The 72089-nt window shown below is 35.1% G+C and overlaps 3 protein-coding genes and 1 pseudogene across 3 annotated transcripts; 2 read left to right on the top strand and 2 right to left on the bottom strand.

Annotated features, from left to right (window-relative positions):
* Positions 1 to 1024: 1024 nt before the first annotated feature.
* On the top strand, positions 1025 to 3304 carry LOC125817068 (putative disease resistance RPP13-like protein 1; annotated as a pseudogene).
* A 38125-nt stretch (positions 3305 to 41429) lies between these two features.
* Positions 41430 to 47041, bottom strand: LOC125817155 (protein root UVB sensitive 5). The gene is made up of 15 exons (XM_049496716.1): positions 46801 to 47041; positions 46605 to 46664; positions 45845 to 45996; positions 45564 to 45668; positions 44800 to 44866; positions 44570 to 44616; positions 44409 to 44487; positions 44255 to 44327; positions 43992 to 44081; positions 43029 to 43088; positions 42776 to 42889; positions 42311 to 42371; positions 42117 to 42235; positions 41840 to 41938; positions 41430 to 41757 (listed from the first exon to the last, which is right to left on the bottom strand). Exons 1-15 carry the CDS (start codon positions 46962 to 46964, stop codon positions 41533 to 41535), a joined length of 1515 nt encoding a protein of 504 aa, XP_049352673.1. The 5' UTR covers positions 46965 to 47041; the 3' UTR covers positions 41430 to 41532.
* A 10575-nt stretch (positions 47042 to 57616) lies between these two features.
* On the top strand, positions 57617 to 58480 carry LOC125817067 (tobamovirus multiplication protein 1-like). The gene has a single exon (XM_049496649.1). It carries the CDS (start codon positions 57617 to 57619, stop codon positions 58478 to 58480), a length of 864 nt encoding a protein of 287 aa, XP_049352606.1.
* Positions 58481 to 58799: 319 nt separating this feature from the next.
* LOC125817142 (probable envelope ADP,ATP carrier protein, chloroplastic) lies at positions 58800 to 65433 on the bottom strand. The gene is made up of 10 exons (XM_049496705.1): positions 65015 to 65433; positions 63419 to 63475; positions 62417 to 62479; positions 62261 to 62317; positions 62092 to 62175; positions 61684 to 61752; positions 61502 to 61614; positions 61236 to 61405; positions 59754 to 59832; positions 58800 to 59238 (listed from the first exon to the last, which is right to left on the bottom strand). The coding sequence occupies exons 1-10, from the start codon at positions 65360 to 65362 to the stop codon at positions 59136 to 59138; spliced, it is 1143 nt and encodes a 380-aa protein (XP_049352662.1). The 5' UTR covers positions 65363 to 65433; the 3' UTR covers positions 58800 to 59135.
* Positions 65434 to 72089: the final 6656 nt, after the last annotated feature.

The following is a 72089-nucleotide window of genomic DNA, read 5'->3' as shown; positions in this document are numbered from 1 at the left end:
TAAATGAATCTATGAAGGATACATATTTAATTGTGCCACAACTAGATGATGATAACTAAGGTTTACCAATTGGTTGTTAAATTGAATATAAGGTGAGTTTTCAATTCTATTGAAACATATAGATTTCCTTACAAATATTTATGTAGGCTGGGGATATTCTTGAAAGCATAAGAAGAAAGAATATGCATCAATCATCCATGGGAATGTATACTTACGAGGAGACAATGGTCATCACCACATCTATTTGTTAGGACATAAAAAGAACATGTCTAAGGTATGGAAAGTCGTGCAAGATTCTGTTACATCAATATGAACAGAACTTTTCTTTCAGAACTTCTCCTCCTTACTTTCCTAACTGGCCGGTGATATAACTATTGCAATTTAACAGTCCGTTAAATCGGAAAAGATTTTACTGTTAGTACTTTTCTTTCTTCATTATTTTTTACTCTTGCTCTTCTTTCAAACATGTTCTCAGGTCGAGGGTCTATCGAAAACAACCTATTTGCCCCTTCAAGGGTAGTGGTAAAGTCTGCATACACCTACCCTCCTCATACCCCACCTATGGTACTATACTGGATATGTTGTAGTTGTTAGTACTAGCTAGTATGTTGTATTTTACTTCTTAGAATTGACAGCATAACAAAGAAAGAGTCATCTCTTATTAATTCTAGTTTTAGCTGATGGATATAAGCTGTTCAAAATATGATGTTGTCTTACTACGCTTAGTTGCATTTAATGTCCAGATAAGTTGACAGTTAATTTTGTGGAGTTCTCCTTTGCTTGTCTATTAGGTTGATTTGGTCGTTGATCGATTGTTATTTTAGGAGTTTTTCGATCTTTTCTATGTTCTTAAACTTCAGTCAACTAAATTCATGAATTGTCAGCTATATATATAGATGTGTGTGGTCTGTAATTGTAATATGGGGATTGGCTAAGAGTACTAAAATTTCTTTTTGATTACTTTCAGTAAGAAGGCTGTGATTTCCAACTCGTACAGCCGTCTACTAGTTCCTTGAGATGAAGCATGACTTGTTGGAACACACAGGTACATGAGCTTAAAGTTGTTTAATGTAACACACGAGACATATCAGGATTTCTGGAGCAATATGTTAGCCTCGCGAACCTACAACTTATGGATTTTGATAAATAACAATTAACCAAATATTATGTCTACAGAATCAATGAGAACAGATCACAAATAAGGAAGGAAGCACAAGAGATTGAATTCATCCAAAGGAGAAATTCAAGGACAATTGATTTACTCTCCTGTAATCAAGCAACGTAATCAAATCAACAAAACCAACATCAATGGAAGACAACTCAGAGAATCTTCAAGACCAAGATTGATAGGCAAAATCAAATCAGAGAATCTTCAAAACCAAGCTACTGGACAAAGTTTCACAAATCAAGGAATCTGGAAAGGAAGGCAAATCTTGTCAAGAAGAAAGAAGATCATGAACATATATGATATGGACTTGATCACAATCTACCCTAAATCAGACTCAATCAAGGAATTCACTACAAATCCTTGATTGAATGAAATACCCATGGGTTTTCCTTAAAAGAGCAAAGAGCTAGATTATACAAACCAGCCTTAGGATTAGAGGAAGTCCACGCACTTCACTTAAACTATTGTACTATCTTTCTTTCATCTTTCATAAAACATTTGTACTCTCTGTGTATGAAACTATGATTTTGGATTTGCTGGATGACTTGTTTATCAAATTGGACAGATAAAAAGGTTGCCAGATTCTATTTGTTCATTGTATAACTTGGAGACACTCCTCTTGTCATATTGTTATTGTCTTGAGGAGCTACCGCTGCAGAAGGAGAAGTTGAGTAACTTGTATCATCTTTTTATAACCTACACTTCTCGCTTGAAGATGTCACTACATCTGAGCAAGTTGAAAAGCCTCCAAGTGCTAGTGGGAGCCAAGTTTCTTTTAGGAGGTCGTGGTGGTTTGGAAGATTTGGGGGAAGTACAGAACTTGTATGGATCTATGTCAGTTTTAGAGTTGCAAAATGTGGTAGATAAAAGGGAAGATCTGAAGGAAAAGATGAGAGAGAAGAACGATGTTGAGAAGTTATCTTTGGTGTGGAATGAAAGTAGTACTGTCGACAATTCACAAACTGAAAGAGACACAAAAGAACTACCAGTCACCGGATATAGAGGGACAAAATTTTCAAATTGGCTAGCTGATCCTTTGTTTCTTAAGCTGGTGAAATTTGTCTATTAACAACTGCAAGAACTGTGATTCCTTGCCATCACTAGGACAACTCCCTTCTTTGAAATTCCTTTCCTTTAGTGAGATGCATTGAATAACAGAGGTCACGGATGAATTCTATGGCAGTTCATCCTCCAAAAAGCATTTTAACTCTCTTAAGAAACTTGAATTTGCAAAGATGCCAGAGTGGAAGCAATGGCACGTACTAGGAAGTGGTGAGTTCCCTATACTTGAATACCTTTCAATTAAAAATTGTCGGAAGTTGATGGGTAAGTTGCTTGAAAATCTTTGTTCTCTGACAGAATTGAGTATTTCAAAATGTCCTGAACACAATTTTGAGACTGAACTGTTTACATTCCAACTTTAGGGTATGAAGTAGATTGTTGAATTATCTATTGCTCATTGTAACTCTCTTACCTCCTTACCTTTTAGCATACTGTCGAGTACCTTGAAAAGAATAAGCATAGATCATTGCCAGAAATTGAAATTGGATCTGCCAGTTGGTGAGATGAATTATTGTAACATGTTTCTCGAGGAATTGAGACTGGAAGAACGTGATATATCACCTGAGTTGCTTCCAAGAGCATGCGAATTGACAGTTGGCGGTTGCCCCAACCTTACTAGGTCTATGATTCCTACTGCCCCTGAAAGGATCTCTATTTGGAGTTGTGTGAATCTTGAAAAAAATTTGGTGGCATGTGGGGGATCTAGATGACGTATTTGCAAATATAGGACTGTTCGAAGCTGAAGTAGCTGCCAGAATGTATGCAGGAACTCCTTCCATCTCTTAAGAAATTGGAACTGTGGTATCCAGAAATAGAGTCAAGTCCTTTCCTGAAGGAGGATTGCCCTGCAATTTACAAGTCCTTACTATGGTCGATTGCAAGAAACGGGTGAATGGACGAGAGGAGTGGCTTTTAGCGAGACTCAGAGAGTGAGTGATCCAACATGATGGCAGTGACGGAGAGATGGAACATGATGGCAGTGACGAAGAAATCAAACATGATGGCAGTGACGAAGAGATAGAACATGATGGTAGTGAGAATTTATCTGTCAAATCGTCACTCAAATCAAATTAGGAGGGGGTGGGGGTTGTACATCTAAAGTCTGGTTATTTCAGGACGAGTTTTAATACCATATGCTCTGATATGAAATGCCGCATAAGCTTTGGTACACCACTATTCTCTGTTCAACTGTGTTTGAATGTGAACTTGCAACATTCTTGTTGGGCTTTCACCTTGCTGGGAATTTAAATTACTACTCTTTGCAGATTGAGCTTGACTCACAGACATTAGCTAATCTCACACACACAGAGACCTGTCTCCACTCACCTCTTTGGTTGCATGTTATTGATGAAGAGCTTTACACAACTCAGAAATTAAGCATATTTATCCGAAGGCAAAACATGTAGCTGTGCTTGCAAAATGTGGCACAACTTTAACAGAATGAATGTCACACTTGGTTCCCTCTACAATACATTATTCCCCGCCTTATGTCTTTACTACTTTTAATAACAACTATTCCAAGCCACCTTTGACACGAACAGTCCCTTCATGTAAACTGTCCATTCAAGTTTATGCGAATAAATATAGCATCGGCTCAAGGAAAAAAAAAAATAAGAAGAGAGATTACATAGTATAACCACACATAGTAAGACAGCAAAGCTAATATGACACACACAAGGGCAACCTTAGTAGATAAGTATGGTGCACCTGAACTGGTGGTCTTTTTGTAAAACTACGTATTTTATGAATATATTTTCTAGAATTGATTTAATATTACTTGTTGATTGTGGAGATTTCAAGAAATAATATTTGTTGGGTGTTTGGTGAAAAAAGTAGATCATTTGTTGCTGCATTGTCTATTATATATTGAAAAGGAGACGAAGGAGACTCTGAGCTCTACAAATTTTATTTGTCAAACATATATAGGCAATTGTAACACAATTTGTGTTAGTTGACACAATTCATAGGCTGTTAGGATATTGACAGATTCCAATAAGTAACGTGTGGTAAATCTAGTACCATACTTTTTAATTAGGAATATTAATCTACCCAATCTTCAATTACTTACAAATTGAAGTAAACATGATTTTTAACAAGAATCTCTTTTACTGAAAATTGATTTCCTTGTTAACAAAATGTGAAGAAGGTAAATTCAACTCGAAGGTCATTCAAAATTGCTAATCCGAATTTAAGTTAAAAGATAATATTGTTATTTTTTGTTATAGACATGTTGGCAAAATCACATCATAGGTGGTACACTATTGAAACCTTTTCTAATTTTAAGTTATACTATAGTTTTATGTTGAACTTTTAAAAAGTTAATCCAAACACCCTCTTAAACTTTTAAAGTAATTCTAATTAATAAGATACTAGTTATTCATTTGTAATACATTATCTTGATGTGATTATAAAAACTTTATTTATAAATATGATTATTTGAATTGTTTATTTCAAAATTCCAAAATATTTTTGATAAGAAGTAAATAGGTTTTCTTTCTTTATTTTTAAAATTTAAATTTTGAGTTTCTTTTCTTACAAAAAACGTACAAAATTTATATAAAATAATAAAAAAGACAACTTTAAATTATTATTATTATGTCTATGTGTACATATGCATATATTTAATGTCTCTTATTAAAATTTATCTTTAGGTCACTAATTATATCATTGTAGTCTTTGAGTCATAGATAAGTTGTTCTTAGTACCTTTTATGTTACATGGTATTAGACTTAGGTTCATCCTTATGGCCTGAGTGTGAAAGGGGAGGGGGGTATTAGAGTGTATTAGGGTCTCACATTGATGATTGGTGGTTTATTTATATGGACTTGGGCAATCCTCCCCTTATAAGCTAGCTTGGGGTTGAGTTAGGCCAAATGACGTAAATTTCCGTAAGCGATGTTGATAAATAGATGATGTACCACGGATTTACGGTACTTGTAATACATTAAACTTGAAGTTTTGCATGTTTGCAAATACTTGTTAGTAGATTTGATGGTATTTTATTCTATGTTTTGTAAGAAAATAGGTTTTGGCTGTTCAGGTTGAAGATTGCAGTGAAGCAGCAGGTTTTTGGAGTCCTACGAGTTGACCTACAAGTCGTAGACTTTTCTACAATCCGTAGCAGTGATTTGTAGAAAAGGACTACATATTTTTAAGCTAAGCATGGAATCACGAGAGAGGACTACGAGTCCTAGCAAATTTTATGATCTTTAGGTCCAAGTCATAGAAAAGATTACAGATTTTGGGTTCCAGTAGTAGGACTACAATCAACCAAGACAGATCATGCAAAGTTCTATGAGCCGTAAAATGTGTCCATAGAAAGAGTCTAGAGATATATTGAGAATGTTATTTTTCACGAGATGTATCTATGATCCGTAGAAACACCTACGAGCCGTGGAAAGTGATTCGTAGAAAGGAATGTCGAATTTTACTTTTTCTATGTTTATTTTATTTAGGATTAGATTTCTATAAATAGTCGTGTTTTATTTATTTTATTAAGTTCGTACAGTTTGGAGTTTTTGTTCTAAATATTAATTTGTGAAACACTTTTTTCATTTTGATTCTTGAATCGTTAGTTTATATTACATCGTTTGTTCATCAATTCAAGATTCTGGAACTGAATTACTCTAATTGTAAGTGTAATGACCCGGGAGGTCATTTTTGGAAACTTTGAACTATTGATTTAACTAAGGTTAATTAATTAGCAGGAAATTTTTAAATAATTAATTTAGTTGGTGGTTAATCGACTGAATCCATAATTTATTTAATACTCTTTACCACTTCTCCCATATAATTAAATTAAGTTAGCGGGATTTATCACTTTTAATACTTAATTACTATTAGAAAAAAAGGGAGAAAAGGTCTAGCGAAAACTTACCTGCCCGTCGCACAAGTGCTGCCATTCAGGTAGCCATTCCAATTTTATGTTGTTGCAATTGTGATTTCTTTTCTATTTAATGACGAGGCTTCCCGTGAATCTATCAATAATAAAAAGAAATTATTGGTCATTAGTTAGTAATCATTGGCAAAGCAAAGATACTGCATAATTGGATGTTTTGTATTCCGTTTTGTTAAGGTTACAGGTGGTGAAATTATTGGTTTTTATTTTAAAATTTTCAAGTGGTTATTACCTTATAAATTGAAGTTTGAATATATGGATATATGTTATTAACTATTAAGTGCATTTTATTATATGAACACCATTAATTGGTAAATTTAGGCTTAATCCTAGGCTTAAAATATAGGGATATGAGATTTGACATATTAATTGGCATCAAGATTAATACTTTATTATGGATTTGTGTGAGCTTTTGGGTCTAGGCTAGACATATGTAATATGAGTGTTGTTAGTTTTGAAATCTTATTGTGATTATTTATTTGAATAGATCGCATTGATTTAGAATCCCAACGAAAAGGGAAGGCTCAAGTCCCGGAGTGATTGTTCGATTATTTCAGGCAAGTGAATTTCTTAACCCTTGTTAAATGTATAGAATTGTGTATTTCCTTGTGGTATGTATTGGGGAGTAATGGAAGTTGGTGATCGGTTGACTTGTTCATATTGAATAATACTAGTGATGAAAAAAGGGTAACAAAAGTCAACATAATTAATTATTGGTGTGTGATGCATTGAGAATGATTTGAAAGGTTTATTGATTCATTGTTGATGTTGTATCACGATTAAATTGATGTGAATTATGCATTGATATGTAAATGATCATATTCTCATTAATTGTGTGAACATGCCATCTCCATTGGTTCCGAGACATGATTGGGAGAAGTATTATGTGAATTGAGGAAGAATAAGAAATTAAAGATGATGTATCATTTCGAGGGACGTGTCGCGCGTTGTGACAAAATTATGATTTGAGAGACGTGTCGTACTCTGTGACGAATTCTATTATCGAGGGTCATGTCACACACCATGATAGATGCATGGACATATATATCCCGCATGGGTCCCAAAATGCATCACATACTTGTCATTGCATATCTTATCATTGTGAACTTGTGAGTTCTTTTCTATGGAACTTGTGATTAATAAACTTTATCATGTGTTTTATTGATATGAGATTTTCAGAGTGTTGTCATTGAGCTATGAGCTATGTAAATTGTGAATTGTTAAGTTGCACTGATTTTATACATATTGTAGTTGTGGAGGTTTGGTTGGAGTGTAAGGAGTACCTGTATTCTATATTCTTAGCTTTGTGTTTAAGAGTTTTCTTGTTGAGTACCGTGTGGTTTGGTACTTACCCCTTACTTCTACAGTTGTGTAGGTTACGAGCTCAGATCTTCGTGATACCCTCTTTTCCCTTCTTGTCTGAGGCTTTTTGTGGAGATTTGTAAGGTAGTTGTTTGTCATCTCAGAGGACCCTCTTACTCCTGTTTATGATTTTTTCTACTTTAGAGATAAAATTATTTGAGACTTACATTTTTTCATTCAAATCTATTGTAATACATTAGAGGCTTGTGCACGTGACAACCAAGTTTTGTGGATTTAGTAAAGTTGACGTGTTATCCGCATTGTGTAATTGTTATTAAACTTTAATTTTCATTTTTATTTCCACATTTTATCATAATGGTTGGGTTTTAGGTTGACTTATCTTGGTAGGATAAGATGAGTGCCATCATATCCATTTTTGGGTCGTGACAAATGGTATCAGAGCCCCATGTTAATAGGTCTCACGTGTATACAAGCCATGTCTAAGTAAAGTCTCAAGGATCAGTACGGAGACGTCTGTACTTACCTTTGAGGGGTTATGAAGACTGTTAGAAAAAAATCTTTTTGTTCATTCTTTCTCATCGTGCATGGTAACCTTCTTTAGTAATGAGTTTTTGCGTGTTCTTTTGACAGATAACGAGGACTAGAGTTATTGTTGCTGGTGGTATAGGGGAGGCAATTCCTGAGACAGTTGTTGAGGCCCCATTTCGGTATAGGGATAGAGCTCGATCTTGAGTTCGTGCCCATGGAGCGGCACTAGCCAGAGGTCGTGCCTGTGGAGCAGCACCAGTGAGAGGTCATGCTAGAGAAGCCTCTCTAGAGCCTCAAATTATTGTTTGAGAGAGTCAGGTTCCTCCAGAGCACGCAACCACACCTTTGCTTCAGAATACCTTATTGAATGTGTTTATTGTGCTCAAGAGTTTTACAGAGGGTAATTGTGCGATCGGCACACCACAAGACTGTTATACTAGAGTGGGGGCTCAAACTCTAGAGCAACATGAGACTTCAGTTATTCAGGATCCGGTGGGGTAGCCACCAGTGGGTCTTGTGGTTGGAAATGATCTCGCAACGACATTTAGAGGTCAAGCTGCACCTTTGGTTGTTCTGACAGAGGATAAGCAACACATGTATGAGAAATTCTAAAAGATGGACCCACCCTATTTTTAGGGTGGGAAGAGAGAAGTCAGTCATGAGTTTCTGACCACATGCCGAGATTTACTATAGGTGGTTAGGTTAGTTGAGTTCGGTATGCTACAATCCACCTTCGTGGGCTAGTGAGAGAGAGGTGGGAGAGTTTATTCGGGGTCTTTGCTAGTTGGATCTCCTCCAGTGCCATATGATATATTTTCAAGTGTCTTTCATGAACGCTTCATCCCTTGGAGCGTGAGAGATGAGTGTCGTTTAAGGTTCGAGAATCTAAAACAAGATAGCTTATTTGTTGTAGAGTATGAGGCTTGTTTTTGCCAATTGTCTAGGCATGCTTTGACCATTATTTCGGATGAGACAGAGAGGATTTGTAGATTCTTGAGGGGCATGAATTTCTCTATCAGATAGGCGGTGCTCAGGGCATCTTGAGAGGGGGCTTCCTTTTCATCCATTGTGAGTGCCGCCAAGGAGAAGGAATTGATGGAGAGAGAGGAGTTTAGGGACTCTAAGAGGGCAAGTACATTCTGGTGCCTCATAAGGAGGCAAGGAATTTCATAGGGGGAGTGGTTCCTTCCAGCATCGGGGACCCATCATGCATGTATGATGACATCCGAGGGTGGTCAAACACCTTATGGATCTTATAATACGGGTCAAGGCTCATACGGTTCACAACAGCAACCTACGGAGCGACGCAGTTATGGTGGTTCTTCTGGATCAGCACAACAATTTTAGAGTCAGGGATTTTTCTTTAGTTGTGGAGATCCTGATCACATGATGTGACACTGCCCTTGGCAGAGGGGTTAGGGAGAACCCAAACCTAGCTTTTTAGTTCAGACTAGACCCCCGGCATAATCGATCAGAGGCTGAGGTAGATTTTAGTCAGGTAGAAGTATTAGAGTTTCTGGTAGTGGTACTGTAACTCACTGGAGTGGGGGTAGAGGTGTCACCCAAGCTAGAGGTGGCAGAAGGGGCCAGTTTTATGCTATCTCGGGGAGACCCAAGATGGAGGTTTCTAATGTTATAATTATAGGTATCGTCCCAATATATCATCGATCTGCGTCTGTATTATTTTATCCTATACTCTCTTATGTGTCTACCTACTTTTCTATTGGAATTGATATGATGTGTGATAGCATGCATGTACCTATTTGTGTTTCTACACCCGTGGGTGAGCCTTTAGTAGTGCATAAAGTGTATCGATCATGTCTTGTTTCTCTGGTGGAGTATGACACTTGGGTAGACTTGATTATTATGGGATGGTATATTTTGATGGTATCTTTGTTATGGATTGACTTTCTTCTTATAATGTTATTCTTGATTGTAATGCTAAAACCGTGACCTTAGTGATGCCTAGTGTTCCAAGGGTTGAGTGGAGGGGTGTTAGTGGTTCTTACCCTAGAAAGGTTATCTCCTTCATCCACGCTCAAAGATTGGTAGAGAGAGGGTATTTGTTTGACTTAGCCTTTATTTGGGACACTATTGTCGAGCCACCTCCCATGGATTCTATTCCCATAGTTTAGGAGTTTCCAGATGTGTTTCGTGCTGATCCTCCAAGTGTTCATCCCGATAGAGATATTGATTTCTCTATGTATTTAGAGTCGATCACTAAGCCCATATTTATTCCTCCCTACCGTATGGATCCAATAGAGTTGACGAATCATTTACATGATTAGTTGAGTAAGGGGCTCATTCACCCTAGTGTGTCACCTTAGGGTGCCCTAGTGTTATTTGTGAAGAAGAAGGATGAGACTATAAGGATGTGTATTGATTATAGACAGTTGAACAAGGTAACGATGAAGAATAAGTATCCTCTTCCGCGTATTGATGACTTATTTGATCAGTTTCAAGGAGCATCATTTTTCTTTATGATTGATTTGAGGTCCAGGTATCATCAAATGAAGATTAGGGCATCAGATATCACTAAGGCAACTTTTCGAACTCTATATTGGTATTATGAGTTCCTAGTGATGTCCTTTTGATTGACAAACGCCCCTACAACATTCATGGAGTGTATGAATGGGGTGTTTCAACCATATCTTGATTCTTTTGTGATTGTCTTCATTGATGATATTTTGGTTTACTCCAGAAATGAGGAGGACCACGTTCGACATTTGAGGATTGTACTTCAACGGTTGAGGTAGCAGAAGTTGTATGCCAAGTTCTCAAAGTGCGAAATCTGGCTTAATTATGTGGCATTCTTAGGACATGTGGTGACAAAAAAGGGTATTTGTGTGGATCTAGCCAAGATTAAGGTAGTTAGAGGTTGGTCACGTATCAAGATTTAGAGTTTTATGGGATTTGTAGTCTATTACTGATGGTTTGTTCAGGGTTTCTCTACTATTGTAGCTCTATTGACCAAATTGACTCAACAGAGTCTGGGTATTCAATGGTCCCATGAGTATGAGGAGTGCTTTGAAAAGCTCAAGAATTTATTGGCTTCAACTCCTATGTTGATTGTACTCGAGGATGGCGTGGATTTTGTTGTTTATTGTTGTAACATCCCGCCTTAGAAAGAGCTAAAATTAGAAAGAATTAATTTGGAAAGAGAAAAATCTGAAATTTTACAAGTTATGCTTAAGTTATGAGTTCTAGATCAACTTCAAATGACCATAGCTTTCAGTATAGAATGAGTTAGGTGGCCCATAAGATATAAAATGAAAGGTCTTGGAATCCTCTTTACAATTCCACCAAGTTTGCTAATTTTCGAGCTTGTATAAGGGAGATATGGTTGTTTAAAGTTAGGTTGTTCAATTAAGGAAGTTACCCAAAAATATGAGGGGTATTTTGGTCTTTTCCTTACCCCATCAACTTAAAACTAATTATGGTAATATGCAAGGGTCTAAACTAAATTGATTCAGTTTTCACAATTCTAATTTATGCCAAGGTTTTAGAAAAAGAGTTCAAGAAAAGAAAAGAGAAGAAAAGAAGAGAAGATCCAAGGCGTTTGTCAAGTTCTTGAAGTTTAGTTGCGGATTTTTGCCAAGGGTTTGATCCCTAAGAGGTATGTGAGTTCTCATAGTGTTGGGTTCATTAATCCACACACCAATCATGTTATTTTCAGTGATATTTCATTCTTGAAGTTGAAGGATTTTAGTTTTTGAAGTGTTTTCTTGAAATTCCATTTACAATCTTGATTGTTGGGGTTTTGATGGGTTCTTGAGATAATCGTATGGAGTTTAAGAGCTATTTTTGAGTATATTATTGTGTACTTTTGTTGGGTATTTGAATCTAAGTGATTGGGGAAGAAACCATTCGATTCTAGGTGAATTAGGGTAAAAAAATGAGTAAGAAATTCGTTGGGGTTTTCTGGGCAAGGGCTGGCGCACCACCCCACCAACGCTCCAGCAGAGAGGCTTTGTAGTTTCGAGATGGGCGCCCTACACTAGCCAGTGCGGCCCAACTACTGTTCTGTAGTTCAAGGGCTGGTGCCTTGCGCCACTCAGTGCACCAAGGTCAGCTACCCTCACCAGTTCTCTGTCGTTTAGCCCGTCTGAGTTCTTTCAAAGGGTACCTTTACTCCCCTTTGATTCTAACTACTCTAAACTAATTCTAAAAATCTAGAAATCATTCCTTACATGAAATCATAACCTTGAATTCACAATTCAAATTCAAGGTCGAGCTAAGATTCAAGTCTTGAGAGTTCTTTCGAGTCTTTTGAGAAGTCTTTTGCAAACCATTTTAGTCTTGTTTTAAGACCTGGGAATTTTAGTTTGAGGAAGAGTAGAGTTGAGTTCATTTTCTTTAAAATGATATATGGAAACTAAGTATTCTCAAGAGAGATGTTTTTACATTTAAAAAAAGAGGAAACACTGATTTCCAAAAGAGTTCATGAGCAGTTTTAAGTACTATCACTTTTTAGAGAAAACCTTTTGAGTAATAATCTCAAAGTTGAGGAAGAGTAAATGTTTTCTTAAAAACATATGAGCTAAGTATAGTTTGGGAGTAGTATTGAGCACTGATATGAGGGAGAGTTCTAACAACTAACAACCCCCAAAAACTATGTAGCCAACGTGGGTTAAAAGAATCATACTTTTTAGATGATTCCTTATTTCTTTTTAGCATAGACTAGTGGATACACTTAGTTAGTAGGTCCCATACCTCGACAAAGTATAGGACAGTTCTGGCAGCGTGGGCTAGACGTTATATCATCACATACCTCATAGTGATGATTGTCGGTTAGAGAATCTCCCACATAGTTATTTGTACGTTTGCATACAAACTGAGTTATATTTTATTTTCTAATACATTAAGTTATTGTCTATTGTTTTAAAAGCTTTTCTTTATAATGTATCTTTACTACAACTTTATATTGAAATGAGTTGAGCTGAGATGAGGTAAGTTGTTTCTTTATTTTCAGTTCAAGCTTATGTCTTGTTCATGTTTCCCCTCGCATGCTCGTACATTCAATGTACTGACATCATTTGGATGGCATCTTTTATGATACAGATACAGGTAACTTGGATCATCAACCAATGCTTAGTTGATCTAATTGAGTTCCAGAGTTATTTGGTGAGCCTCCTTGCTTCCGGAGGATCCCTTTATTATGTTTTATCATTCCAATTTTGTTAGGATGATCGGGGATCTTGTACTGACATCCCTCATAGTATTAGAGGCTTCATAGATAGATAGACATAGTTCATGAGTCTTGTTCATTTCGGTTGTTATGTTCTAGACTTGAGTTGCCTCTTTGGCTAGTGAATGTTTATTTCTAAACTATTCTAAGTTGTCTAATTTGAGACTTTTTGAGTTAAAGCTTTCATTTGAATTAATTCTATGTTGAGTAAGTCTTCTGCTAAGAGTTAAGCCAGGCCAAGGGTTCCTTTGGGGCCAAAAATGGTTCTCGAGTGTGTAGGCTCGGGGCATGACAATTGTGATGCATTAAGAGTTGGTTTGGGTGGTGTATTGATGCAGAAAGGGAAGGTGATTGCTTATGTTTCTAGGCTGTTAAAGACTCATAAGAAGAACTACCCTACTCATGATTTTGATTTGGCGGTCGTAGTCTTTGTGCTTAAGTTATGGCTTCACTATTTGTATCGGGCTGCATAATGAGATCTTCACTGATCATCAGATTGCTCAGTACATCTTAAATTAGAATGATGTGAACTGAGGCATTATAGATGGCTTGAGTTGCTAAGGACTATGATGTGACCACTCTATATCATTCGGGGATGACCAATGTGGTGGCTGATGCTTTGAGTAGGAAGACTCCTAACTTGGGGAGTATTGTCATGTTCAGTATTGAGGAGAGACCATTAGCTAAAAATGTTCAGAGATTATCTAACATTCTTGTCAGGTTGAATATTTTAGAGGAGACTGATGGTTTCATTACTTTTATTGAGGATTAGTCTTCTTGAGTTGAGCAGATCCATGAGCACCAATTTGATGATGAGAAGTTCAGTCTTATTCGAGACAAAGTATTAAGAGGGGAAGCCAATGAGACCGTCTTTGATTATGATGGTGTCTTGAGGATCGGAAACATGATTTGTGTGCCTAAGATAGACAAGTTTATTAGATTCATACTTGAGGAGGCCCATTGTTCTCAATATTCCATCCATCCGGGAGCAAACAAAGATGTATCATGAGTCAACATTACTGGTGGTGTGGCATGAAGAAGGATATTGAAGACTTTGTTTCTAGCTGTTTGACTTGCCAACAGGTCAAGTGTGATCACCAATGGCTTGGGGTATATCTTAGAGGATGTCTATTCCTACTTGGAAGTGGGAGCGAATCACTATGGACTTTGTTATGGGTTCGCCTACCATAGTGGGTGGTTATGACTCTATTTGGGTTGTTGTTGATAGGCTAACCAAGTTTTCCCACTTCATTCTGGTTCGAGTGAAGTATAGGCAGAGAAGTTAGTCGAGCTTTATATTAGTCAGATTGAGGGAGTCTCGATTTGTATTATCTTTAATCGAGGTTCATTGTACACTTCCCATTTTTGGAAGGCATTACAACATGGTTTGGTTACCTGGTTAGATATGAGTACAACTTTTTAGCCTTAGATATATAGCCTGTCAAAACCCGAGAACACCCCCTAGTCGTAACATGGCGTAGTCGACCCTAAAGGGGTCTCATACAAGCCCTAGCATCATCATAACATAAGAAAGTAGAAATAATGTGGAAAAATTAAAACATTTATAATCGAAGTTCAAACTTCTTCTTCATAGAAGGAAAATACTAGGAATCTAGATTCTTTGTCTCACATACACCATCTAAACATAGGAATACAATAGAGAATCTCAAATAGGGTCAATAGCCCTTAGACATAATAGTCTCATAGAAAGAGGTACATCAAAAGTTTACAAAGTCTATTACAATAAGAAATAACATAAAGTGGCATCAAATGCTTGTCCTCAGATCTTGAGGACCTACCACAAATCTTGGAGAAGTCTATTCCAAGTCTTCTTCAAAGTAGGGAGTAGAAGTCGCCTAGCCGGAACCTACACTCAGAAGATGTAGAAGGGAAAAAAGGGGTTAGTACATAATGTGTACTAAGTATGGAAATATGTATAAAAACCTTAAATCACGCAAAAGGGCATTTTTATGAAAGATATGCATTTATGAGGTTTTGAAAACGAATTTGCATCATCAACATAAGATTCAAGCCAATATCACAATTATATTTACAATATAGTAAAGGCATCACCTTAGCAACCCCTAAGGTTCACTTGTGCAATGTATGGTTGGCATCCCATAATACCAACCTCACTAAGCATCCCTTAGGAACTACCTTGGTCACATATATTACCTTTTGACCTTTTCACATTCAATCATCATAACTAGAGAATTAGTCATGTATACCATTTGAACATAAGGAAAAGTCAATCATAGCAACTATCCATTCAATATACATGCATGCATTCATGTCTCAACATAGTAATGAGAACCATCTATATCATCCTACCGACTTTACTAGTGCATGTAAAAGTGAAGTCTCATACCCCCACTCCTACTTAGCAACCTTACTAAGAAGTTATAGAGTAGTTCATGCTTAATCCATTATCTCATTATCTAGGGAAAAATAACCATTCATCCATTATCTCATTATCTAGGAAAAAACACCATATCATTTTAAGTGAGGGTTAATGTTATTAACACTCTAGCGTTGAGAGAATATGAGTGATAATTATCTGATTTGGCTGAGAAGTGTCAGATAAATTTAACTCAAAATGATTTTATAAACATTGATTTGTGTGATGCTCAATTACGAAAGACCACTTGAACTAATGTTATGGTGAACACAATCCTGGTTTCTCTTAATTAAATGAATCAACCTTACAATGAAATAGTTTGTTAGTCGTTAATCTGGATTTTGACTGCAAGTTTGGTAATTATAACATTTCAACCAAACCCAATTTACTTTCTATTGTTATTTGTTTAGGAGATAATAACAACATTCGACTAAACGCGACAGTGAAACCTTATCTCTAAAGAAATTCTCTATGGGATTGACCTCAACTCTAGTTGAGTTCTATAAATTGACATCGACTATTTGCAATAGAACACTGGCCAAGTGTAAGACCACGATAGGTCTTACGGACCGTGGAAGCCACCACAGGCTGTAAAACCGATCCTGGAGCACACTTGGAGTCAACTCATCCCTCAGAATCAGTTCATGGGCAGTATCACACACCATGTTGAACTCTACGATCCGTGAACAACACTTGGTAAAAAGTTATGTGGTTCCCTTTTGCACACTCTCTGTCTCAACTCCACAAGGGATTTCATGGTCCGTGGTACATACCACGGCCCGTACAAGCTCTCATAGAGAATACTTAGTGTAACATCTTTAAATTTTTCTGTCTTTTAGTTTTTGTTAGTTTGTTGATTTTGTGGCCCTTCCCAATGATAGATTAGGTGACGACATTCTTAAGGCAAGGCATCACGATGCTATTACACAGGGAAGTCTGAGTACCCGATAGTGTATCATTTGACTATGTTGAATACTAATAAGTTTTGTATTTCTTAGGTACAATGGGTCCCAAAAGAAAGAACGCAACAAAACCTGCCCCTCCACTGCTTCTTAATCAGAGGGTCATGACGAATCCCAAGCTAGTGGTTCTGAGGTGCAAATAAATTTTACACCTGAAGATCACTCGCCTCGGGCTACTAGATCACTGACCAAAAGAGCTATCCTCTAGGACACTCATCCTCAATCTGAAGAGGGAGGTGGTAGTTATGATAACGGGGAGGACTCAAAAAGTCAATTTGATGCTGCTGCTGGTAGCAAATCTACTGATAACTCGGGGGGCATTGTAGAGTCTGACAACGGTTCTCCAGAAGATACAAACACCTCTCCATCTGTGGTGAATACAGAAGCTAAAACTAGAGTACGAGAGGAAGAGGCTCCTATAGAGAAAGATGAAAAGATCACCGATGATGATACCATAGTGATGTATGTGACTGCCCATGAGCCTAATCCTACAATAAGACCACAGCTGATTGCCTGTTATCGTTCCATGTGTACTGTGAACTGGTCCTAAGAATTTTTCAACAATGGGATTGTAAATAAGACTGGCAGCTTCAAAAAGCGGGCAATCATGCCTGAGACTACAGTGGTGGTAGCCGACATTAAAGCATTCTCGGACATTTATCGCACGTTTCAATTTCATCAGTTCGATATGATGGACAATGCACCTGGGTAATACTCTTACCACTTGACTAGAAAGTTTTACTCATCTTATACAGCTACACTAATAAACTTTGATGTAGAGACAGAAACTACTAAACGTGGACAGAGAGACATGGACTCAATTCTATTAAAGTTTGGGACAAATCAGTAGATATCTCGGAGGCCACTATTTATAGGATATTGCATGGACCCGAATACTCTGCACTGACTTTAGTTGGCCTTTTCGAGGGCAAGCATCATGAAGTCACTAGTGACACTACTATGGAGATTTAGAGTTCTCGCGAGAAGGTGTTGCGTTAGATTGCAAAGTAAATTGACATAGATGGGGAGAATGCAGTTTGGGTCACCACGATGCCAACACTGATTACAAAAGCTTCGCTATCATTTTCAGCCAAGGTGTGGTGGGCTGTTGTACGTGCCCAATTCAGACCTACAGGAAATGACAACACCTTGTCTCCTTCTCTAGCATCTTTGGTAGCCTGCCTCATGGCTGGTTACCTCGTCAATGTGGGGAGGATCATAGCTACTGATATGAAAGACAGAGCATTGAATGAGAGAGCCGAGTTTCCATTTCCCTGTCTGATAGGGAAATTGTGTAGACAAGTGCATACTTCCCCAAACAAGCTGATTGACAGATGGTATAACACATTTAGACTCATCCAGGTTTCTAAAATCAAGGATGTTGCAAATCATCTCTTTGGCGCGAAGTCTGCCGCTTTGGGTACTTTAGTTGTTGTTCCTCATGTCCCACTTGAGATCCCACAGGCAGACAGAGGCACCGAGCACGAGGAGTCATTATAACCATCCACAGATGCACCACCACCTCCAGCTTTAGCCCCCCAGGCTCCAGGTACTTTTGTTACTATTCCTATGTTTTTTCTTGAGAAATTGGTTGCCCCAGGTAATAGAGACGAAGGTGTTAGCTTCGAAAATAGAGATCCAGGATGAGATGCAGAAAGAGTTGGCTATCTTAAAAGACATAATGGATGGGTTGGAGAACCTTGTCCAAGATCGATGCCAAGCCTCAGGTTCAGTAGAGACTGAAGAGTTCAAATCATAGTTGGCCGAGATGAGAACTCAGATTGCTAAACTGGCTAAAAAGCCAGTACAGGTACCCACTCCGATAATACCGGAATCTTAAATGCAAATGCTAACTCAGGCACCCTCTACTTAATCATTTGATAATCTTTGGGGAGAAATCCCCACGAGTAAGTCTGGTAAAAGAAAACACAAAGCTAGAGAACTTGATTAGGAGACCCCTATTGACCCAATCAAAGAGGAAAAAAGGAAAGAAAAGAGAGCTCGTAAAACATCAAAGAGGGAAGCTCGAGAAAAGGAAGCCCTTGAACAGCAATAACAAGATGTAACATTAGTTAGAGCTTCTAGTAATGGAGCACCTGCCCCGACAAGTGAGTTCCAACCTGATCAGGTATCGAGTTCTGAGAGTGCACCCATTGATAAGGGTGCTAATGTTGATCCGAATATCGGCGCCTAGAGCACCGTAGGTATGAACCCTCCTTATAGCCCTGTGTGTTTTATTGTTCTGTATCGACTTTGAGGGCAAAGCCCTTTTTATTTTAGGGAGGGGGTGGTGAGCAACCTGCCACAGCTGTTAGAAAATATGGAGGTTGTCTCTGTGTATTACTGTTTTGGGTGTTTTGTGTGTTAAGCTGTGCAATAGCTAGTCTGTGAAAGATGAGGACCTGAATCTGAGTTTGATTGTTAGGATCTTTAGATGACATCTTAGATACTGATATGTTGAACATGGCTAATCTGCCCAATTAATTGGTGAACCAAGAAACTGAAAAATGCAATCTTGTGTCGTGTGTGTAAGTTTTGATTGAAGTCTAACACTAGGAGCAGAAACTAAAACTTGCCTAAGTAGTCTTGCTTGAATCTGAGAATAACCGGATAGGAAAGGATCAGTAGGCCATTTTTGTTAAATCAGTAAAAAGCCAAAAATAAAAAAACTAAATAAAAAGCTCATCACTTGAACCCAATTTGAGCCTTAAATCAGTCTTTGTTCTAACCCAACATATATCATATCCTTGGTTCTCCGATGGTACGATATCACAACTCAAGCCAAAAGCCTAAGTTGAGGGTGATTGCAATTCGAATAGATTAAAAAAAACAAGGTTCAACCAGTGAGCTAAGTGCATATCAAAGTTGCATATAAAAAAAAGGGAAAAGAACAGAAAAAGTAGAAAAGAAAATAATAGCTACTGGGTCGGGCTAAAATAAAGAAAAAGAGGGAATCACTCAGAAAAGAGTATGTGAAAATGAAACTTTGGATAACCAAGGGAATAGTTACTCACGAAACCAAATATTCATTCCCTAGCCCTGAGCCTATGTTACAAGCCAATAAAGTCCTACAGTGATCCTATTTCGGGTGTTTGAAAGATAAAGCGTATAAAGCAAGGGCAAGCCTATGGTAGTTTATTGTTAGTGTTAGAAGTTCATTGAGAGCGTGAGCGTAGTACTCAGTCCCAACTATTATGAGCGAAGGACTTCTTTGGTGTGAAGACACAGTGGTTGCATTTGAAAGTAGATTGTGTGAGCTGATAATTCGCAGGCATAAGAATGATTGACTGTGAGTAATAAGATGTCATATATTGATCCTTACATGTTAGATTCAAAGGTTTGGGATACAAATTGTGCTTGAAATAGTTGTTGCGTAGTGTCATGAATCTGGAAATGAATAGAGGGCTGATTGTATTTGTTTTTCTCATCATTTGAGGACAAGTAATGGTTCTAAGTTGAGGGTGTTGATGTGCCACGAAATCGTGGCACATTTGATGCTTAATAACTATGAACTAATACTGGAATTAAGTGAAATTTTGGATTATTTGATGGGTTTGTTAAATATGTAGGAAGAATCTGGGTTGTATAGAAAAGTGGAAAAAGAAGCAGAACTCATGTTGACCAAGCGAAGTTCACGGCCAATTTCACGGACCGTGAACTTCATTATGGTCCGTGGTTGAGCTCGTGAAAGTGAGGCAGTGTTGGGCCTTGAGAAGATGAAGAGTAGGAATAACCAAGTGAAGACCACAGAGGGTTCTACAAACCGTAGTCCTTACCATAGACCGTGGTACCTACCGTGAAGCTGAACCAGTGTGAAAACAAGGAAGAGTTGAAAGAAGGTTGAAACCCAAGTGAAGACCACGAGCGACTTCACGGGCCGTGGTCCTCACTATGACCGTGGTAGCTCTCACGGTACATTTTTTAGTGACCAAGTTTCAAGACCCACTTTCGGGAAACTCCAAGGCAAGACCACGGAGGGCTTCACGGACCGTTAAGACCTTGACGGGTCGTGGTAGTGGCCATGAAAAGGCCCAACAACTTAGTCCTAATTCGATTAGGACACATTTTAAACATTTTATTTTGAATTACTTTAGGTCATTTTTGAACATTTTATTCATTATCTTACGTTTGACGACTAAGAAATACGATATTATTCTTAGCTTTTGATTTTGGGATTTCGATTATTGTTATCAGTTGGAAGTTCAGATACAGATTATCAGATTATCGAAGTGAATGTTGATTTGCTAATTATTTTTGTAAGTCTTTCCTAACATGTTTTCATTCTTCATTACTGATTGTTTACGTGAAACCATGAGTGGCTAAATACCACGACTGGGGTTGTGGGATCCATGACGAAATTCTAGTTACGATTCCGTAAAACGAGTAAAGGGCGGTCTATTTTTACAGTATGTAGTTTTTAGCTTTCGATATCATTGTAATCTATTGAGTGCACACATTAGATGAGCCTGTACCTGGTATTTGTCCTAGAGAAAAATACCAGTTAGGAAAAAGCTTAACTAAATTATCAACGTGGAGTTAAAGCTTGAGTTCGAGAGAAAAGATCTTTAACACCATATCATTTTAAGCGAGGGTCAATATTTGTAACACTCTAGGTTCGAGAGAATATGAGTGATAATTATGTGATTTGGCTGAGAAGTGTCAGATAAATTTAACTCGAAATAATTCTGTAAACATTGATCTGCCTGATGCTCAATTACGGAAGAACACTTGAACTAATGTTATGGTGAACACAATCCTAGTTTCTCTTAATTAACTGAATCAACCTTACAACGAAATGGTCTGTTAGTCGTCAATCTGGATTTTGACTGCAAGTTTGGTAATTATAACATTTCAACAAAATCCAATTTACTTTCCGTTGTTATTTTTTAGGAGATAATAACAACATTCGACTAAACGTGATAGTGAAATCTTATCTGTAAAGAAATAAATTATTTGTGGGATCAACCTCAACTCTAGTTGAGTTCTGTAAATTGACATCGATCGTTTACACTGAGGAGCTTTGCATATTGACTGGAAGTATCTATTCGGTGCTTGAGATTGAGGCCCTATTCCATCCGCATATATGTGAGTGGATAGCATCCTCTCTAGGCAAGTACAGTCTATTAATGGTGAGGATTTCTATGCATCATACGCAACAAAGGTTATGAATAGCTTGCCATAAAAAACAAAGACGATTGATCAGCCACCATTATTCAATACCACAGTTCGTGAGATGCACATTGATATTCTAAGCACACCATCCCACCCATTTTCTTCATGGGCCAGACAATGAGCAAATATCCTCCACTATCCAGTTCAACTACCGGATGCAGACAGTCCAAAATAAGACTGTGATGAAAGATGCAGACAAAAAGAAGAGTTGATGAGATGGGTTTTCGGTTACATAGCAGAGTAGGTTGTTAACGCTGCATAGATTTTTGAAGCATCCCCAATTCAGAAGGCTACATTGACCTTCAAAGTAAAGTTTTGGTGGGTTATCGTGCGGTCTCACTTATACAACACCATGGAGGATAACCATCTCACACTGTATCATGTAATTATGGTAGCCTATATGATGGCTAGCTATGAAATAGACTTCACAGGTTTGATCGTTGAGATATACGAGAGGGCTTTTCGGGGGTACCACTACTATCCTTTTTTTCTTGATATTTAGCTTGTGTAGGGACTCCGTGATACCAATGATAAGGGGGTTGATGATTTATTAGAGGTGAAAAAGACCCAAGATGTCATGCTTATTAAAGATACCACTAACCTGACAATATCGTAAAGAGGACCACATATCGTACTACCTGAGAAAGGAAAGGTAACTGCCTAAGAGTAGACTAGAGAGGAAGACATTTAAGAGCGGGATCCCGCTAATACTGAGCCAAAAAAGCCTACTCCTACCTCTACATCGACTTATTATACTAGCACACCTCGTGATACTACGGTTTCATGGGTCTCTTCACAGTGTCCGCTAACAGATTTCATAGGTTGGAGTAGAGACAGACTCGCACTGAGGCCCGTAAGACTCAGTTACTTCAACATCTCCGACCTTGGGTTCGAATAGTGGTTAAGGAGTCTGAAATGAGGATGCAGACTACGATTGTGGAGTAAGACTTGGCTACACAACAGAGGATTTATGCATTAAAGATAAGGATGCTAGCCTTACCTAAGCATACTATGAATTTAGATTTACAGAGTTTCCAAATGGTGTCAAATAAGCTCCGGACAGAGGTGACCACACTAGTTTTTGCCCCACCACCTAGTCCCTCACTCTCGGATCCCACATATGAGGTTTTAATGGCTCTTCTTGGGGTAGATAAGCCTTCACGTGTGGATGGAAAGCACACACAATGTAAAACTTGTCACGCCCCGAAGCTACCCCACAGGGCGTAAACACGGGACATAGGATCATGAGTACCCCAAGATAACCCTGAGTTGGCATATCATAAACACACTAAAGAGAAATATTGAGCAGAAGCATAAGACATGAGATAAACTAAATGATGGGGAAATACCCAATACTAGTTTGAATAATAAAAGACTATGAGTTTAATAACAACTGGAAGATCAAACTCAAAGCTAAAGCTGAATCTAGTACTATGTCTGAAATAAGCCTCTAACTGACTAAAGATGTTGGGACATGCCCCCAGCTAACTTTAGCAACTGAAAACTGAAATAAAAAGGCTAAATATAGGAGCATGTCTATTGTCCTCGAAATATGACGACTCACCAATGAATCTGCTGAAATGGAGACCAGGAGCCAATCTATGCGTGATCTGGATGCTGCGGACCTAAACCTACATCACAAGAAGATGTAGCACAAAGTATGCGTCAGTACTTCAAAGGTACTGAACATGCATAATAAGATAAAACCGAACAACATAGACATAACTGAAATAAAACATATTGAGCAATGATATAATCTGAACATGATGGAAATACTGAAATATACTGAAAATGACTAAACTGAATGCAATGACAAAGTACATAACTGCAAAGTAAAATACTACTGGTAACCTGGTCAATGCAACTGAATCTGACTGTGGGAGCTAGTATTAACCTGTCACGACCTGAGTCTAGACCCCGGATGCGACACAACGTACTCGACCCCAAAGGGTCTTATGCAAGCCCCATAGCTCATTCATTGCATAGGTAATAGAAATAGTACAGAATTTAAAACTTTTTATTTAAAACCATACAATCTAACATTCAAAACCATTTAAACGCAAGCGAAAGTCTATATCTCACATTGCCATCTAAGACACAATCTTTAACAAAATTGAGTCACGGTCCTTTACAATCGAAGTCTTAACAATAGTCTTAAAATATGAAAGAACTAGAAACATTAAAAGTCCTTGTCCTCGATCTATGAGAACATACCCAAAATGTCTCGGAGAACTCTATTCCAAGCTTGACTAGGAAGAATCAAATTGAGAGTCACTCCCTACACTTCATAAAGGTAAAGAAAATATGGGTTAGAACATAAAGTACGAAGTACAATAGCCATGCAAAAACATGCTTAAAACAGACATCTTTGTTTGAAAGTCATGATATATGCCATTTTAGTAAAAGTTCATGAACATTGATAAAAGAGGCATAATATAAGTCACAACCAACATGCAAGTCATATTTTCACATTAGAACATAATCCACATATGAACCTTTACCTTCACTTTAAGCCTTCACCTCAAGTAAACCTCAAGATATACTTTGTGCAATGTATGGATAGCGTCCCATACCACCATTCACACCAAAGTACCACCTTAAGGTCACCAAAAGTGAACTTACCATTCAACATTTCCATCTTCACACAATAAAGCATATAAGAGACATAAACATTACATAAGTTACATCATCACATTAAGACCAACATCTAAGACAACTATAAGTCATACTTGTGCAATATGCAAGTAGCATCCCATACTACTTCTCACACTAAGTACTCCTTTGAAGTCACCATAGACAAGGCACATCCATATACAATAAGCCATGACAAGGAAGCAACTCATAATACAATCCAAGTATAGCATGCATCTTTAAATTTGAGCATATTAGCATATAAGTCAACCTTCTTCATTAACCTCATTTAGGACACATTCATTTATTAGTCATTAAGACTTAGAGAACTCACTATGACCCTCTCAAAGCCTACTTGTGCAATGTATGGATGGCATCCCATACTACTACACACACTTCATAGAACTCCTAAAGAAACCATAATGCACATCTCACATGATGGGAATAAGTGTTTAACCGATATAGACCATGAGAGCTAAATCATGGAATCCGTTGTCATGAAACCCCACACCGTAAAGAGGTGGTCTTCTTTCCTAAGGGAAACGAATATCCTAGCTTACGTGGATCCACTAGCTAGACCTAAGTGGGCACATATTTTATGGGATAGAAAGATGTTCATTGGAACTCTAGCCTAATATTAGGAGAGTTTCTATCTTACTATATCCACTCGATGCTTAGCCTACATTACCATAGATCATTTTATTCACATTAGATTAGTGTACTAGAGAGGAATGTCATTGGCCTATCAAACCAAGATACATCATTACATAAGAAAGGAATGCTATAAGCCTATCGATCCATGGTACATTCAAAAATAGCTCTAGAGTCCTCATGAAAGGAATGCCATAAGCCTATCGATTCATGGTACATTGACTCATTAAGAAAGAAATACCATTAGCCTATCGATTCTAGAGTCTTCATCACGTTAGATCATTTATGAAAGGAATGCCTTAATCCTATCGAGTCATATCCATTAAGTCAAGACACGTTCATTATAAAATAAAAGGGTGTATAAGCCTACTAATTCTAGATTCAACATTCACATTACTTTCATTATCATTCATGAGCGTCAATTGAGAATATACTATTAACAACAACAAACTTACATTCGATTCATGATCATCATTCTATCATTGAAATCACATGCATATCCTTCATATCATAATCATACATAGTAATTAAACACCTCCTTCTTTCAAGTGGATCAACATCTCTAGGACAATTCTACTTGAACAAGTAATTAGGTCATAACTTGCCCTTTCAAAGACATGAACCAACATCAACCCATAAATCCAAACTACTACAATATAATAGGATATTGACATGATTCAATCACTTAATTCAACATAAACATCAATATTTCAATAATCTAAATCAATCTAGGCATAATCCATCAACATTCATTCATGATCAACAAACCCATTTCATAAGACACAATTTAGGAATTGAGAGAAATTATGGGTTCATAGAGTATTTTCATCATAAATCATCAATTAAATATCAATACAATCATAATTTGTGATTATAAACCATTATAAAACGTTTGATGAAAGAACCCATGAGATTGAGTAAAATCCTAGATTTTTCATGCTTTAAAATCACCTTAGAATTGGCTCCTTGAATGAAAAGTTAGACAAGGATCAAGACTACCATACCTTGCTATTGATTCCCCACGAAAATTGAAGAAGAAACACCTTGGAATCCCCAACCCTAGATTGAACTTGACCTTGATCTCCAATGGAGTTTCTAGAGAGAACTTTTTGGGATGGAAGGGTTTTAATTTTGGGGTTTTGAAATAATGAGGTCTAATTATCTTTTAATACTCTTAAAATATCCTAATTTACTTAAAATAACCATCCATAAACTTATTAGGACTTGGGGTGAATTTACCAATTCACCCCCACAATGACCGAACTAGTTGACAGCAAACATGTGTGACTCACGGACCGTAAGTCTATTGACGGACCATACTGCTGGTCTGTGGTTTGGTTTGGGGGGCCTTGACCTACGGAGGCCATCCACGGGGCATGGACCCCTTCCGTAGGTCACCCTCAAAGTGGCAACTTTTTGTTTTGGGGCAACCTTAAGGGTTAGACTTAGGGTCTTCCTCAAGGACCCCTAGCGTGGTCCTTGGGGAGTCGTACCATGACGTTTAACCCCTAAACCCCTCAACCAATGCTCGGGACAACACTTAAGAACTCATAACCCAAAACTAACTCAAATTGACACTCGTCAAGCTCTTGTTCAACCTACTAGATTTTAGGGTTGTTACATTATCCCCCAACTTAGGAACATTCATCCTCGAATGACACTTTAAACACATTAAGGGGTTAACGACTTAAGACTAGCAGCCCATCAAGCGAGCAACATTATAACAATACACAAAACTAGGAGAGAACATCAACTCCACATCAAAAAGCTCAATGCAACACAAGAAAGTAGGAACTACATCTATGAGTTTAGTATACATCAAAACTTCACATTTCTCATTACATTGGAGGCCTTACCTTCTCCAACTCACATCATGCTCATCATAACATCATTAAACACATTATGCAATTAATCTCAAATGCACATTTAGGCATGTTCAACAATTCAACTTATGAAGCACATATACAACTCATACTAAATGTAAATCAACACAAGGAACATAAATCATGAAAACTCATTTTCTCATATAAACAAGAATTCAAATAGAACATGAATATCATAAGGAGGCCATGGAAACTCAAAGTCACACATGGCTCCAAAACATGAAATAAGCTACAAGGAACTCTTGGTCTCAAGCTTGAATAGGAATAGAAGGAAAGAGATAAGGATATCAACACTCTCAACAACCTTCCTATTCAACATACTATCCCCCACTTAGGAGAAAACCTAACTAAGGCTAACATGAAAAACAACATAGGAACCTCATCATAACATGAAGGAACTATAACTTACCGGTACCTTCATCCAGATTAGCTCATTTGCCCTCTTTGGCTTGAAGTGCATAGAAACGGTTCTTCTTTGGAGCATTAGGATCCGGGCCAACATAAGAAGCTTGTTTGGCCTCCCTTCCTCTAGCCGTAAAGTAGGACAATTTCTCACTTGGTGATCATGCTTTCCATAACCATAGCACCCACTAGTACCGGCAAGGCACTTCCCATGATGTCTCTTCCCAGAAGTGGTACAAAGAGGTTTAGAAAATGGAGGTCCACCACCTTTTTCCTCATTAACCTTAGGAGCACTAGAAGAATCTTGGTTTGGAGCTCTCTTCTTGAACCTAGGTTGTCCTTGCTCATCGGATCTACCCCCTTTTCAACTCCCTATTCTCCCTCTTAAGCTTGGACTCCTCGATAGATTGTGCATACACCATAATCCTAGAAATATTCATATCATTATGGAGCATCGCCGTACGACACTCTTCCTCAACTAGGTTGGATATACCCGTTACATACCTACTCATCTCATCCCTAGGGTTAGACACCAAGGATGGAGCATACTTAGACAAGAGAGTAAATTTCAAGGAGTACTCTTCCACACTCATGTTACCTAGCTTAATATTGATAAACTCCTCAACCTTACACTCCCTCTTCTCACGGGGAAATTACCTACCAAGGAATGCTCCCTTAAACTCCTCCTATTCTATAGGACCCGCTTCTAAAGGCCTATTGCTCTTTCATTGAGTGAACCACACTTGGGCCACATCTTTCAATTGATAGGAAGCCAACTCCATTTTCTCCCTAGAAGATACCCCCATAGCATTGACTATCTTATACACCTCATCCAAAAAATCTTGCGGATCCTCTCCCACCTTAGAACCTAGGAAAACTGGAGGATTCATCCTCACAAAGTCTCTCAACCTAGAAGCCATAGTACTCTCAATAGCATTCACTCTAGGCCCCACATCTCTATTCACTTGAGCCGTCATGGCTTGGGCTAAGGTTAGAAAAGCCGACCTAATCTCATCAATAGTCATGGTCGGGAATCCACCGGAACTTGGTTGTCTTGAGGAACTTGGCCACCATAAGGACCTTGAGGATCTTGGGGAGGAACTCCCTCATTCATATTCTCCTCTTCCACTCTCCTTGCGGGCATCCTTCTTGTATTCATATCCTATAAATACAAGAGAAGGATTAGGAAAAAGGACACTTATAGAGCTAGACTCTAAGGCATGACTTTAAGAATATCAAAGAAGTGTAACTTTCTAACGTCCTATAGCCTCTCACTCATCGATGTGTCGTGACTTACACCGATGAACAATACTCTACTAGACGTGGCTTGTGAGACATCAACCTAAAAACCATTCCCAAAACCTTGGGCTCTGATACCATGTTTGTCACGACTAGAGTCTAGACCCCAGATGCGACACGGCGTACTCGACCTCGAAGGGGTCTTATACAAACCTCATAGCTCATTCATTGTATAGGTAATAGAAATAGTACGAAATTTAAAACTTTTTATTTACAACCATACAATCTAACATTCAAAAACATTTAAACGCAAGCGAAACTCTATATCTCACATGGCCATCTTAAACACAATCTTTAACAAAATAGAGTCACGACCATTTACAATCGAAGTCTTAACAATAGTCTTAAAACATGAAAGAACAAGAAATACTTAAAGTCCTTGTCCTCAATCTTTGAGGACATACCCAAAATGTCTTGGAGAACTCTATTCCAAGCTTCATTAGGAAGAATCAAACTGAGTGCCAATCCCTACACTTCATAAAGGTAAAGAAAATATGGGTTAGCACATAAAGTACTAAGTACGATAGCCATGCAAAAACATGCTTAAAATGGACATCTTTGTTTGAAAGTCATGATATATGCCATTTTAGTAAAAGTTCATGAACATTGATAAAAGAGGCATAATATAAGTCACAACCAACATGCAAGTCATATTTTCACATTAGAACATAATCTACATATGAATCTTTACCTTCACTTTAAGCCTTCACCTCAAGTAACCCTCAAGATATACTTTGTGCAATGTATGGAAAGCATCTTATACCACCATCCACACCAAAGTACCACTTTAAGGTCACCAAAAGTGAACTTACCATTCAACATTTCCATCTTCACACAATAAAGCATATAAGAGACATAAACATTACATAAGTTGCATCATCACATTAAGACCAACATCTAAGACAACTATAAGTCATACTTGTGCAATGTGCAAGTAGCATCCCATACTACTACCCACACTAAGTACTCCTTTGAAGTCACCATAGACAAGGCACATCCATAAACAATAAGCCATGACAAGAAAGTAACTCATAATACAATCCAAGTATAGCATGCATCTTTAAATTTGAGCATATTAGCATATAAGTCAACCTTCTTCATTAACCTCATTTAGAACACATTCATTCACTAGTCATTAAGACTTAAAGAACTCAATATGACCCTCTCAAAGCCTACTCGTGCAATGCATGGATGACATCCCATACTACCACCCACACTTCATAGAAATTCTCAAGAAACTATAATGCACATCTCACATGATGGGAATAAGTTTTTAACCTACATAGACCATGAGAGCTAAATCATGAAATCTGGTGTCATGAAACCCCACACCGTAAAGAGGTGGTCTTCTTGCCTAAGGAAAACTAATAACCTAGCTTACATGGATCCACTAGCTAGACCTATGTGGGCACATATTTTATGGGATAAGAAGATGCTCATTGGAACCCTAGCCTATCATTGGGAGAGTTTCCATCTTACCATTTCCACTCGGTGCTTTGCCTACATTCCCATAGATATTCACATTACATTAGTGTACTAGGGAGGAATTCCATTGGTCTATCGACCCAAGATATATCATTACACAAGGAAGGAATGCTAGAAGATTATCGATCCATGGTACATACAAGGATAGCTCTAGAGTCCTCATGAAAGGAATGCCATAAGCCTATCAATTCATGGTTCCTCATTACATCCCTATACTCATGAAATGAATGCCATAAGTCTATCGATTCATGGTACACTAACTCATTAAGAAAGGAATGCCATTAGCCTATCGATTCTAGAGTCTTCATTACGTTAGATCTTTTATGAAATGAATGCCTTAAGCCTATCGAGTCATATCCATTAAGTCAAGACACGTTCATTATAAAAGAAAAGGGTGCATAAGCCTACCAATTCTAGAATCAACATTCACATTACTTTCATTATCATTCATGAGTGTCAAATTGACAATATACTATCAACAACAACACACTTACATTCTATACATGATCATCATTCTATCATTGAAATCACATGTATATTCTTCACATCATAATCATACATAGTAATTAAACACCTCCAACTTTCAAGTGGATCAACATCCCTAGTACAATTCTACTTGAACAAGTAATTAGGTCATAACTTGCCCTTTCAAGGCCATGAACCAACATCAACCCATTAATCCAAACTACTACAATATAGTAGGAAATTGACATGATTCAATCACTTAAATTAACATAAACATCAATATTTCAACAATCTAAATCAGTCTAGGCATAATCTATCAACATTTATTCTTGATCAACAAACCCACTTCATAAGGCACAATTTAGGAATTGAGAGAAATCATGGGTTCATAGAGTACTTTCATCATAAATCATTAATTAAACACCAATACAATCATAATTTGTCATTAGAAACCATTTGAAAATGTTTGATGAAAGAACCCATTAGATTGAGTAAAACCCTAGATTTTTCATGCTTTGAAATCACCTTAGAATTGGCTCCTTGAATGAAAAGTTTGACAAGTATCAAGACTACCATACCTTGCTATAGATTCCCCACTAAAATTGAAGAAGAAACACCTTGGAGTCCCCAACCCTAGCTTGAACTTGACCTCGATCTCCAATGGAGTTTCTAGAGAGAAGACTTTTTGGGAGGGAAGGGTTTTGATTTTGGGGTTTTGAAATAATGAGGTCTAATTTTATTTTAATACTCTTAAAATATCCTAATATACTTAAAATGACCATCTATACACTTATTAGGACTTGGGGGTGAATTTACCAATTCACCCCCACATTGGCCGAACCATTTGACAGCAAACAAGTATGACTCACAGATCGTGAGTCCATTGACGGACCATACTGCTAGTCCGTGGTCTAGGGCTGTGGCTTGGTTTGCGGGCCCTTGATCTACGGAGGCCATCCATGGGGCGTGGAGAGACCTACGGGGCGTGGACCCCTTCCGTAGGTCACCCTCAAATTGGCAACTTTCTATTTTGGGGCAACCTTGGGGGTTAGACTTAGGGTCCTCTTCAAGGACCCCTAAGGTGGTCCTTGGGGAGTCGTATCTTGACGTTTAACCCCTAAACCCCTCAACCATGACTCGGGACAACATTTAACAACTCATAACCCAAAACTAACTCAAAATGACACTCGTCAAGCTCTAGTTCAACGTACTAGATTTTAGAGTCGTTACAAAATCTGATTTGGTAAGGAAAAGACCAAAATACCCTTCAATATTTCCGGCTAACCTTCCTTAACTGGACAGTCCTAACTTCAAAAGGTCATATCTCACCAATCTGAACTCGAAACTTAGCAAACTCAGTGGCGTTGGAAAGATAATTCAAAGGTATTTCCTACGGTATCTGGTAGCACACCTAAATTATCCTGAGTTAGGAGTTATGGTCGTTTGAAGTTGACCCAAAGCTCATACTTAACTTGCAAAATTTCAGATTTTGCTATTTCCAATTTAGTTCTTTTTCGAACTTAAGGTGCTACATCTAGTGAACTTAACACTTAAGAAATTTTAAATTCCTCAGTAAAATCCTACTCAAAACGAAGGATGGTTCAAGTCTTAGCTCAACGATTTTCTGGGGTGTTACAGTTGATTGCTACAGACAGGATCCATTCAATCAGGTTTCAGCATCCCCAACTTTAGTTTGATTATCTCGGCTAGGTCTTCTAAAAGCTTCAAGTTGTTGTTTGATCCATAAGAGTTGAGCACAACAAAATGCACCTGCTACATACTTTTCCTCAGTTGTTGAAACAGAAACCGAATCATGCCTTTTAGTTCCCCATGAGTGAGAGATCAGCCTAGAGCATAAGCCAAAAAACTTTGAAATAATTTGGGATGAGAGAGGATACATTGCTATTAGATACTACAAGCTTATAACGATTCACATGCATGTGTTTTCCTATAATTATGTAGTTACAAACAGTATTCATATAGAAAGCACACAACTCTGGAAATAAGATAATAAATTTGACTGTTATATATCACATACTAAATGAAGCAACTTAAAATTTTGCGTTTATGTGTGTATGTTTTATGTTGTCAATACATATGCAATCATGAGGCAAACAATCCAGTGCACATAGCCTAGCAAATTGGACAAATATAGATCAATAATTATATCAAGAACTAAATAAGGCAGCGACAATAAAGGAGGAATTCAAAATATATCTTAAATATCAATAAAAATCACATATATCATATATCATCCATTCAAAACATGCAACATGAGTATTAAGTTTTGGTTAGCTTCGAAAAAAAGCAAGAAAAATGCATCAAACTTACTAACCAGAAAAACCATTGCCCCTAATGGGATCATTATCATAATGTACATCATCTCTCCTGAACTTTTTAGCCGTAGAACCATCCAAATCTTTCTTGCTTATGTTCCTCATCTTCGAATTTTTTATATCTGCAAAACATGTCACATAGAGTATTGTCATGACCAAATATCTCATATCATGATGACACCTACTACGTCCCACCACTAGGTAAGCCAAACCCATAGCCCGAAATAATAAGCAACATGCTATGACACGAAAGAGAAGAATGCGAAAGATAAAAAGACAATTATCAAAATAAAAGAAAGACAAAAATCAAATATAAATAATATATCCCCAAAACCTGGTACCAGTCGATATTCAAGCTACTAATCAAAATAGGAGACAATAAAAGTAATACAAATATATAGAACCATCTCTGAATTTAAATAAAAACTAGTCCAGGCTGTCCAGCCAAAAACATAAGGAGAAAGACAACTCCAAATGTCAGGAGCTCACGCAGTCTCTGAATCGAAGAGCTACTTCACGCAAGGCACACTTCAACGACAAGAAATCGTACTAGGATATGCAAGGTGCAGAAATGTATAGTATGAGTATCAACAAGTGGTACTCAGTAGGCATATGTCGACTGAGCTCCAAAGATAAATCAAGCATAAATAACAAGTAAATAAGGAGCATATATTACAAGTAGCTAGAAAACGAGAACGCACAGTAAAAGTAAGCAAGGTCAAGGAAAAGTGATAAAAAAAAAAAGGCAGGTAACTAAGACAAATGAATGTACCTGGAGGCTCTAGCCCAACAACCTAATCGAAACAAGATTCTACTCCGGAAGTCAACTCACCTAAGATATACTAACTGCGACCACCACAACTCATCATATAAGCCAATTGGCCACTCCGGTCCAACTCAGTTTAAAAGTATCAAATAGAGGGAAAACAAGGACGAATCTAACCCTATCATATAAACTATCCTCCATACTGTCACAAGAAAGATAATCATAATCAAATGATAAGCTCGTCGAGCCCTCATCAAGGGTGCGTTCCCAAAATACCAAAGCAACCCCCAATCCACGCACTAGCAAAGGGTGCCAATCCATAACAATTTCTACAAGGAGCAAACATACTAACTAAAGGAATCATTAAAAACTCATTCTAAGGCACTTAGATCACCAACTATTCTAAAGCTTCAAATATCAACTCTAACGAGGATAACAACACTAAACTAAACCATAAGCAAGGAATTACCAACCTAAGCTAAAGATTTCACAATGCAATACTAACCCACACACAATCTGAGGCTACTACAGGAATCAAGAAAATAAGAATAAGGAAGCAATTATAAACCTATTACATACAGCCCTAACCCCACACACAATCTATACTAAGCTACCCCCAAAATTCGACATTTCAAACTCAATAGAACCGATGATACTTCATTAGAGGTTGTCTCGGCAGGAAGTGGCCACATGGCTCAATTTTAGACATAAGGTTGCTCAAAATAACTTTGGAAGCCTCGGGACCCAAGCCAAAGGTCCTTTTAGAACAAACTCGACGTTTCAAAGCTAATGGAACCATCAAAATCATATTCAAGGTCGCTTACCTGATGGTTTTGACAAGAGTCAACCATTCAAACTTTAGATGCTCTAAGACACATGAAAATACTCCTCCTAAGACACACATGATCGACAAAAGAAAAAAGGTAGATCAATCAAACTTTGGGGGGGGGGGGGGGGGAGGGGGTACTAAAAAAAACATTAAATTAGCTATGAAATTCATCGATAAATATTGTTAAATTGTTCATAGAACTTTTCTATATGTTGAATAAGACTTTCCATCAAATTACGACACAAATATGTGAAATTGATGCTATGAGCATCGATTGCTGCATGCTCATCACATTCTAATATATGTCATGTAGTTGCTCTAAATTAACATTTTTCACTATAATCGATTGCTACATGCTCATTACATTCTTATATATCTTTGGTCTAGCTTGGGATGTTTATGGTTTGCTATCTAATTAGTTTATTTCTTCTTCTTTCTGTTATATTTATTTTACTATAATTGTGATATTTATGAAAAAAGAGTACTAATATCGAATTTTCGTTGGATATTTAGTAAATTATAAATGCATACTTGCACTGTGATTAATTCATTGTATAGTATAATTTTCTTTTTACAAAATTATGTGACAATGAATTTGGAATACACGTGCAAAGGCCAGAGACTAGTATAGTATATATGGCCTACAATCGATTCTTGCAATTTCTTTCCTATCAAAATACTCCTCCAAAGACACACATGACAAGAAAAGGAAAATATATTTGCTCAAGTATTGCAAATATTTTTTAAAAAAATAGACACGGTATAAAGAATCTTCAATTGTCTACAAAATCAAAAACTTATAATTCAGCTAAATAGTAAATAATATAGAAAATTATGATGTATTAATACACGATTACATAAATACATCTTAAAGGGAGCACAAAATGGGGACATAAATGAATCTTACAAGGAGCAAGGAGGGGGAGCAGAAATAATCAAGTATGGGACTTCAAATCCTCACGTACATAAAGTTCCAAGATGCTAAATCAAAAAAATATTAATACAACAAAAAAGTATGTGTAAAAATAATTGAATTCAATAAAGACGAAAACTTTTAAGGTATAGATTATAACAATTACAATTTAAAATACTTAAAACACAACAAGGAAAAATCTCTTGATCAATAGATCTAAAGCAATTTTGTTCATGAATAAAAATAAAAAGTAATGGCTGAAATATTTAGACCTCTTTAGAACAAGTAATCCTAGTTCTATCATCTTCACACCAATCCCTTCCTTTCCATATTTGTACAATTAAATCTAGAGATCTAACTGTATAGAAATTTAAAGACATAATATATGACAGGTTCTGGTCAGGTTTCAACAAAATCAAAATTTAAAGCAAAAAAATATAACAGAGAAAAAAATTAATGCAGGAAGATTTATATCAAGAAAGATTTTTTTTCACAAAAACTCCTAAAAGAAAAGATTAACACCAACCACGGTGTGAATCAAGTGTTGAAATGTTTTGGCGACAGTGAAAGTAAATGGAAGAGAAAAAATGAGTGGGTATGAGCTATTTAATAGAAGATTGAGATTACAGTAATCAAGATTCGTGAATTGAGAATGAGAACAACCTTAAAATAAGATACTATAGCAATCAAAAGTTAATAATTGAAAATAGTAACAAATTTAAAATAAGAAATTATAACAATCCAATATTCAAGAATTGACGATTGGAAATATATTAACTAACAACAATTATATAAACACAACGAAAAGCATGGACATGAGGAAGTGGAGCTTATTGGCATTTAAATTCAAATTTAGTCCATAATATACAAAGGAAAAAAAACATATTTCTTGTCCGAATTAAAAATAAAATTGTGCGGATCTAAGCAAACCAACTCAATTACAAAAAGAATGTCCGACTATAAAAGGTAACGAGTTAATAATTTTAACTCCACAAGGAATTAATTTGAAAATGTGAAAAGGATCTTATATCAAGAAATTCTGATAGTACAATTTCAACCTAGCATATTTGGGAATAAATAGACAATTACAACAATGAATTTAAAATTTAATCATAGTTAATATCTAATATAATAAAGAGATGACTAATCAACCCAAAGATTCTAGTGGTATATCTACTTAAAGTTTGGAGGTCTAAATTGATTCTTGAATTTGAGTATCTAAGAAAGTGGATTATATTATGGTTTTTACTCTATCATTGCACCATTGTTTTTCAAAATACTTTTTGAAAAAAAAAAAAAGGTTAATGCATAACTATTGGAAGGAGTGTATAATAAAATAGTTTCAAAGTTACAATTTCATTAAGTAAAAGTTGTTTACTTTCACTATAGAATAGTCATATTTCACTGAAATTCTAAATGCATCTCTAGACTCTAGAGCTACTTGTATAGGTAGTGGTAAAATTATAGTAGTTCATGAAAATATTCCTTACTATATATCATATGGAAAAAATTATCTCATTTAATAATGATGTGAAATATTTTTAAAGTTACTTGTATCGATATTAAATTATAATTATTTAATTAACAAAAGGCAAAATAATATTTGCCTCAAGTATGACAAATATTTTTTTAAATAGACAACATAAAAAATCTTCAATCGTCTATAAAATCAAAAACTTATAATTCAGCTACATAGTAAATAATATAGAAAATTATGACATACTAATATACAATTACATAAATAAATCTTAAAAGGAGCACAAAATGGGGGAGGACATAAATGAATCTTACAAGGAGCAAGGAGAAGGGGCAGAAATAATTAAGTATCGGACTCCACATGCTCTCATACATTAAGTTCAAAGATGCAAAATTAGAAAAATATTAATACAACAGAAAAGTGTGTGCAAAAATAGTTGAATTCAATAAAGACGAAAATTTCTAAGGTATAGATTATAATAGTTACAATAAAAAATACTTAAAATGGAATAAGAATAATCTCTTGGATAATATTCTAAAGCAATTTTGTTCGTGAATAAAAATAGGAAAAAGGCAATGGATGAAGCTTTTAGACCTCTTTAGAATAAGTAATCCTAGTTCATATCCTCTTAACATTCTTCCCTTCCTTTCCATATTTGTACAGTTAAATCTAGAGATCTAATTATATAGAAATTTAAAGAGATAATCTATAATAAATTATGGTTAGATTTCAACAAAATCAAAATTCAAAGACAAAAAATATAGCATAGAAAAAAATTAATGCAAGAAGATTTATATCAAGAAAGAGCTTTTTTCACAAAAAACTCTAAAAGAAAAGATTAACACCAACCTCAGTGTGAATTAAGTGCTGAAATGTTTTGGCGATAATGAAAGTAAATGGAAGAGAAAATATGGGTGGGTATAGGCTATGAACTATTTAATATATGATTAAGATTACAGTAATCAAGATTCATGAATTGAGGATAAGAAGAACCTTAAAACAAGATACTATAGCATTCAAAAGTCAATAATTGAGGATAGTAACAAATTTAAAATAAGAGATTATAACAATTCAATATTCAAGAATTGACAATTGAAAATATATAATTAACTAACAACAATTATATAAACACAACGAAAAGCATAGTCATGAGAAAGTGGAGCTTCTTGGCATTTCAATCCATATTTAGTCCGTCCATAATAGCTAGAGGTGATTTGAAAATGATCTTATGTCAAGAAATTCTGATAGCATGATTTCAATTTTCAACCGAGCATATTTAGGGATGAAGACAATTACAATAATGAATTTAAAATCTAATCATAGTTAATATCTAATATAATAAAGAAATGACTAATCACCCTAGTGTATATCTACTTAAAGTTTGAAGGTCTAAATTGATTCTTGAATTTGAGTACCTAACAAAGAGGATTATGATTTCTACTCTATCATTGCACCATTTCTCTTCAAAATATTTTTGAAAAAAAAAGAAGAAAAAACTCGACTATGATCATAACAACCTTAACTTTTTTTCTTTTTTCTTTTTTATAGTGGAGATATTAGAACTCAATATCCACAACTCTCAAAACATTAATCAATACCAGTACAATAAAAAAAAAGCTTGTTTACTTGCATCAACGATAAAAAAAGAAAATTTTGTAAACTTTTTTTTTGGAGTTAAAATATAGTACTTCTAATAGACATTCATGCGTATTCATTCAAAGCATGCAATTAAATTAAGATAACAAATTTAACAACGCATTAAGCACAATACATAAAGGCATATATAATACATAAACATGACTCTTAACTTGACTTCAACGAACAACTATGCCCTCCAATTTTGAGTATTCACAAGTAGGTTGTTGGTGTTTTTTAAAAAGATGGGACAACACAAAAAGATTGAAAATTTCTCTCAATGGATTGAAATGACTTTCAATAGCTTTCAATGATTTTATTAAGCATTGAGGGGCTTTAAATAGCCAACATAAAAATGTAATCTGCATAATTTGAAATTCAAATAACCTAAAATATCTCAACAACATAAACAAACTAACTAAAATTCAAAATTCAAATTTATTCAAACTAAATAACTTATTTTGCTAAAAGTTACTGCAGTAACTAAAAGCAAACTTCAACACTCCTCCTTTGCTTTAGTTACTGCAATCGAAAAAAATGTTCCTCCTCAATTTTTGCTTTGGTAGTTGATGCTGGATTTTTTTCATTGTTTTTGAACTTGCAAAATTTCTTCTTTTTTTTTTTCTTCTTTTGATTTTGTTCTTCAAAAACACATGTGATGACATTGTATTGTGTAGAAGTTTTTTGAACGTGCTTTAATCTGAACTTTTGTATGATTTGCAGAGAGAGATTGTAAGGGGTTTTCTTCCATCACAACCTCACATATCACATAGGTTTCAAAATATGGTTTTATTCTCACAGACCAAATTTGATAGTTTTCGTCTGTGAAAATTTGTGGGGCATTCAAAGAGAAACTGTTGCTTGCCATATTTTTGGTTAAAAACTGATTCAGAAAAACCCGTGCGTTGAAAAAAGCACTGGTTGAAAAAGTAGCCTTGATGGGTTAAAAAGGTAGCCCTTACGGGTTAAAAATGTATAGTAGTTCTTTGGAAGATTTCACAGATCCCTTAAGATCAATGAAGCTCTGATACCACTGTTGGTGTTTTTTAAAAAGATGGGACAACACAAAAAGATTGAAAATTTCTCTCAATGGATTAAAATGACTTTCAATAGCTTTCAATGATTTTATTAAGCATTGAAGGGCTTTAAATAGCCAACATAAAAATATAATCTGCATAATTTGAAATTTAAACAACCTAAAATATCTCAACAACATAAACAAACTAACTAAAATTCAAAATTCAAATTTATTCAAACTAAATAACTTATTTTGCTAAAAGTTACTGCAGTAACTAAAAGCAAACTTTAACATAGGCACTGAAACTTGTATAAAATTGAACAAGTAGACACACATGTCATACATGGCATAATACATGTAGGATGCCACGTAGGTTACAAAATTGCCATGTAGGGTGTCATATAGGACGAATGTGTCTATTTGTTCAATTTTATACAAGTTTAAGTGTCTACTTGTGCACACCCAAAGTTAAAAATCATAGTTATCACCTGACGCCAAGTTAAGGGTCATGTTTATTTATTATGTCATACATAAATATGTCTTTTAACTTGGTCTCAACTCATATATATGCTCTCCAACTTTGGGTGTGCACAACTAGACACTTAAACTTGTATAAAGTTGAACAAATAGACACACACGTCTTATGTGACATTCTACATGTCAATTTGCATACTATGTGGTGTCATACGTTGTATTATGTCACATAGCTAGGACTCATAAGTCTACTTAATCAACTTTATACAACTTTAAGTGTCTACTTGTGCACAACCAAAGTTGAGGGCATATATGTGAAATGAGGTCAAGTTAAAGGCACAAGTAGACACTTAAACTTGTATAAAGTTGAATAACTAGATACACGCATATCTGATCAAGCTTTATAGAAGGAATGAGTTCATAGACCTGTATCCCTAATCAGATAGTCGGGACTCATGAGGGACTCGCGAAATCCATTTACCAGACAACACTAAAATGAAATGCTCTAGATGCAACATCTTACCGAGAATACCCTAGATTAATGTGCATGAATGTCTATGTCGATGTAATATATATTTCAGCACAAGATTCAATTTCCAAAACAAACATCCATAAATCTCATTTCACAAAATTTGGTATAATTTTGAATTCGAATCAAATTTGTGATGGTTTCAAAATATATCTTAATTTAAAATAATTCTTTCTTTTCCTAGTTCTTATATTCATTTGAAGTTGAAAACTTTTAGTTGAACCTATAATTTTTAAAAAAGATTCTAAAATTGGCATTAAAATAAACTATTAAACCCACTAAAAAAGACCAACAAAAGAAAATGGTTCCAATTAAATGCACCAAAAAACTACAAGACAAGAGTATTTTTTACACCAAAAGCAAATAAAGGGTAAAATTGAGTTATTTCTATAGTTCAAGGGCAATTTTGCCCCCTTTTTGCCATGCTTGACTGTCATAATGGTTTATGCGCTAACATCATGAGGGTAGACGGAAAGGATATTTTTTATACCAAAACAAACAAAGGGTAAATGTGAGCTATTTCGAATAGTTTGAGGGTAACTTTAGCCCTTTTCCATAAAAATAAACTTGCACAAATATTATTGATACAAGTAACAAGGACGACAACTTCCTTCTAAATTTCACATAAGTCAACCTATATTTATTAGCACAAAAAGAAAGACATAATATGGTATTCCTGAACATGTACAAATTATCTCATTTGCCAGCAGCATTTTCCTCCAACTGCAGAAAAATTTACCAAGAATATTTATTACTATAACAATAAAATTGACTCCGATTGTGCATCGATCCCTTCCAAGAAGACGAGGCCATCGAAAATTTGTCATCCAATAGCAAAAGGGACACAGTGAATGTAAACTTGAGACGACGACCCATCAAACAGGCAAAAAAAGTTAGTGCAAGGACTTTGGAGTATGATCAACTGCAGACAGGTGTTACGCTGCAGGAAGAGTTAATTTCACGTATGGTTACTTAACTTTACTCACTGTAACAGTAGGTTTACTGTTGTAGTGGATAAAACTCAGTGGCCATATGTGAAATTAACTCAGCTCGCTGATCAACATTTCTTTTGGGACCTTTAAACTTAAATTATTTGTATCCCATCCAGCATCAGTTAGTTGTTGTAATAGATCAGGAAATCTATCTCTCAATTCGACCAAGCTCTGTTCAAGTCGATCAAAGATATTATCTGACCAGCCCCAGTTTTGATATAGCCAATAGGTTTGCCATACACTTCGAAACACGGATATGCTTGTGGCACCTTCCTGCGGGGAAGTGAGAAGAGACGTAAGCATTGCAAGTGAAGTGAGAGATCTGTGTCTTAAGCAGAGTATAATTAGTGCATACCTTGAAAGATACAAAAACCTGAAAATCTATTGGCATTTGTTGATTTACTACAAGAAAATATTTTTCCTCCTTGTACATATGAAGGAGTTGCTTGATTTGCTGCAAAGAATTAATCAAACATCACCTTTCAAGAATACTGTCACAATTATGATTTCTTTAAATAGTCGTACAAATCCAAAAGTTCTCTGAATCCGTTTTCTGATTCTATGAACAGTTCACTTGACTTCATGAAACTGACATTATTCTGCTATTATATATGGGACAAAGAAGGCTATACCATGGATCTGTATTTGCCCCCATTGATCATCTCCTCCAAAGATATCTCAAAAATAATTTGTGGCCTTAAGAATCTTTCCCACAATAAGATGCTCTCCATCCTATTGCATTCATTGATTCCTGGTCCACATGGAGTAACAGGCCTGACTTACCGCATAGAGTTAAAGATTGCACAGAAAACAAGACTGAGTTTACCTGGAACTGTACAGTGTAAAACATGAGAGTTCACTAATATGCGAGCCCGTTTGAGATTTATCTGCACAAAAACAGAGTAATCAGAAGTCAACAAGCCAAGGAAAATTCAGAAGATTGTTGCTTAATTCCAATTCCCTGCTTCATTATCATTTGTTGTACTAGCATAGTTGTGCCCTATATATGGAGAAAGAAAGCTTTTGGAAGTCGAATTGTCTAAACAAAATCAGAAATCTGATAGGCCAATATATCAAACATTTGGGGATTGTGGTCTATTAAATAGGTGAATGGCATCTTGCCATTAACTTACGCTCAGGGTCCACAAAAATAGATGAAGATGAGAAGACAAAGTGTTGAGGAAATAAAACATTACTTGATAGTAGTGTCAAATATCGAATGTTCCCTACATATTTTGTGGCAAGTCAAAATGGCTATTCAGTATACTGATAACTAAGAATTAAGTCTCACCGTGTTGAACTGCAGAACTGAAAGAGACTGATAGCGAAACCAAAGATGTAGGATCCGCACACTTAACCATGTTAGTGCCAATGTAGGATAAGACTTTGAGATATTAGGAGTATCCTGCATTACATTTTCAGAAGAAAAGGTAAGATCTAAATCTGCAATTATGGAAAAGATGACTATTATATTGGCTGAGGAAAGTTATCATATGATGGGACGGACCTAGCTTCAAACCATATAAAACAAACATATGTCGTACCAAAGCTAGTATGCCAAGAGAAAGACCTAGCAGCTCAGCTGCTACTTCCCAGACTTCCTCCTGTCATCAATATTAAGTTATTCAGAAATGTTACAAGGAGAAATCCATAAATTATCAAACAAAAGCATTACGAGAGTGAAGGACCAAAAACACACCTAAAAAATCCCAGTTTTTTGAGTTTCCTGCCGAACTATTAGGTGTTTACTTTTCCTACCTGAACTATTACCAACTATTTATCAAAAACACAGTTTCCTTTTCCTACCTGAAACATCACCATCGTTCAGGTAGGAAAAGTAAACAACTGATACTTGAGATGTGTTTGATAAACATTTGGTGATTTATTCAGGTAAGTCTTACCTCGCACACCTGATAGTTCCCGTGAAACTCAGAAAACCGGGATACTTTAGGTGTGTTTTTGACCTTTCACTCAAACAATTATATTAATATCAATAATTAGGGCTATTTCATCCCAATACTAGAAAATTTATCAAGAACGGTTTCTCTGAAGTTCATATTTAAACATTTTGGGACATACATCTCTAACCGGAACTCAATAGTTAGATTATTTTTACGCTGGTCAACAAACTGCCATGACCCTCCTTAATCCAAGTTTGAACCATTAATAATCTTATGAAATACTAAAATACATACACAAACTTGTAAATTAGAGAATTCAAAGAAACTACACATTGGCCGTCCTGCGGAAGAAAGCACTGAGGGATAAAATATATGGAACTTACAAATTTAACACATTTATGGAGCTGAAATCTACCGTTACTATAACTATATTTATTGATAAAATTTCTTGATTCACCACAAAAGCTCAGCCACTATGGATAAAGAAAGGAAAGGCATACCAGCATACAAACAACTATGCTATCGAACTCAAACATAATATGAAGATTAAATTCGGCAAATCCAGTTCACTAGATCTGATCTATGGCAGAAATATTCAAGTAATACCTTTGCTGCTACGTCTCCCAAATTTCCAGCGATAGCAAAGTGGTTTTGTATAACCCGGAATGAAGGGTCCTTTAGCCCCCTTGCTACAGCCTACTTAAAAAATACCAACACTTGAGAAACATCAAAAATTGACTTAGTACACAACTCGAGAAAAGAAAGATATATATCAGATTCATAGAGAACTTCTACACAAAGTGTACTGCTCATCGTATCATTTCCTAGGGATGCATGAAGACTAACTATATTTTTTGTTGGCTAAATACCTTGGCAAGATTTCCAAGTGATGCTAAGGGTAGGAAATAAGATGGATAGAGAGGGGTACATAGATCAAATATACTGCAAAAAGAAATCAACATCATCAGTTCACTAGAACCAATAAACTTTGATGTATCCAAGAAAGACGAAAGTTCGTGATACCTTCCTGCACTGCCAATGAAATCTGCATACATGCGCCATTGTTTAGGATCATCATCAAAAAGATTGCCAAACCGCCCACCTGGAAGACATCAGTCTTTACTAACAATTTTAATCAGATAGGTCCTTAACTATGTTCTTATACTTATTTTAAACTACCAGACCAATGAAAAAGCGTCCAAGGGCACCAATTCCATCCTTTGAAACCCATCTGCAAAATCAATAGGATAACCACTAAACTATAGTGCACTTTCAAAACTTCAAAGCACAACGCTATCCAAGTTTTCTAGAAGCAATCAGCGTGAATTATAATAACATATGAGGCAAATATTGAATTCCTTAAAGTCAAGGCCACATTGCATGCAGATAAAAAGCTGATGAAAATAAACAGCACCTGATGGCAGCAGCAGAAGCAGCAGCTGAAGCAGCTGCGGAAGTTCCGGAGAAAGATCCCACTCCAACTGCCTGGATGTTAGATATTAATCAGTACAGGATATGTCAGAATCAAACTGAAAGCACGTCAGCATGAATCCAACTATCATAAAATATGTTAGCAACTCCTAAGCCCAAGATTATTTTTTTTTACCGTGGTTTCCGGGCGTCGCTTTGCGAACCCGACTAGCTGTACCCACCGGGTCCCGCTGTTTCAAGGCGGGTCCACCACGGTTAGTTCCACGGGGCCCTGGAGACGCGGCCGGTTTGTAATGCCTCCAGTGGCCCTGCTGGGGCTCGAACCGGCGACCTGAAGGACTTTGTCCCAGGCCTTTACCAGCTGAGCTACCCCTCAGGGTTCTCCTAAGCCCAAGATAACTAGGATTAAGTGTAATACTGTAACATGATTCACATATATACATGGGACAGCATCACTAAAAAAAATAAATTGACAGTTGAATAACAATGAACCTTCTGGAGGAGAGGAGAACTCAAAGATAAGTGTCAAAAGGCAAAAAAGTGAGAGGAGAGACCAGAGGCAGATAAAATTGAGAGGCACTGAGCAGAGAACGATTTGTAAGCTAATTAAGTAAAATTATATTAGACTTTGTTTCATTAGTTTGTCAATGATTTTCATTTAGAAGGTCACGATCCTGGCAAGCAGTTGCAGGTTTTACAAGCACTTTAACATACCCAAGTGGAACTAATGGACTGAATAAGATTGACATGCCTTTAAGAGACTTGAAGTCACCAGCGTGTGACAGATCCATCCAGTTACATTGGTTGGGAACTGAAGCAACATGTAGTCCAAGTAATCATCTGAAACTGTATCTGCAACGATAGTTCATATAAGACATCTAAAGAACACCTATGTCCCCTTAATAACAAAAAATATAAATGGTCAAACGGGCGCTCAGCATGTAGGAAAACAAAAAACTAGAAATATGGTGAAAGGGAAATAACAAAGAGAAGAAGAAAATGGAAACAAACAATATGATGTTTGTTACCTGGGAAACCTGATGGTAACACAAAATCCTTGATAACCTTAGGGAGCCAAGATAACTCCATGCCAGAGATATCAAGATCTTGGGATCTACTAGTCGTGGGTACATGCTCCTCAAGAAACATTTTCATTTCAGAGTCATTATCTATAACATACCTATCCATAAAAATCAATACTAACATGTTCAAACAGTCAAGAGACCAATAACTATTCATGACACTTTGCAAAGGTACAGTGCTATTCACATAGTGTTCCAACTACCGGTTCAACTGAAATTTTTTATTTTTGACACATAGTGTAGGCATGTATGTGAAACTACTAAAGTTTTAATAAATAATAGTTTTCGAAACAATAATCCTAATTTCTAATGGTGCAGTGAGTTCAGTGCTAAAAACCTTAAGGTCGAACTCATCATGTTTACATCGTGGATCCACCTCTGACTATTCATTCTTGATCACATACTCAAACAACAAACGTAGCAAGGAATTATTAAGCACCCACAACTACACCCATTATCGGTGAAATCAAGACTAGTAAAACATCAGGAAATAATCTCGAGAAAATAGTCAAATGTCCCCCATATCCTATCAACCAATTCCCAACTACACACCAATACTCCACGGGATCCTATTTCACTTTAAAATAGTCCCAAGTAATCTCCACATTCGACCATCATTCAATCAGCACATTTTTTTTATAGGTAGCATTCAATCAGTAATCTTAACTAATGAAGCAAAATGTCGAAAAGGAGTTAAAAGATATACCTTTTCAAAGTTCCATTCCTGTACTTCTCCACCAGAATCACATACCCTTTATCATTTTCCCTTCAATTAAGAAGATATAGATGATTAGTCTACAAATATGCACCATTATCAACAAACCCCCAAACCCATTCGAGCTTGGAGCTTCATTACCAATCTTAGTGTGAAAGAAAATAAAAAGAATAGAATTTCCATATACCCAGATGAGTCTTGAATAGCTTCTTCTTTGCTATTGGAAGAATCAGATTGTGGAGAAGAAGTACACAAGAATTTAAAGGGTTGAGTTCTAGTCCCATTATAAAGGTTAGAACATGAAAAAGTTGAGATGGGGTTGTTGAATTGCAGAGAAAACGCCATTGCCATTCTTTGAGTTTTTTAGGGAAAATGGCAAAAGAATGTTTTTTTCTCTATCTAATCTAAGTTGGACATTTTTTCTCCATTGAACCCTCAGAGTAAGTATCAAAGATTTCGTTGTCACTGCAATTCAGCTAAGGCGTGCAAAATTCAAACCCATCAATAAATAAAATCGAAAAAAATGCTAAAATGTTTTGGATTATCGGTTTAATTTGATTTTTTTATTCCCTAACCCATTAAAACTAACGTAATTACTACTATTTTATCTGTATATAAATACATAAATTCTGCGAGGTACTTTAATTGTTTAGTTGTTGATTAAAGAAGTGTTGGGATATGAAGAAATAGAGTGATAAAAGTTTATTTATTTCTAGGCTTAAGTCATATCTAGCCCCTTAAAGTTGTTCGCATATTTCATTTGAATACCTTAACCTATTTTTTGGCCTATTGAACACTTTATTTGTTCAAAAGTCATTTCTATTAAACACAAAATACTGACATGTCAAAAAATGTGTGCTACACTCTCTTTAGCGCGCGTAAAACTATTGAAATTGATTATTTTTTTTGTAACTTATATACCAAAATTAACGGAAAGGAAAAAAATATTTTTTTTAAAAAGTAGTCTTCTTCCCCAGCCTAATTCCCTGTGCCATTCTCATTCATAATTTTTTTTACACAACACACACCACCCCTCCCCACCCCCACCACCTCTCTCTTTCTCTCATCCTCTCCAATTCTTCTCTTCTTCTTTTTTCTTTTTTTATGTAGATCTACATCTTCAATATTCCGGTGAAGCTAATATGAATTGAATTTTTCGGGTAAAAGTTTATTATTATCTGTTGTAATTGTGATTAATGATTACTAATTGGAAAAAGATAAAGACAATGAATAGAAGGTTTTGATGCTATTAAAATGAAAGAGAATGAGTATTTAGCTTAGGTGGACAGTAATGGTGTACTACCGACGCTAATGAAAGGAGTAAGATTCGATGGTGGAAAGAAAGATGTGGGTTGATTCAAGGGGGGGGGGGGGGGGGGGAAGGAGGCCGGGTAATGGTTTTCTAGGCAGCCGGTGTTGGCGTCGGCGTCAATGGAAGGGCCATGGAAATAGGTTCTATGGAAATAGGTTCTGAAGAAGAAGACGGGTGGGGAGGGTAATTCAAAATAATAAAATTTTATTTTCTTAATATTCATTCATTTTGGATTATTAAAATAGAGTTTTTTAAAAAGTTGATTCAATGTCACATGTCATCATTTTATTGGTATGTTTGTTATGTACAGGCGTTTGAAACACACGCATATTTATTTTTCAACTTATTGTGATTTTGTGTCAAATAGGTATAAATTTATTAAGATTTAAGTGTTTGATAGGTACAAGGCTAAATTGAGGTGTCTAAATGAAAAATGCGGACAACTTTAAGGGGTCGTGTATGACTTAAACCACACTTCTAATTAAGGATGATATTTTATTAGGCAAATACATAAATATGTCATTTAATTTGGTCTTAGATCATATTTATGTCTCCAACTTAGAAAGTGTACAATGAGACAATTAAATTTGTATGAAGTTGAATAAATAGGCACACGTGTCATAACTCTTGTATGGCATCCTACATAATCATTTGTATCATACGTGGTGTCCTGCATGTATTATGTTACATAGGACTTGTGTGTCTAGTTGTTCAATTTTTATACAAGTTTAACTGTCTATTTGTGCACACCCAAAGTTAAAGGTCATTGATATAAAATGAGGTTACGTTAAATGGCACATTTATGTATTATGCATTTTTTTTATATAGAAACAATCATGAAAATATGTATTATTCTCTTTTGTTCCAATTCTTGTTTGCTTCTTTTGTTAGAACAACTGAACAAGAATGATAAAAATACAAGGAGTCCAAAACAAAACTTATTTGGCTTAGAGGTACGTTAATACATTTCTTGAAGATAGTTGGAGTATCTCCCACGAGCAAACGGAAGAATAAATAACAACTCTATCTCTGGGATTCAACTAAGACACACAATAAGCTAGTAGCATTCAAGAATGTTGCTCTTCTATCTTGAATTGGTGATTTCACCTTTTGATTAATGTCTCACAAATGTGTTTTCAAAGGAAAGTAAGTTTTTTTGAGTGCTTGTCTTTTCAACCAAAAGAAACTCAATTTATAGGACAAAGGTTTAGCAAGAAAAGACTTTTAATTAAATAGTATTTATTATAGTTCATGAATTGAAAAGAAAAACTTAACTTCCAAAAACCTATAACGTAGAATTTTGAAAGTGTCTTACAAAATATCCATAACGTAGAATTAAAACAAAAATGAATGTTACAACTCACATTCATGTATTTTGTAATCTCAAACCTTTTAACGGATGAATTTGTTTCAAAATTAATTGAAACACTAACTCTTACAATCCCCCACTTGTTTCAAGAAATTTTATCTTTGAAAAATCTAAAAAATATTTTGAGATATTAATCTAGCAACATGCATCAATAATGGTGTCTTTTGGACTTGAACCATTAGCTAGTGAAGGCTTTCTAAATCATTGACTAGTTAGTGAACGAATCTTGAACTAAGTGGTTCATTGAATGAAATAGAAAAATACTCCACGCATATCACTATGTTCAGGTGAAAATCGAAATCCTTTGACACCTTACGACCATGTGTCCTGAATCCTTTTAGCCAAGTGCTTTAAGATTTTCCTGTTAAAATCTTATTGAAGCGGCCTCCACTTCGCACTTAGTCATGTGGTGAATTCATCAAGAGTAACTTTGCATACTTTGACCAAATAGTCTATGAATTTCATTAAGAGAAATTAATATCATCCTCCTTTACAGCAAAGTATCGGTAAATCTATCAAGAGTATTCCTACACACTCCAATCGAAATCGGTTTATAGACTTATTAAGTGAATATAATCTCATCCTTCTCTTTAGTAGGAATATCAAAAAAAATCATCAAGAGTTTTCTTACTAACTCCAATTGAGATCGGTCTAATAAATTTATTAAGAGAAAAGAATCTCAATCATACACATCTACTTATTTCATTTTATTTGAAAATGAAAATTGTATTGATGTGCTTCACAATTGTAACTTTACTTGTTTTTCCCTTTGAATCCAAGATTACATCATTAGGTAGGGATACCATAAAGTACAATTAATTTACAACAGGCTTTATTTCCATTCCATTACAAGTTTTCACCACTAACTCTTTGCCTAACCCTTTAGACAAAGGATCTACTGAATTAAACCTGGACTTCACATATTTAAGTGATATTATGCCTTCCTCCAATAATCTCCTCACATGATTGTGTTTGAGACGAACTTGTCTCGACTTGCCATTGTAACAATCACTTGAAGTCCGAAATATAGCAACTTGATTATCACAATAAATAGTTAAAGGTGGTACTGGATTATTCCACAAGTAATGTCTATCAGCATAGATCGCGGCCAATCAGCTTCTTCTCCAACAGAAGACATGACTATAAATTCTGACTTCATGGTTGAGTGAGTAATACATGTTTGCTTCTTTAATTTCCAATAGATCGTTGCTCCAGCCAAAGTGAAAATTCAAGCAGCAATAAATTTAGAGTCATCGGATTAGAATTCCAAGTAGTATCTCTATAGCCTTCAAGAACAACTGGAAATGTAGAATAATGTAGGCCAACATTAATCGTACCCTTCAGGTATCTTAAAACACGAATAAAGGTATTCCAATGTTCAACTCCAGGATTACTAGTAAACTTGCTCAAAGTTTCTACTGCGTAACCAATATCCGGCATGATACAATGCATGGCATACATAAGACTCCCAACAATCTGAGAATATGTCAGCTGATCAAGAACATAACTAGAGTTTCGCATTAATTTGATGCTAGGATCAAATGGTGTAGGAGCAGGTTTGTCGTCAAAGTGACCAAACCTCTTTAGAACTTTCTCAATATAACTTGATTGAGTAAGAGTCAAACCATTCGCTGATCTCATAATTTTAATACCCAAAATTACATCAGCTTCTCTAAGATCTTTCATTTCAAATTGAAAAGCTAGAATTTTTTTTGTTTTTTTGACTCTTTCAATATCAGTTCCAAAGATCAACATATCATCTACATAAAGACATATTATAACACTAGATTTGTTTTGAAATTTACTAAATATGTAATTATCACCACCATTGATTGAATAGCCATTAGAAATCATTATTCGTCTAAGTTTCTCATTCCATTGTTTTGGAGTTTGTTTTAATTCATAAAGTGATTTAAGAAGCTTACAAATTTTGTGTTCTTGATCAGGAACAACAAATCCCTCTGGTTGTTTCATGTAAACTTCTTCATCTAGATCTTCATTCAGAAATGCAGTCTTCAAATCCATTTGATGTATTACTAGACTATGAATTGCGGCTAAAGCAATCAAAAGTCGAATATAAGTCATTCGAGCTACAGGCGCAAAGGTATCAAAATAATCAATATCTTTCAATTGAGTAAAATCTTTTGCTACCAAGCGAGCTTTGTACTTATCTAAGGTACCATCAAATTTTAATTTCTTTCTAAAGATCCATCTACAATCAATAGACTTACATCCAAGAGGGAGGTAGGAGGAAGGTCTGATAAAATTCATGTATTATTTGACATAATAGAGTGCATTTCATCATCAATAGCTTCAAACCAGAAAGGAGCATCATGTGAAGACATTGCTTCAGCATAACTTTCTGGATCCTATTCAACTAAATAGGATTGAAAATTAGGTCCGAAGTCTCTTGATTTGATTGATCTTGCACTACGTCTTGGTTGACTTTCTTCCAAAGGCTCAACTATTTTTCTTTTAAGAGGAGATATAGAACAACTTGTATCTTGTTCCAAAGATTCTTTCTTCTTAGGAAATATATACTCAAAAAAGTTAGAATGCAACGATTCAATAATTGTGTGAGGGCTTGGGGTCTCAAGATTCAAAAATCATAAGTCTTACTGGTTTGTGAATAACCATTAAATACACAATCTACTCCTCTATAGCCAATCTTAGTCAAATGTTGATTTGATAAGCTAACATGAGCCAAACAGCCTCATACTTTAAAATAATTTATATTTGACTTTCGATTTTTCCAAAGTTCTTACAGAGATGAATCATGTTTCTTGGAAGGAATCCGATTCAAATTATGACATGTAGAAAATAATGCTTCAGTCCAAAAAAATTTAGTGATACCAAATCCATAAAGCATAGAGTTAACTATTTCGATGAAAGTTATATTTTTTCTTTCTGCTATACCATTTTGTTGGTGTATAAGACATAGTCAATTGTTTCTTAATGCCTTTTTTTTCACAAAAATCAATAAAATCTGATTTTAGATACTCTCCACCTCTGTCAGATATAATTGATTTAATCTTCAAACTCAATTTATTTTCAACTTCTGCTTTATATGTTTTGAAAGTCTCAAATGCCTCATCTTTTATTTTTAATGGACATATGTATACCTTGAGTAATCGTCTATGAAAGTGATAAACTATCTCTTTCTATGACGTGATAAACAATCCATCTCACAAATATCAGTGTGGATTAACTCCAAAAGTGTGGATATCCTTTCAACAGACTTAAAAGGTTTCTTTATTATTTTACATTTACTACAAGTAATACACTTAGCAACATGATCCTTTCCACAGTCTTTAATTAATTCATTTTCACCATAAGTTGAATGGATCTAAAATTCACATGACCAAGACGTTCATACCATAAATCTAAAGACTCCACAACATAAGCAAAAATATTTTCATTTTCAATATTGAGTTTAAACATTCCATTTGTAGCATAACTTTTTCCAACAAACATGCCTTTTTTAGACAAAATAAATTTATCTGCCTCAAAAATTATTTTAAAATCATGCTTCGAAAGAAGCATACCCGACACCAAGTTCTTTCGAATATCAGGAACATGCAATACATCTATCAATGTGACCAACTTTTCAAAAGTGAATTTCAGTTCAACGGTTTCTTTTCCCACAACCTTAGCAGAGGATGAGTTTCCCATATGCAAAACTCTATCATTCCCCACTAATTCATAGGTCGTGAAAGAATTTCGATTACCTGATATATGACGAGTTGCACCATTGTCTATCCACCATTCCACTTGATCTCCCGCTACAAATGCTTCTGTGACCATTGACACCAGTTCATTTTTTGTATTGTTATTTGCCTTCTTTCTTCTTTTCAACCTTAAGAGTTTTACAATCACGTGCATAGTGACCAATTTTATGACAATGATAACATTCATTCGACTTAGAATTGGAATTAATACGCTTGAAATTTTTTACTCTTCTTTGCCTTCAAAAATTTATTATTGGCAAGTTCCTTCTTGATCGATTTTTCTTCAGCAACATGAGTTTTCATGATGGGTTCCTTCAGGATGTTATTGTCACAATATCGTGTATCTTGTTCAATTTACAAGTGCTGCAATAATTGTTCAAGAGTCAAATCTTCCTTCTTGTGTAAGAGTTTGCTTTTGTACTCCTTCCAAGATGGAGAAAGTTTTGAGACAATAGCACCAACATGAAAGTTTTCATCAAGAGCAATTTCAGATATAGCCATTTTACTAGCTAGAAGTTGAAATTTTTGTACTTGTTCAGTGATTGACTTGTCATAAACCATTTTGAACTCCATATAATTTGAAATAAGAAATTTCTTTTAACTCGCCTCTTCTGCTAAATGGATAGCTTTAAGAGTATCCCAAATCTCCTTAGCAAATTTGCACTTATTATAATATTGATCATAATATTTATTGGACATTCCTCCAAGAATATAATTCTTGCATAAGTAATCATCATCTTGCCATTTGTCAATTTGTTCTTTAATTAAAGTAGCCTCGTCCGTTGCTACCTCAGAACTAGGAGCCTCAGGACAAGGTTTCTCAAGAACATATGCCAACTTTAATCGTCTTAAAAAGAATTTCTTCTTTCCACGCCATCTAGGAAAGTCTTCCATCAAATGTTTCAAAATTAGGATTAGGCAAAGATGGAACAGTGTCCGTTATTGATGTGGATGACATAGAGACATTTATCTTCAAATTGCTAGAACAACTGAACAAGAATGATAAAAATACAAGGAATCCAAAACAAAATTTGCTTGGCTTAGAGGCACGTTAATACGTTTCTTGAAGATAGTTGGAGTATCTCCCACGAGCAAACGGAAGAATAAATAACAACTATATCTTCGGAATTCAACTACGCCACACAACAAGCTAGTAGCATTCAAGAATATTGCTCTTCTATCTTGAATTGGTGATTTCACCTTTTAATTAATGTCTCACAAATGTGTTTTCGAGTGAAAGTAGTTTTTTTGAGTGCTTGTCTTTTCAACCAAAAGAAACTCAATTTATAGGACAAAAGTTTTACAAGAAAATACTTTTAATTAAATAGTATTTATTATAGGTTCATGAATTGAAAAGAAAAACTTAACTTCCAAAAACCTATAACGTAGAATTTTAAAAGCGTCTTACAAAACATCTATAACGTAGAATTAAAATAAAAATAAATGTTACAACTCACATTCATGTATTTTATAATTTCAAAACTTTTAACGGATGAATTTGTTTGATAATTAATTGAAACACTAACTCTTACCTTTGCTGCTGTGATGTGTAAATTCCAACTATACAAAGGGGGTCGCATTTATGAATGCATATGCCATTTAGCAAATCTATGGAGTCATTTTTTTTCCTTTTTATCCAATGATTGAGATCACATATTTCTAATTTTGAAATGTATTACATTAAATTTTAACATGTGTATACAAAAGGATGTAAAGTTAAGAACATGCCATATTTCTACTGAGAACTACGTACATCAAGATCATGGATTGTTTGGCAAATTTCATAATGTAAAAAGTTGTATCTGAATGAGTAATAGCACTTATATTATATATATATATATATATATATAAAATATGAACCATTGTAGTCATAGAATATCCAAGATAAGGTGGGATGACTTTGGTGGAAGACAGGACACGGAAAGCGAGGTTAAGATGGTTTAGGCATGTGTAAGGAGATGCACGATGGCCCAATGTGGAGATGTGAAAGGTTAGTTATGGATGGATTCAGGAGATGTAGAGGTAGATCGAAGAAGTATTGGAGAGAGGTAATTAGACAAAACATGACACAGTTATAGCTCACTGACCGAGGACATGACCTAAGGTAGGAAGGTGAGGAGGACACGAATTAGGATAGAAGGGTAATAAATATAGGAGTGTGTCCATACTAGTAGTTCGGAGTGCATTGACTTAATGTCCATTATAGTAATCCTAGTATTAGTCTTGTTTCTAGTTCTTCGATACTATATGTTGTTTCTACTTGGACCTTTTCAAGTCATTTATAGTGTCATCTTGTATTGTATGAGCACACATCTATCTTAGTATTCACAACACTCATTTTGTATGTGTGTGTCGGACTTTAATTATGATCCACCATTTACTCCAATATAATGTTGTCGATCTTATATATGCTTCCTTCTATCACATAAGACCCTCATATTACTTCACCTTTTCAACTATCCCCTTTTGATTATATGTTAAACATCTGCACATAACATTCTCACTAGGGTTGTTTATGGTTATGATTGAAGTTCGCATCATTTACTTCGGGGAATAGAATACAATCAATAGGTCGACCTTCATGATTTTCATCAATAATCCATAATTGAACCCAAACAAAACATGAGTGAAAAACGACTACCTTCGCATGATCATAATTATCTTTCAAACTATTCTTGATATCCTCATTTCAAGCCCTTATCAAGGACGGGGTGGGGGGGGGGGGGGGGGGGGTATTACTCTAGCACAATTTTGATTTTGATGATCGATTTTTATTTTAGATGTGTTTGTCAAATTTATCGCTTTTATCGCGTCAAGATAAATTTTAATATTAAACCATATATTTAAGACTATAAATTCAAAAAATCTTAGTAGCTTAGTTGGTTAGCTACCTGAACTCTCACCTGGTTAGTCAAAAAGGATATACTGGGCTATTTCTGTAAAGATAGAAATACATGTGAGTAACAAGTGGTTATATGCCATTTTAGAATACTTTCATTCCCCTTTATAAGGAAAAAAACTTATTATTTCAAAATTTTATCATATCAAACAAAGCAATTTAAGTAATAGAATATACTCATATAACCTATACAACAGCTAAAAATCAAATCTTAAATGCATATTTACTGGGGAGTTGTATGAAATAGACGAAATATTAGCAAACCACAAACCCTAGATTTTAAAAAACCTAAGCTATTTAAATTCATTTTAAAAAACGATTACATAAAAACAAGTTAAAAACATTAAAAATCCTAACTTGCATGAAGAAGATTCTTCAAGATGATAGGTTCAGATGTTGGTTGGTAAAGGTGTTCGATAGGTAAAACTCCTAGTTAAGGTGTCTAAGTGAATTATGCCTTTAATTCATATTATTGTCTTTGTTTTTTTTATTTATATTGCATTTGTATAGTTCTTTTCATGTTAGTTACTAATGTTTCTATTCTATGAGTATTATGTAACGTTACATTATGTCCCTTCGCACTAATAAATTGTTGGAGAAGTCCTATATTTATTTTATAAGCATTTTCTTATTGATTAAATAAAAAACTGAACCGTTAAAGACCAAAAAATAAAAAAAATCAAAAACTAAGCAAGAAGTTGGAGGAAATCAATTGGCGCATCCACTTCGTCATCTCAGTCTCTTTTTTGCAATGAGGTAGAAAAGATTCTGCCCTTCTTGTCTTGCATAGTGGACAATGTATCATTGATAAAAAAAAATATCTTATGGATTTAGTGTATTTGAAAATAAAAAAATTGATAATATGTAGAATCAAACTAAACTGACCAATGCACAATTCTATTGAAATGTAAACGGGCGGGGAGCGGGAGAGTCCGAACCGCTATTGTACTTCATGCATGCTTAGTGATACACTTGCAAAAAAAAATGTTTGTTTTACATAAATTTTTAATCCAAAAAAGAATTGGAAACAAGTTGTGTTATTTGGCGAGGAGTCAAATAAGTAGAAATACTCAAATATTGTTATTAGTAGTCTTTTAATGCTAGTATATTACTTTTTTCTCATATGATTATTACATATTTTGTTTTTAATTTATATGAGATAGTCTAATTGCACAAAAAAATATTATTTTTGAAATTTGTGATTTAAAAACATCATGACATTTATATGTGAATTATTTAAAATGTAAAATATTACACATGTCATAATTTTTTATCATTACAAAAACTTGGCATTAAAGATAAAATATTTTTTTTATATTATATCGTTTGAAATTTAAAATTATATTATTATTTTCCTAACAAACTAATATAAAAGAAATAATGTAAATATTTTAATTTAAGTTGTATAAATTAAATTGTTATGCCATAAATATTTTATATAAAGCCCGCAAATTATTTGCCTTTTTAAAAAAAGAACACATGATAAATCCTTTTAACATTAATTAGAAGTAGATTTTATAAATCTTTTTCAAGTTGGAATCGACCGTTACGTTGCGCTAACCTTTATATAAACTAAACCCTACATTCCAATTTCCACATTGATAACATTGAAAATTAAAATTAATGATGAAGTTACTACTTGATTCGTCCCCAATTGACATCATCAATTGGGTGACGAACTGGTGGAAATTAATGATGAGTTTACTACTTGAGTTGTTCCCAACTGGGGTGACCAATTGGTGGTACGATATCAACAAGTCCATTCAATGGCAACATGGAATTTTCTTCACTCTTTGTGCTTTGTATTCCTTTGTTTCGATTATCGCGCTAATTCAAGTGATAAGGATCCATTTAAGGATACCTTTATATGGTTGGTCAACACAAAAAGTGTTTCATATGATGATTTTTGTTGCAAATAGTGTTGGTGCAATCGTTTTTGGATTACATAACAATTTTTTTATGTTACATTCAAATGTGCTTATGACTCGCGCGATTTTAGACCTACAAGGGTTGTTTTTCTTTACAACATTTACACACCTTGTTTGGTTTTGGGCTGATGTTTATTACAAAATTCGAAGTTTTCCTACGAGTAAGCTCAAAATTTGGTATATTTCGATAAATTGTGTAATATACTTGATTCTGGGTTGTATATGGATTTGTATCGCGATGAATGACAATGACGCAGTAGTACTAGTGAAATTGTTGTTCATTAGAAAGATATTTGTAGCAGTTATACCGTTTATTGCAAATTTGGGCGTTTTAATCTATGGTGGGAGATTATTTATCATGGTATGGCGATATTTTGATGAATGGAGAGGGGGGAGAAAGAAGCTTAGTGAGCTTGGATATGTGAGTTGTATATGTTTCACGTGTTTCTCCATTAGCTGTTTTGTGGCAGTGTTATCGTGTTTTCATCATAATGATCGTGGTTTGGACCATCCTGTTTTGAAAATGATATATTATATGGTCGTAGAGATTCTTCCTTCAGCTCTTTTCATCTACATTCTGCAAAAATTGCCTCGAAGAAGAGTATCTGGACAGTACCATCCAATCATTTAGACAGAGTGATGGTGATAGTGCGAAGGGAAACTCTTTTCTCAACGTTTTATGAGCTAAACGATGTGTTTCGAAATATAAATAGAGAAGTTGTGTGATGTACCTTTGAGGAACTTAAGTTGTTGATTAAAGAATTGTTTTTCTATATATAGAAAACAATTCATGTTGTGCTACTATCTGTTGTTTTATTATTAAACCCAATGCTAATATGTGTCATTGTTGATGGTCTAGATCTGCAATCTTGATTAGTACAATAGATTAAAGTCTGCAATATTTATAACAATAGCAATTGTTTGCATTTAGACACCATAATTCCATCTAATCTCACATCAATTTTGTTCTTATGTTTGAACTTTGAGTAATTGATTTTTGCCATTACAATGTGGAAATAAAAGAAGGATAAAGGAGACTGCAAATAGTGCATACATGAGAATACACAAATGAATGAAGTAATTATACATTCAAATGAGCTAAAAATAACAGAGATATTGCCACAACCTAACTATTCTGGCAACTAAACCTGGTTTTACAAAATGGAGCTCTAGGTAATATATTATAGTACTGGCAGCTAAGTTTCTTGCTCGTCGAACCAATGCTTCAAAATGACGAGATCAATTGTCTCCATCGAATCAGATCTACTTGGTGCAGTAGTTAGGAATTATTCTGCCTTTTGCCTGCGGTTTTCCTCCATGATTTTCTGGAACTCTTCCTCACTTCTTGCTAGCAAACGCTTCACAGTGTCAAAAGTAGTAAGCCTAATGCTGTACCAGAAAATGAAGACAAACAGACAATCATATGTTAGGTAAGGATGTTAAATATTAGCAATGATCACTGTACATGGTAACAATAGTAATCCCTTATATGGTTCCCTTGGAGAACGATGAGAAGAAAGAAAGTCATCAGGGCATAGTTTTTTATTTTGCAACACAGATATGATAGTTCAAGTGAAGTCTCTGGATTTACAATTGGTCTAAAAATCGGTGAACCTAGCTCGAGACAGATGAATAAACAATATTAATATGTTGCAGATGGCAATGATGCTCTTAGTATTTCTTCAAGCAGTTTCTTAAGCAAACATAGCCAAAGACTTGGCCAATCATGATTTAAAATGTGCAAGCCAGACTAAATCAATCAAATCAACCAATTTATTATGCCAAGATCTACAAAAGAAACTGTCAAATATAACCTAAGTTTAAAATGAACAGAAAAAGGAAGAAAGAACATAAAGAGAGTGAAGAGAGACCCTAAAAAGGCAATAGGAATGAGAAAACTGCACCTGCTATTAGGGAGAGTTTTCAGTGCATTGGGAACAAAACCCCTGTACAATCCAACTACACCATCACGTGCCACTATACCTGCAAAAGAAAAGGGTGACTTAAACAATTAGAAAGTGTATTAGGTTGAACATTTTTCTCATTTCAGAATAACTCAGATCCCCTCTCAAGTTGTTTTTTCTATTTTGATAACTAATTAATCCCCGAGGGTCAGTGGCACACAGTTCCAAACATGATAGATAATGGGTCCGCCCCTCCACCATTCTCCACTTAAATACCAGGTTTTTGTTTGCCACAGGGTTCGAACCTGTGACGAGCTGCCTATTCACACATCACATGTTGCACTCACCCTGGGAACAATCCCCTCTCGAGCTTGTTAAACATGGACTTCAAAAACCACAACACAATCAAACTGTCACTGAATTTTAAATGTTCGTTTTTTCCCCAAAGAAGTGAAGTTTAAAGTTAACAAGTTTGAAGAATTGACATCTTGAAATCAAAATGTGATCAAATTTTTGACAATTTGTGCTTCTTGATACTTGAACCTTAGGATTTGTAGCACAGATACATCAGAAAGTGGAAAACTGTTTTGTTAAAGCTGCTCGTACATAAAGCTATTTCCTTTTTCTCGCTCATCCCATTTATTATGACCTATGTTTAGTAGAGTTTAAGAAAAAACTGATCTGTTATATCTAACTTCGGTAGATATTTGTCCGCATTATTGGATGATGTGATAGGTGTGAAGATGTTAGTTAAAACCAAATAATATAAAACAGAAGTTATATTAATTCGATTCTGAAATAGGTGGACCTTGCCGTCTTAGGAACGAACCATATTTTGGGGTGAACTATGAGAAAGCAATCCAAACAAAAAAAAGGGGCTAAGGAACATATTAATGCTTTCCTTTAAAGCAAGGCTGGGGTATGGGCATTGCGAAGCTTGTACCACAATGTATCTATGGCTACAACGGTGTACCCAAAGGTTGTACTAGCACCCAAAGGTAGACACTACACTTTAGGCAGCAAGCCTGGGACCCCTTATAGTAAACTAGGAAAAACTTGGACAGCATGACTTGTGAATCAGGATCATGCAAAACTTTGATCACTGAACATGTGAATCAACAAAGCAAGATAAAAATATGGTTTAGGTTAAAAGAACTAAGTGTAGAAAGATGGAACAAAAACAATCCTGCCTTTGGATAATCTGTTTACTGAGCGTAACATATTAGCATTTGTTTATTACATTTACATTCAGTTTTTTGGATTTTTTTTTTTTATAAAGTACAATTCCTGTGGTTTTAAACATCTTAAATTGAAGGTCACTATGAAGTTCTTCAGAAGATAATTTGAAATTTGCAGATTAAGTTGATTATTTCTCACTCCTTCTGTGGACTAATCAGTGAAAGGAAGACAAACACAGTTTGACAAATTCCATAACTAGTTACAAAAAGAGACAGATATTGACGATCGTTTAGAATTCGTTACCTGGGAAGGCATCAAAAATTGTCATATAAGGTGTACCCTTCATTTGCATTTGCCTTCTCACTGTGTCCAATGGATAGCACAATAGAGTGGCAATAGTTGCTGAAATCAAACCTGTAGCCAGAGTGGCTTCAGTTCGTTTCTGATACTTTTCAGGCAAAGCTTTTTTCACCCTGACAGTCAGAGAAGTATCATTTAAGTTACGGTAACACCAGGACTCTGTCTTCAGATGATATAGAAAAAGGATCTTTAAAAGAACATAGGCTCACAAGTCAAAAACACAAAAGTTCACAGCAATATATGGAGCTATTCCAATGAGCGAGGGCCCGAGACCATTATAAAAGGATGCAAAGCCTTCCTCTTTTAGCATGTTTAAAGCAACCTGAAAATAATTGACATAATGATTCATATATGTCCTGGAGTCAAAAATTCTGAGTTATCCAATTCTTACCTCACTCATCGTTTTATACCCAGGGTCTACTGCTAATCTCAACCTGAGAACATCGAGTGGGTAGGTTACCTGACATAAAATCAACAAGTTAACCGTCTTGAAGACAGATGAAAAAGAGAGTAAATAACAACACAAACAAGAGCAGGAATATGAATAATTGAGATACTGATGGCTCCTCATTCCCATCTCTGCAAGGGGAAGGGAGCAAGAAAGAGAGATCAAATGGTAGGTTTCGAATAAATCTTATAAAGCAAACAACAGCGTTCAGATCAGTAACATTACTGAGATGACAATAAGCACCAAGTTTCTGCCAGGTCTATTTCACTTGTGCAAACATAATTGCAAAAATTATATGCCAAATGGACAACTTAGAAAAACTATTTGGTGTTTCATATAATGCAAACTTACAAAAGTAGAAGTCATGCCAGCACAAGCACCTGCTGCTAGTCTTCCAATGACAGAAAGCTCCCCATCCTTTCCTTGAAAAAGTTTCTGTAAATAGAAAGTGTGAAATCAACTTCATTCTAGCCAAACAATCAAACCAGTGTTAAAGTTTTCTCCAAAGATGTTTCATTACCTTGTACGTTTCATAAGCAAATAACTGCACCGCACTATAAGGTATGATCCGTATCACCTATACCATTAAAAGAAAATAATCAACTTGATGTCTAAAAAAAGCAATCACTGAAAACCCACTAGAAATGTGACTCTGTGGGAAAAATGGTGCAAATACCTGTGGAAGGTTTCCTTTCCAATATCCTTTGATACCTTCCTCCTTCCCAATCAATGCAAATGCCTGCAATCCAATTTCAGGCATATATCAAAAACTTGAGAATCATATGACCCAATGATGGCGTCTATGAGTGGGAATTATCACCCTATGGGAGGTTTGCACAAAAGACATATAGAAGAAGAAATACCATAATGGCTATATACTAACTAAGATAACCCAACAGGAGAGCCCATTCAGCTGATAAACCCATTACTAGGACCCTTAGGAACTCAATTGGTTCAAAACAATCACGCTCTTAAGTACCGAAGACAAAGTTGATCACAGCTGGTGCCACTTGTTTAGATTCGGGCCACCACTCTTGTGACCAAATTTTTCATGACATTTAGCTCATTATTTTTTTTTGGGGGGGGGGGTAGGCTTGTTACAACTGATAATCCTGAGTCCAGGCCACTCCTTGAGCCCTGCCACAGTTGGCCATGGCACCCCAGACGAGTCCAGGCCACTACTCACGGCACTCTATTGGGCCAAAATTCCAAGTTGCTGCCTCAAGAGTTGATCAACCTGCTCTGGTATCAACTGTTAAAGGGTAAACAGGAGAGCCTGACCCAAAATACTTGCCTATAAGGTGGGAGAGCCCAGTTAGATTATAGATCCAGTACTTGTAGTCTTTTTAACTTTTTAATCAATGAGGGACTCAATTGCTTCACAACATATAACATTACAGAGAGATTCAAAGGCTTATAACCAAGTAAAGAGAAGTAATAAAATAAATAGGCAGAAAGTTTTATGCTACTAGATTTATATATTCATCATACTGTCTATCATCCAAAAAAAACTATCTAAAGACGGAAAACTGAGGCATACGTCAAATTCTACATTTTTTAGTCGGCGGTAGAAGTCAGTCATCAATGCTGACTGACAAGTTGACTGTATTTCTACCCTCAAGTCGGTCTATGTTGTATATCTCAGAAAGTAACAACAAGCAACACATCAATACAATACCTCAATGAATCCGATTCCTTTCTTTGCAGCTTCTTGCCCAGCTCTTAGTCCATGTGTCTTGCAACCAACACGAAAATAAGGAAGAAATAAGTGCAAGATAGAAAACATAAAAGTGATTGTGGTTAAATACAAAATGCATTTCAAACTCAGAATGCCATAGAGTCACCATATGAGTAACCTGAATCGATGGGCGTATGAAGGATTTTAACAAGAAAAGGTGTCATCAGCTGAAGATAATAGCAAGCACAAAGTACAAAATTGAGGCAATGTATATGAATATAAGTATGAGCTTAAGATTTCCATATCGGCTACACAACTGCATAGTGAGAAAGGATGCTTGCAATATGTCACGTTCCAACACAGAAACTTTTGTTATTCTCAAACAGAGCTCACACCAGAAGAGTGGTGAGACGAAGAGGAGTATAACCCCAAAAATCATTCTTGCACCGATATTTATCAGGCAAGTCATTCTTTCTCCTCCTTCTCATAGTACATCAAAATCAGCAGTAATATGCACATTGTTCCTTTAAACATGTTAACAGGTCAATAGCATAACCATATTGCAGCTGAATGTAAGCCCACTCTCTACCTCTTCCAGAGACATGAAAGACTGGATAAACAAGCTACTTTGGGATTTTAAGCTACACATTCAGGAATATAGCATAAGATGGCAAGAGTAGAAGTCGATTTAAAGTACTCCCACCAAGGATGTGGCCTTTTTGGCTAAATCATAGAAGTTTAAAGGTTATAAACCCTTGAAATGAGTAATTTAGTAAACTAGCCATCCTTTAGAACTATGAAAAAATAACGCAAACACTTGCAAATGCCAGTAATACCAAACAGAATTCATGTGAATTGAAGTACCATCGCACTTAGCCGCAACTAAGTCATTATTCTTATCAGTGGATGACTAATCTGGCCATATCTCATATAAAATCCAGTCCACTAACCAAATATGCTCCAACGTCATTTTGCATTCCATCTTAGTTACTGTAGTTCAATTTGAACATTTTGTTACAGTCAACTACTTATAAAGTATCATAAAATCCATAAGAATCCTCTATATCTACTGCTATGTCATCCTGTGTATTTTTTTCTTGGTTCACTTGCCAAGATTCGAACTCGTTCTTGCCACACAGCCCATGCTGTACTATCATTATTCTTGAAATTGACACCCTGGGGGAAGGGGGAACATTCTCTTCACTTTATTGGGACCCATTTTATTTACTTGAAAAAATTGTACAAAATGATTGTCTGTATAGAAAATATTTTCTTCAGCTGAACAAACAAAAGCCTAAATTATCAAGAAATTAAGCCTAAAGTTCAACTGAGCAAATTCAATCATCCAAAGAAACAGCAGCAATATGATACATAAAAACACCCAAAACAATTACTCCCTCCATTTCAATTTATTTGTCTGAAATTCTTTCTTATTTTGACAAACTCTTTAATTTCAATTTTACACTCAATATGTTTAACACCACAAGATTCAAGATTAAAAGGGCATTTTGATACTTCTTAAAGTCCGTAAAGTCAAAACACGACAAACAAATTGAAACAAATGTGCAATTACATAAAGGGGTTTCAAAAAAGAACCTGCATGAGGAGCTTGATACGGTCAAGAGGTGCAGTAACAGATTTTGCAGCGGCACCAGCAATAGCACCTGCAGCAAACAATGCAGCTTCTCTAGGAACCAAAGCAACCATAGCCAAAGGGTGCTTTAAGAGCTGAGTTGTTGTAGGATTAAACCCTTTAAAGGCTTTTTCATCCAAATTCTCCGATAACGAAATACAACCAAAATTACACCCAATTTCTTTAGAAAAACTGGCAGAACCGACAAATTTGTTCTTCCATTGTTGTGATGGGTAAGATTGAATACTGGTGTTGGACAATTCAAGAGCCGGAATGTCCATGGATACCAAAGCGGGTCGGTTCTTCCTCATGGTGGATACAGAGGAATGAAGCTTTTTCTTCCTCTGTTGTGAAGAAGATAAGAGGGGTTTTAGAAAGGAAACTTTGGGTTTATTTTGTTTATATATATATACTTCATTCGTCCACTTTTAATTGTGCTCGTTTCTTTTTCTCAGAGTTAAACTATAAGAACTTTGATAATATTTTATGATTTATTTTTTCATTATATTGATATGCGAAAAATTGCAATTGATAGTATTTTTCGTATAATTTTTGAATATCTAAATTTTTTATTTAAAATATCGAATAAATATAATCTAATTTAATTTTTTTTTAAATCAATCAAATTGACTTTCAGAAAATATAATATCACAAATAAAAATACTACTAGCTACCAAACCGCCTCTTAATTCTTTGAGAAAAATAATCAAAAACAATAAAATACACAAGTTATTTGTGCTATCTTCAACAGGCAAATGTAAAGTGTGTTTTTAACTTTTTAAAATTGGTAGCTACCAAATGATTGACAAGTCCAAGAATTAAAAATTCAAAGAAAATCAAGTCGATCCTAAATAAGAATCTTCCAACTAATCTTTTATATATATATATATATATATATATATATATGATGTTAGGTAACGTGAGAATATTATTCATCAAATGTGCAATTAAGTTGTTCATTCTTGTTACATAGTGAGCGCCCACTAGATTCAACCTCATCTTTCAAAATCAAATCATTTTAAAAAATATATATTTTAAACGTGTCCGTCTCTTCACTTATCTATAACTATTTTTGGGATCAATGAGTGAGAAAAGATTTGATTTTATAATTTTTTGCAATTTTTTTTTAATCTTATGTTATTTTATAAGATATTTTGAATTTTACACATAAGAAATTTGATATGACATTTTCTTTCTTTCAATTTGTGAGTGACTATAACAGAGAATTTCTTCTGAATCGAGAAGGGTGTTATCATATATACTATTAACAATATGTTTAGTTATAGTATTTATCATAGAATAATTATTTATTCAGTTTTTATAGATCATATTTTCATTAATGGTGTCTATTTACTTATATAGTATATGATTTAGTGTATAGAGTTTTAGCTTATACACAAATGATTAAATTATCGGTTCTTATAAGTATAAAGTTTTTTGTTCACAATTTAAGATGGAAATTAGACATGTCATCGATACGATTGTAGCACAAGATTATATATGATTTATCTTGATTATGGGAACGGTATAGTTCCAACTTCTTGTGATAGTGCATTTTGTATGTATTGAACGGGACCGAGTCGAGAAAGCATATTCTCTTAACTGTTAAATGTACTTATATTCTTAAGTTTGATATAAATATTATGATCTACATATATTAATTATTGTTTTGATTTATTGAACTGTAAGATTCTGACTGATAAATTAGATGATAATAATATATATTGGTGAAATAATAAGTTAGTTGATGGATCCATGTCTCGATATAGAGATTGATGATATGCCTTTTTGAGAAGTTTATAAGTTTTCATTGTGCCAAACATTATAAGTGGATTTCGGAGTCCAACACATGAAATAGATTAAGTAGCGCTCTAAAGGATATTAATCATTAAATTAAATTCGTCAGTAATTTCGTTTATTGATTAGTATTTGTAATCTTAAAATGGGAAATTTCAAAGTATAATTGGAGGAGTGCAATTACGAATTTCTAGGGGAATGATTTGTAATTTATCACAATAAGAATAATTCAGAATAATTATTTGAAATTATTTCCATAATAGGAAGTCTTAGTAATTAATTTTGTGGTCCCTACAATGCTCATATTTAACTAGAACACAAAATCCTATTTCTAGATAAAAAGGAGGAATAGCGTGTGTTTTCTGGTTCAAGAAAAGGATTGTGTGTTTTTCTTCTCTTTTTTGGATTGAGAAGAAATCTCTATAAGTAGGGGTTCTTCTAACCTAGAAAGAAAAAAAAGTTTTATATACGAAACTTGCCCATCCAAGTATTAAGAGATTTCGGATGTGAACTTGGAATCATTGTAGAAAACTATCGAAGTGTTGTCTAACTTGTGGATCCGCTTGGATGTCTGCTTATTCACTTGAAGACATTTGTTCATGCTTCAAGAGGTAATTCTTGAATCAATTTCAACAAGTTTATGTGTTCTATTATGATTATATGTGTTCTAGCATAACGTATTGGTTGTTTATTATTCATGTAAGTGGTATGATTCTGATATGCTTCCGTTGTGCATATAGTTTTCCAACAAGGGAACATATTGTTGGGTTTTAAAAAGTGTGTATGAAAAATGAAGTGTTTTTCACAAAATAAAAACATCAAGAGAAAATATGCAATTTGATAGCACATTTTCACATTGAACGGTTGTAATTTTTTAAAGAGTTGTGTCATTTTCAATGAATTGTGATTTTTTCGGTGGATTATACTTTTTCAAAGAGTTTAATTTATTTGATATGGCATAATAAGTATTTGTTCTACACTTGGCTATAAATAGAGGGGGTTTCTCTCATTTCTCAACAACGATTTTTCTAAGTTTTCTATTCTTCTTTTCTTAAAAATTCGAATGCGATTTGCAGCCATTAAGTGAGTTCGAAGTTTAGTGGAACTTGAGGCACCACTATTCTGCTAAAGTAAATCGTTTTATTTTAGGATGATACATTTCATAACCTTTGATACTTGAGGGGAAATACTTTCGTTAGAGATTGTAAATTCAATGTGCTCAATTGTTCATTTTTTTATATCTCGTTTACTATTATTATTTCTCTAATAGTGTTTGCTCTTCATATTTCACTGAATACATATTTAATTAAATCAGATAACAATCTCAAGGAATGTTTTTAAAAAAAATTGTATTTTGATTTCTGGAGATTAAAAATCATGTTCCTGAGGAAGGAATACCCGAAAATTAGCATTTCATGGTACTTGAAACTCGAACACACTCAAACTTATTATGCAAGGAATACATCCTAAGTGTAATTATCGAATTTCGAAAAAAAAAAAACAAGAAAAAGAATCATGCAAGCATGGTGAAAGAAGTCGATGAGAACATTCAAAGTTGGAGGAAGTGTGAAGATAAACATGAAGATGACTTCTGGTAAGGTGCTGACTCTCAACAAAAATATTCAAGACCACAAAATTCATTGTGTGTCCTTAAGAAATTTATTCTCCTCATTGTACTCAAGGTTATAGATTATTTACTCCATGATAATACATTTGTATTCTGTTATTGGTGTAGCGGAATCTCAAATGTTAATAACTTCATCGAACTCAATCACACAAAGATTTGATATTTATTTGTAAGAATATATATTGAAGAAGTTCAGCAAATTGGATGCTGAAAACTAAGGATAAACTTTAGTATTTATAGCTAAAAATGTGAGTTGAAATGGTGCAAAAGCCACTTGTTTAGAACATGTTTGGTGTTTGTTGAAAGATAGTATTTGTACGGAACAAATAGGTCCTTTCCAAAATTTTGTTGGAAATGATTCCTCGAATTTTAAATACTTTTGCACGAATGAATATATATTGTAATAACCCGGAAGGTCATTTTTGGAAATTTTGAATTTACTTAACTAGAGTTAATTAATTAACAGTTAATTATTAAATAACTAATTTTAATTAATGCTTAAATGGGTTGACTTTATAATTTGTTTAATACCATATACCAGTTAATCATACAGGAAAATAAATTATTAGGGTCGAAAATTTTTGGATCATAATTTAAGAAAAGAAAAAGAGTCGGGACTTACCTGCGCAAGCGGCGGCCGGAGTAGAACCTTACGTTCAGGTAATAATTAACAATGGCTCCATGTTCGTTGTCTCTTCCTACTCTAGTACAAAATGGTGTTAATTTCCATAATAGATGTGTTGAATAGATCACTGTTGTATATAATATATAAATATATTTATGCTTTTATACCTTACATTTACATATTATATTCAAAGAAAATAGATTCCATTAATTACTCAAATCAAGATATGGAAGTATAAGGTGCAGGTATATTAATTAACCAACAAAGAAAGCAAGCATACTGTTTACTGTTTTCAAATGGTATGGCAAAATAATTGTTAAGTAAATTAATTGAGGGTATGGTCAGTGGCCCGTAAGTGAGAATATAAGTTATGGGTTTAGTTGGGTTTCACGATTTTCTTATAGATTATTAGGTTATAATTCAAGTTTTAACATATTGAGATAGGTAGTTAAATATTAAATGTATGGTATTATATGAATATCATTAGATTTATGATATTGGAGAAATTGAAACTTAACCCTAAGCTTGAAACTTGGAAAATATGAGAGTTGACATGTTAATTGACAGTTGACATCAAGATTTAGGAACTTGATTATAAATTCGGATGAGTTTTTGGGTCTAGGCTAGACCTATAGTAATATGGGTATTGTTACTTTCGAAATCTTATCGTGATTATTAATGTGAATAGATTGCTTTGAGTTGGAAGTACAACGAAAAGGGAAGGCTCAAGTTCCAGAGTGATTGTTCGATTATTTGAGGCAAGTGGATTTTTAAACCCTTGTTAAGTGTATGGAATTCATGTATTTCCTTGTAATATGTGTTTAGGGTAATGAGGCTTGGTGATGGGTTGACTTGTCCACATTGATTAATTCTAATGATGAGAAAGGGATAATAAAGGCAATGTGATCAATTGTTTGTGTGATGTGTTGAGACTTGTTTGAAAGGCCTGTTGAATCATTGTTGATGTTGTATCCTGATTGTGTTGTTGTGAATTGTGCAATGTTATGAAAATAGTTATCTCTTCATTATTTGTGTGAACATGTCATTTGCATTGTTCTGAGACATGGTTGTGACAAGTGTTATGTGCATTGAGAAAAAATAAGAAAATAAAGAGGATGTACCATTTCGAGGGACGTATCACGCGCCGCGATGGATACTATATTTCGAGGGACGTGTCACGCGCTGCGACGGATACTATATTTCGAGAGACGTATCGCGCGCCGCGTTGGTTACTATTATCGAGGGTCGTATCGTGCGCCGCGATGGATACATGGACATATATGTCCCCCATGGGTCCCAGACTGAGAGACAACGGGTGTGCATCATTAGGTCAGACATGCATCACAATACTTGATATTGCATTTCATTGCATTGCACTTCTTTATTATTGGTGAACTTGATCTTGTGTGCTGCTGATCTTGTGAGTGCCTTTCTATGAAACTTGTGACTGATGAATATTGGGCTTATTGTTGAAGATATGCAATTGTTAGAGTGTTGTTGTTGAGGATATGGAACTATTGTTGTTGTTGAGGATATGAAATTGTTAGAGTGTTGTGTTGAGCTATGTGCTTTGTAAACTGTGAATTGTTATGTTGGGCTGGTACTAAGCAGGTTGTAGTTGTGGAAGTAGTAATTGATAAATATTGAGCTTGTTGTTGAGAATATATGATTGTTAGAATGTTGTTGTTGAGATATGTGCTTGTAAATTGTGAACTGTTAGGTTGGGCTGGTTTTATACAGATTGTAGTTGTGAAGGTTCGGTTGGGGTGTAAGGAGTACTTGTATTTTATCCCCTTAGCTCGTGTTTAGAGGTTTACTTGCTGAGTACCGTGTGGTTTGGTACTCACCCCTTGCTTCTACAAATTTTTGTAGGTTACGAGCCTGGATTTTTGTGGTACTTGTCATTCTCTTCTTTTCCAAGGCTTCTAGGAGATTTGTGAGATAGTTGTTTGTCTTCTCAGCGATCCTTCTTACTCCTATTTATGATCTTGTTCTACTCTAGAAACAATGTCATATGAGACTTGTATTTTTCTTTTGATTCAATTGTAATACTTTAGAGGCTTGTACACGTGACAACCAGATTTTTGGGGTATATTGTTGGGGTTTATTTGCCCTGATTTCTTACCATAAATAGGTTTTCCTTTTAGGAAAAAGTTTTAATATTTTACTAGTCCTTTTCTTGTAGGAAAGGTTTAAGATTCTATAAATATAGGCTTGTTTCTTCTAACTTAATTAGCATTCACAATGTAGTCCTAGGGTTTTGAGAGTTGCGGTTATGGGGGAGAGTTTTGTGTACCTCCTTATATTCAGAGTGAATTGTTTGAGGTTGTTTCTCTCCATATTTTGTACTCTCATATTTATAGTGGATTGCTCATCTCCTTTGTGGACGTAGGTCGATTGACCGAACCACGTTAAATCTGTCTCTTTTGGTATATTTCTCGTTTGTCTTCTTACTCATGGTCTTTCGAGGTTTGCTTTGCTAGTTTCCGCATTACACCTGCTTATTTCGGTCCTAACATATATTTGAGTTTATTATAATAAAAAAATCCGCATTTTATTGTAATGGTTGAGTTTTAGGCTGACTTGTCTTGGTGGGTTAAGACGAGTGCCATCACGTCCATTTTTGGATCGTGACATATATATATATATAAAAAAATTTTTTTTATTGAAAATGAAAAAAAAATTGTCCAAAAAAATTATCAACCAACCACATTATTATTAAAGTCAAAGAACAAGGCCAAAGAGCGAATGAGCAAAGGCTACAGTGCAAGAGGAGACTATCTTCTCAACTCTTTAATGAAGTGGTTCTATATCTAAACACAAAAGTTCTATTCTTCATGATCAATGAGGGAAAAATGAACTTTATTAAAAAAATAATCCTCCGTTTTATTTTTCGCAATTTTCTAACTTATATTATACCTTATCTTTGAAACTTATGTACACAATTATACATTATTTATACAATATTGATGCATTACATATATATTTA

Source organism: Solanum verrucosum, unplaced genomic scaffold (assembly GCF_900185275.1).
Source record: "Solanum verrucosum unplaced genomic scaffold, falcon-dt-bn FXZP01000094.1, whole genome shotgun sequence".
NCBI lineage: Eukaryota > Viridiplantae > Streptophyta > Magnoliopsida > Solanales > Solanaceae > Solanum > Solanum verrucosum.
This window is presented reverse-complemented; position numbering and strand designations above follow the sequence as displayed.

What these genes read in the sequence shown, in the direction of transcription:
- LOC125817155 (XM_049496716.1), bottom strand. Translation starts at nt 46,964, where the DNA reads ATGGCAATGGCGTTTTCTCTGCAATTCAACAACCCCATCTCAACTTTT. An exon ending in GCTATTCAAGACTCATCTGG is followed by an intron (nt 46,665 to 46,800) that starts GTATATGGAAAT and finishes TCTTAATTGAAG; the next exon opens with GGAAAATGATAAAGGGTATG. An exon ending in TTTACACTGTACAGTTCCAG is followed by an intron (nt 42,236 to 42,310) that starts GTAAACTCAGTC and finishes CATGTGGACCAG; the next exon opens with GAATCAATGAATGCAATAGG.
- LOC125817067 (XM_049496649.1), top strand. Translation starts at nt 57,617, where the DNA reads ATGAGTTTACTACTTGAGTTGTTCCCAACTGGGGTGACCAATTGGTGG.
- LOC125817142 (XM_049496705.1), bottom strand. Translation starts at nt 65,362, where the DNA reads ATGAGGAAGAACCGACCCGCTTTGGTATCCATGGACATTCCGGCTCTT. An exon ending in GTATCAAGCTCCTCATGCAG is followed by an intron (nt 63,476 to 65,014) that starts GTTCTTTTTTGA and finishes GTTGGTTGCAAG; the next exon opens with ACACATGGACTAAGAGCTGG. An exon ending in AATTTTTGATGCCTTCCCAG is followed by an intron (nt 59,833 to 61,235) that starts GTAACGAATTCT and finishes TTTCTTTTGCAG; the next exon opens with GTATAGTGGCACGTGATGGT.